Below are 71062 nucleotides of genomic sequence, written 5' to 3' on the forward strand. Positions count from 1 at the left end.
CTCCCTCATTTGGACTCGGTTTAAGATGAATGACCACTCGTTGGAAAGATAATTTCATAAATATTTCAATAGATCTATATTTTAGTATATGTTCTGTTGAGTATACAGGAGAGATTCTACGAAGAAGAGGCAGGAGCAACGCGATGAGAACAAGATAGAGAAGATGACGATGACAACAATGAAGGGGAGCTTGGGCGATGCTTTCATCAAGTGTACATGATAAAATTCAGAGGCTTGGAGCAGAGAAAGAACCCCAATGATATTGGCAAATGAAGGCACAAGCGGTCAACCTTCGACAAACGAAGATGTTGCAAACAAACCACGACAGATTACAAGAGTGCAACATTCAACACATGGAGATGTGAGAAGCAAACCACGACGGACCACGAAGAGTGCATCAAGATGACATCTCGCACAAAGCACCACGACTCCAATGAGTATGAAAAAGCTCCGAGGCCAAGGTATACATTGAATTCTCAAGCTTCTATTGGTTTTGTTGATAATCTTTAAAAATCTCATGCTCGAACCGATAGTCGGAATGAAAGTTTAAATTCTATGCCTTGTTCTTTTCATGATGATAGGCTAGAGTTTCTTGAGAATGTTGATTTCATGCTTAAAGAACCTCTGCCTAATAATGAGCTCCGCGTTATGCAAGAAACACATGCTGCATTTAATTACACCATGCTTTGTTGATGAAATTTAATTGAGGATGTGATTATGTTGCATATGTTTACAAATAATTGCAAATCTCGATCTTGCTTTGCGCTTGGTCAAGCTCATGACCCTAAAAGAGCACATGTCGGGAGAAGCCCCGAATTTCATTAACCATGCAGGACATGAAACTCAAATGATGAGGAGGGAAACCATGCCCAAAATTTTGAACACCATCATCAACATCTTCAAGTTTCAAGAACGGACGTCGCTAAGCCTCATCAATTTTGTGCACAAGTCCAGAGATTTACAATGCAAAAAAGTTGAATATTCAGGATCTCCATCAAGTCCTCGGTTCAACGCATCCATGATCGATACAATTGAAGACCCACGGGAGGAGCTATGTCTCAAACATCGGAGATGCACGTGCTGAAATCAGCACGGGGCGGATTGCAGTGACGGGAAAAAGGGGCATAACTCCCTCAATTGGAATGCATTTTGGGCAAATGAAGACTTGTTGGAAAGAAGATTTCGTGCACCTTGCATTGGATCAATTGGTTGGCACAACTCCCAATCTGTACAGAGAGGAAAATGTGTGAAAAGGAAGGTAGCGACGAAGGACAACAAAGAAGTAGGTGACGATGATGTGAGAGACGATTGGGCAAGTTTTCCATTAAGCATGATTGATCATGTCCAACATGGGAAGTGGAATAAGAGCTGCATGGAACACCTTCACCTCCTGCATGAGGGACCATGGCTTCGCATCATTTTAAAGGTAAGAAAGTCGAGCTCTATGACTTTAAATGAAGCGCTTTGCGGGAGGCAACCCGATCTTTTATTTTTAATATGACCATCTACATTGCACTCTTTAATCGGAATATCGAGTAACATTGTATCGTTGCTCTAACAAAAACCACAACTTTATGTTGTTCATTCTAAATGTTGTTGAGGGAGCACTTTGTTATTTGATATTGGGAAACTTGTAGACCTTTTTGTGTGCCTATTAGTGTTTTGAGTCTTTTTCTTTGTGTCTTTTTAGAGAGATTTATGAAGCATTGCACCACCCTTTGATTCTAAACTTGTGGCTAGTTAACTTAAGTTAACCTTTTGTTTTGTTTTAGACCACCTCATTATGTCATATCATTTTGTTCACCCACCCCGTGTTGCATTGCATACCATGTTGTTCGTCTCACCCTTGCATTGCATGGCATGTTGCATTAATTTTTTTTTTCTAAAAATATTGACTAGCCTCGCTTTTGAGATCCTAAAATCCTTAGGAAAACCACTCATAGAGCAATCCTAAAACCATAGGTTATGTTTTTCATTCAAAAAAAAATCTAACTTTTATTTCTCTCTAATTTTTTTAAAACCACCTTAACTAGAATTTCTATACCCAACACTCTTTCTTCAAAATTTTTGTTTTAAGCCAAAAAAATATAGGAAACCCATAAACCTACTTCTAAAACCTTGTTAGCTCGGTTGCTTGGTCCTTTTCGATTAATAACATTTTCATTGTCAAAAGCCTCACTTCTTATGAAGTGTCGCGGAGGCTTCTTGTCACTCTTAGCAATTATTTTTGAATAAGCTAGTTGCGGAACAACATCGAAAGGTCCTTTCAACCATGCTGACACTTGTTTTTGCTAACTTTGCATTTGCACTTTGCATCGATTCCATTGTTCATGCCCTCATTTTGCTAGCTTGGTCTCAATCTTATTAATGTATGCTTTCCTATCCATGTAATGCTTATCATGATAGCATTTACCTTTTGCAATCTTGTGTAAACGTGGTGTTTAAACTTGTTTGCGGACCTCCATCTTTAAGCTCTTTTGACCAAGATAGCAATCCATTTTGTTCTCATGTTGCTTTAGGTAGATTTATAAGCTTTGCAATGCGCTTTACCTTTCTTGCGTCGTGAAGAATTTTTAACCTTGAAATGAACATGGTGTTTTGACCTCGGTTATATCTTTATGGCTATATAGAAAATTAAGCAATCTAGTTGTAAACATGGTGTTTAGAAATTGGTGCAAACATTGTCATTGTTTATATATCTTCCTTTCATCTGTATTTACACTTGCACACACGTACACTCATCAGATTTCGCTAGGCTAGCTATCCCACAAGTTGAGATTCTAGGGATGGTTGGTTTGTTGGCATTTGTCTCTACTCCCGACCATCACCCCGGGGGTAGTGTGTGCACTTGATTGTTTTGCAGGCATGACAAAGCGTTCACATGAATTCGTGATCAAAGAAGAAATCAAATTTGTCAACATCTCCAAAGTTCAAGAGCAAGCCCCGCTGTTTTCATCAAATTTTGCACATGGACAGAGACGTACAAGGAAGAAAAATTTGATATTCAGAAGCTCCATGAAATTCCCGTTCCAACTCATCCAAGATCAATGAACTTGAAGACCCATACAAGGAGATATGGTAAGAACATTGGACGTTGCGCGTTCTGAAATTCGGGACAGATTGCAGCGCTGTGATGAAATGGACATAACTCTCTTGTTCGGAATCAATTTTGGGCGAATGAGGACTCGTTAGAAAGGAAAATTCATGCACTTCACAATGGAGCAATGTTTCAGTACAGGTTCTGTTCTAGAAATTGAAAGAAAAATTCATGAAGATGAGGCAGCAATGGGACAACGAGGAATTGAAGGAGGCGACGACGATGTGAAGCAATGATTGGGACCATGACTTAGTACAAGAAGAAGTTGAAGGAAATTAAGGCAACAAAGGTGAAGACACATTGAAGATGATATTCATACACATGAGAGAAGGACTTCAAGAATTGCAAGATGGTCCATCTTCTCCTTCCACGCCTATCATCATGCTAAGCATGGGGGAGGATTTCGTGGATAAGAAAGAAAGATCTCATGGAGTAAGATAATCACGGTTGCCACAAGATGCTCATGATTCTTCTTCCATTCTTAGCACAATGGTTAAGTATGGGGGAGGCCGCGCTACACTTCATTACGAGCATCGAGAAGGACGGTAATTCTTCCTCAACTCTCTCTTTTTATAAATGCTTGTACATATATGCCTTCAACCATAGATGCAACCTTTGTATATATCTCTCAACCTATCACATGGCTTCTAGGAGGACAACCTAGTTTTGTTTTTGTTTTCAATAAGTGTAGGATCACCATAATTTGTGCTCACCACATTGATACATTTTGGCAGTGCCTTTTGCTTATGGAAAAATGATGAAAGTTGCTGCTTTGTTTTACCTACGCTATGTTGTATATGACTTGACCATTTACTCTCAATTAAATGGAATTAAAATGATTAAATACCGGCTCTTTTATTTGTGGAGGTTAAATGACTAAATTCTAGACCCACATATTCTATGTTGCTCTTTGATTTAAGTCTACCGATGACCTTACACCTTGTGTTATTTAATTTGAAAACTTAATTCCTATGCTATCTACATTTGTGAATCTCTTGCAAAGTTCTAACTACCAAAGCCTATACATATATATTCTTTCATGATGAAACCTTTAGATTGAAAACTTATATTTTGATGAGTTGAATTAAGATTGATTTCTTTGGTATGAGACTAAGAAGCTGGTCATTCCGTTTTTTTTGTGTAACATTTTTTTTGTTAGCCTATTTATCCATGCATTGTGAGTTTCTACTTCGGGAATTTTGCAAACCTCGCTGGATATCCACCCTAAACCAAAAATATCTTTTTGTGATTACCTCCTTGACCACAACCCAATTTGAGTATGGATTATCATTTCGACGGAATCAAAAGAATCAAGGGCACCATATAAAGAAAAATTTTGGGAGACAAGGCTCCTCGGAGATTCAAGAGGTTCTACGAAGAAGAAGGTGAATTTGAGATACTTACCCTAGCTAGCTAGTTGGTTCTCCCACTATTCATACTCGAGGACGAGCATTTGTTCAAGCATGGGGGATGGCTAGGTAAGTATTCTATGTTATCAAAAGTTCTAAGAAGCAAAAAGAAAGAAAAAATGAAAGAAAAAGAAAAATAGAAAAATGAAAAAAAGAGAAAAGAAAAGAAAAAAAAAGAAAAAAAGAGAAGAATAAAATGCTCCTTAGCTCTTTTTTGCTTCATTAATTTTCCAAGTTACTTTGAAGAACTATTCCATACTCAAATCTTCTAACCATGTGCAATCCGATAACGAGAACTTCATTTGTGTCTCGGGATCATCCATTTACCACTTGCACATGTCCACCTATCTAAATGTGTGTTTCATGTTTCTCCCTCTCCAACATTATTTTCCAATGGCCTTTTTGACTAGTCTCGGTAATTCTATTAGATCTCTCTCTTAGTTTGATAATATTTCAAGTATAATGTTTTGATAGGATTGTTTTTACCTACCAAGCTCCACATAAGCCTTCCACTTTTATATATGAGTAGAATAGGTTGAACACAATCTAATGTAGGCTTGAGCGACTTGATGAGATGAGTGTTTCCATGATCTTTTGCAAGAGAACCTCACTTATGTTTGATATGCATTCTTTTGAAAACTCTTCACGATGAAACAAGGTAAAGGTTTGAAGTTCACTTAAGTTTGAGAGCATTGCATTTATTTATTATTGTGGTTTGTTCTTTAATTGCTAGTCTATCTTCCATAATGAAAAAGTAGCCGGTCACAACATGAACTTAAATGCTAAATACTTGAGAGAGCAATATGTCTTGTTATGTATGACTAAGTGCAGAGAGGATATTGAGGGGCAATACTGATTTCTTTATAAGCAAAGCTCCTGGACTTACTCGAGGAAGAGCAAGGTTTAAGCATGGAGGGAATGTTGGTGCTCCTTAAGTACCCATTTTATCCCTTGTTTATCCTTGATAATGGCATGAATTTAATATCAAAATCGCTAACCGTCCTAACCCCGGCCTAATTATTGGTCATTTTCACATTTGCACATATATTTTGGAGGAACTTCATTTTTGCAGGTTTTTGGCGTATTTTGGAGCATGAAATGACGAGGCCTGTGATCGAGCGCTAACACGGAGAAAGACGAAGGCCAAAGCCCAAAGGAAGGACCAAAGCACATGTTGATTCGAAGCCCATTCATGCACATCCATCCTCCAAGAGAGCCCAAAGGACCAAGCCCATGAAGATGAGATCAAGATACTTCGGGATTAAGCAAAGCAAAAGAAGATTTAAGGAAGGATTCCCTATCTTATCCTTAATCGAAGATATCTCCAAGATAACGACATCCAAAGGGGTGCAATCGTGAAGGACATAAACTCTAAAAGATGCAATGAGTCTACACGCGAAAGATGAGACTGAGGCGGGCCCGAAAGAGGGTAGGCCGGCCGTCCTAGGCCCATGAGCCGGCCGGCCTAGCCCATTTCTGAGGCGGTTCGGCCTCCCCTTCGACCGGTGGCTTCCTCGGCTCATAAATAGCTCGCACCTTATTCAACTCGCGGCATACCTCCACCCAGAACTCGACGAAAACCATAGGGCCAAGACCGGAGGGAGACGACGGCCGCCGCAAGTCTTCGAAGTTGTCTAGGAGATGGCTTAGGCCGCCCCTAGCCGCCATGGCCTCCCTGCGTGGTTGTGCCATGGCGGAGTTCATGAGCTAGTTGGATTCATCGATGGTGTGCACACGGTGGTGGTGATCCAAACACATCTATTATGTGAGTAATGATAATCATGTCTTCCGAATCTATTAGCGATCATATCTCTCCTTTTTGATTTCGTTCTTGCCTTGGGTGCGCTTATTCCTAGATCTATTCTCGAGATAGATTGCATGGGGTGTTCTTGTAGCTATGGTGGCTAGGAGTTCATACCGGATCTACCCAAGGGGGTTCGACACGTCTAGCGTGCTTCGGGGTGTTTTTGTCCAAAGGGAGCGTCGTGACAGGGCGTGGCCTGAGTAGAGGGGTTCCCGAGGGGTTGGATTGGAGGTTTTGATTTAAGGATGCTATTGATTGAGATGCATGATTTATTTGCTCGTTAGCTTGAACTACAACTAGATGACTGATAGGCCTAGTCATGTCTTTGGTTTTGCTATGGTTACGCCTAAGTTCATGGATGAGATCAACCTTTACACAACACTCATATCTATTAAAGGTTACTCTATATGTGCAATTCATGCTTCATGTTAGGATAGATTCGTTAGATTAGATGGAAAATCTTAGGTAGTTCTTTGTCGATCCACGGATTGATAAACCTTGGGGGAGTACTCTAAGGGAAAAGCTACCACGATCCGTGCGCTTGCGGTAGCTAAACTGGGGCGCTATGGAGCGTCAACAGGTTGTCCAGCAGAAGCGAAAGTATTTAACCCAAATATTGGGAAGCTAGATCCTAAGACAGTTAGTTGTCACTTCATTGGCTATCCAGAAAAGTCAAAAGGTTATCGTTTCTACTATCCAGATAGACACACAAAGTTTGTGCAAACGAGACATGCTATTTTTTTTTGAGGAACAGATGGTCCGGGGGAGCATGGTACCACGAGAAATTGATCTTGAGGAGAAGAGGGTCTATGCGCCCACTCCAATGATTCTGGAAGCATTTTTCTCTGTACCTATTGTTGTTGCACCAGCAGTACATGATACTGTAGTGCTGGCACCTGTTGTTAGTTCTCTAGTTGTGGCAATAAATGAGAATGAGGAACCTATCCTTCAGGATCCGTTAGAACCAGTTGCCGCAAATGAGGGCGAGGAACAGCAGCCCCAAGTGCAAGTAGAGGAAGTGCCAGTAGTCGAGGCCCCTAGAAGGTCTCAACGAGTAAGAAAGCGTGCTATTTCAGATGATTATGTAATCTATAATAGCAAGGAAATCCAAATGGAGGGTGATCCCGCTTCATTTGAAGAAGCCATGTGAAAGCATCTAGGCCCTCAAGGTATGTTTCGGTGATTATTGTGACTAATGAGTTTGTGCAGCTTAATGAAATCTTATCGCTCATTGGATCATATGTTAAAGAGGCCCCTAAATTTCATTATTCAAAAAGGCGATCTCGGTATTCAACTCAAGTATATAACAAGACTAAGGATCTTTCTAGTCCTAAGTGTCGCAAGGTTGAGAAGGACACTTAGGTTAGTATAGGTTTTATAGTTTTGTAGAGGTCGCACTATTAAGAGGGGTTAAGGCCAAGTAACTTGAGCATGGACATGGTCAATCAAGAAAAAGTCTTATCACCGGTTTAACCGACGACATCAATTTTCTATATGTCGGTTAAACGCAGTTGCTGAAGTCTGGACACAGTGTTCACCAGATTAACCGACGGTGTTTAAAATTAACATCGGTTCAGTTGTCCAGAGAGTCGGTTTTTCAGGGGTTTTCAGGCTTACACTCATCGGTTAAACCGACGAAGGATTTGAGTTAGCGTCGGTGCAGTTGTCCAGAGAGTTGGTTTTTCAGTTGATCAGTGGACAACTACACACACCGGTTAAACCGATGATACGTCGTTTAAATTGCCCGAACTGTAACGGCTAGTATTTCAAATGGGCAGTTTACATTCATCGGTTGAACCGACGATGACTTTTGGAGGGCCGTCGGATTAACCGGCGTTGAGTACTTTTTCTGGCAGCTTTTCTCCAACGGCTCTATCCGCTTGAGCTGCCTATATATACCCCTCCAATGGGTCATTTTGAAGTCTCTTGACACCAGGCAACACTCATACACTCATTCTCTTGTTGAGAGCCACCTTGAGCTTCACATTCCACTCATTTGATCATTTAATCATCCAATGAAGCAAGGCTAAGGACTTGAGTAGAGAGAAACTTGTGTGCATCCGTTCTTGGTGATCGGTTCTTGCTCAAGTGAAGGCCCTAGCTTGTTACTCTTGGTGATTGGCATCACCTAGGCGATCTTGGTGATTGAGGTGCTTCTTGCGGAGCTTGCCAAGTTGATTGTAGGAGCCCGAAGAAGATTGTACGTGGCTTAAGCTCCACCACGCCGGGATGGTGAACGGAGACTCTTAGTGAGCACTCTCGTCTTGATGACATGGGAGGTGACAAGACTCTTAGTGATTGTCACAACGTGGATTAGGGGTGTGTGCCAACACATCAACACCACGGGAAAAAAATCCGGTCGTCTCTTGCCAACTCTTTACATTCAAGCACTTACTTTCATGCAATTATCCATGTGCTTGACCCTAGAGATCATAACTTAGCTCTACCTTGCTTAGCTTTATAACTTGTTGTATCCTTTATAGCTTGTGTAGGTTGCTTAGTTAGCCGGTTGGTGAATTGAGCCTTACCAACATTGCATAGGTTAAGGTTGTTTTTTTGTTTTAGAAATTTGAAAAAGGCCCAATGCACCCACCTCTTGGTCCATCGATCCTTATAATTGGTATCAGAGCCTCGTTGCTCATTTGGATCATTAGGCTTCGCCGCCTAGAGCTATGGCCAAGATGGGTGGTTCGCCTCCTCACTTCGAGGGCAAGAATTTTGCTTATTGAAAAGTTTGCATGGCCGCATACCTTGATGTGATTGCCCCCGAAGTGTGGTTAGCAACAAAGACCGGGTTCACCGGAACTCCCACATCGGAACAACTCAAGTGGAATGCCAAGGGTAGAAATGCAATTTTTGAAGCCATTAGTGAGGAAGTCTTTGCTAGAGTTAATAGCATGGACTTGGCAAGTGATATTTGGAAGGAGCTCATTGAAATTCATGAAGGCTCCACAAAAGTTCGTGAGCAAAAAGATCACTTGTTTAAAGCTAAGTATGATTCTTTTAAAATGCTAGCTCATGAAAATTGCAATGATATGTATTCTCGCTTGAATGTCATTGTCAAGGACATTAATGCGCTTGAAATATCTAAAATTGACAGTGGCTCCACCAATCGCAAGATACTCATGCTCCTTCCGAAGCTCAAGTACAACATCATCAATGCTATGCTTCAAAAGGAGAATCTTGATACTATGGAAGTGGGAGAACTTGTGGGCGAAATTCGCGCTCATAAAATGGGTATTCTTGGTATATCCGAAGAGCCAACTTCAAGCAAATCAATCGCTCTCAAGACCAATGTCAACAAGCACCGAAAGCTTAAGATGACCAAGCAAGAATCAAGCCCAAGCGATGAAGAAGATCATCATCAAGAAAGCACATCCGATGATGAAGATGATGATGGAGAACTTGCCTTCATGATGAGAAAGTTCACACGCTTGAGCGACAAGATCAACAAGAGGGATTACAATTTTGACCCTAAAAGAAAGATGTTCCGGCCAAGGGGAGATTCCAAGAGCAAAACTTGCTATAATTGTGGAGAAAAGGGTCACATCTCTCCAAATTGCTCCAAGCCGGACAAAAGAAAGAAAGAAAGCAAGAACAAGCATCGCCATGATTCGAGCGATGATGAAGAAGATGATATGAAAATCAAGAACAAGAAATATGAGAAGAAGAAGAGCCATGAGAAGAAGACCAAGCTCTTTCCAAAGAAGAAAGGCAACACCAAGAGAAGCTTCTTGGTGGAAAAACAAGAATGGGTGACCGATGTCTCATCAAGTAAAGAATCAAGTGATGAAAAAGACATCGTCACCATTGCTCTCACAAATGAAGAACCATTACTACCTCCACCTCCTATGTGCCTCATGGCAAAAGGTAACATAAAAGTTTGTGAGGAGGATAGTGATAGTGATAGTGATGATGAGATTGATCCAAATGAATTTGCTAACCTCATCAATGAGTATACATCCGTCATCAAGAGGGAAAAGGGCAAGGTCAAGCACCTTGAGAGCACTCATGCCAAGCTAGAGTTAGCTCACTCCGATTTGCTTGGCAAGTACAATGACTTGCTTAAAGAGCACAATGAGTCACTTGCACTTGCTAAGCAAGTTGAAGAGAGCCACAAGAAACTCAAGCAAGAGAATAGGGAGTTGGCTCACAAATATCAAGAGCCTGAGTTTGCCTATGAAGCAATTGACCCGAGTCTTGAGAACTCTATCAATGAAAATGTTGAAAAGGTCAATGCTTCTACTTCATGTGATGACCTACTCATTGATGCAAATGCTACTAATGTTTTGCCCAAGCTTGCTCCCTCTAGGGAAAATGAATAGATGGATCAAGTGGCAAGCCTCAAGAGTAGTGTGGAGAGGCTCTCACGAGGAGAATATGTCCACAAGGAAATTCTCTTCAACAATGCTCGTGACTATGGCAAGAGAGGTCTTGGTCCATTTCCGGAGCCAAATCAAGGCACTACTCCTTCTCCGGAGATCAAGACTAGCTTCATTAAAGAAGTTGGATCATATTGTCAACATTGCCAAGTCACCGGGCACCACACTAGGGAGTGTCCCTTGCCATCACGTCCTCTCCCTTCTTTAACTAAAAATTACTCATCTATGCATCAAAATAACTATTTTCTTTTGAGTAAGGTAAAGGGCAAGGTGAAGGCCAAATTCATTGGTAAGGTCACAAAGGAAGCAAAGAAGAAGCTCCCCAAGTAACTTTGGGTCCCCAAAGCTCTTGTCACACATGTGCAAGGCCCAAAGCTCGTTTGGGTTCCAAAAACTCAAAAATGATTCTCATTTGTGTAGGTGAACTACAAAGCCAGTGGAAAATATTGAGTACTTGATAGCGGTTGCTCTCAACACATGACCGGCAATGATAGCATGTTCACCTCTCTTGAATACCACGGCGATCATGAACATGTCACCTATGGTGATAACTCAAGGGGGGAAGTTTTAGGTTTGGGTAGAATAGCAATTTCTAAAGATTTATCCATTTCTAATGTCTTATTTATAGAATCACTTAGTTTTAATCTTTTTTCAATTGCTCAATTATGTGATCTTGGACTAAAGTGTACCTTTGACAAGAATGGTGTTGTAGTAACCTTTGAAGAAGATAAGTCTTTGGTATTCACGGGGTTTAGGCATGGCAACATTTACTTGGTGGATTTCTCTTCAAAGCAAACAAGCCCCATGACATGCCTCTTCACCAAGTTGTCTCTTGGGTGGCTTTAACATAGAAGAATTGCTCATATTGGCATGAGCAACCTCAAGAAAGCCCACAAGAGAGGGATGATCACTGGCTTGAAGGATGTCACATTTGACAAGAACAAACTATGTAGTGCATGTCCAGCCGGAAAGCAAGTTGCAACACATCATCCCATCAAGACGATGTTGTCTACCTCCAAGCCGCTCGAGCTACTTCACATGGATCTCTTTGGTCCAACCACATACAAGAGCGTTGGTGGTAACCTCTATTGTCTAGTAATCGTTGATGATTTTTCACGTTACACTTGGGTCATGTTTCTAGGCGATAAGAGTGAAACTCTGGAAGTCTTCAAGACATTTGCAAGAAGAGCTCAAAGGGAGTACAACTCCCCAATTGTGAAGATCCGGAGTGACAACGGCACCGAGTTCAAGAATATGAAGATTGAAGAATGGTGCGATGAAGAGGGTATCAAGCATGAGTTTTCCGCCACCTACACGCCTCAACAAAATGGAGTGGTGGAAAGAAAGAACAAAAGACTGATCACTCTAGTAAGAGCAATGTTGGATGATTATGGCACGTCCGAGTGGTTTTGGGCGGAAGCAATCAATACGGCTTGCCATGCATCCAACCGGGTGTATCTCCACCGACTCCTCAAGAAAACGCCATATGAACTCATCACCGGGAAGAAACCAAACATTTCCTACTTTCGAGTCTTTGGTTGTAAATGCTTCATTTATAAGAAGAAAAGGCTCGGTAAGTTTAAGAGTAGATGTGATGAAGGATTCTTTCTTGGTTATACATCAAACTCCAAAGCATATAGAGTATTCAATCAAACCTCCGGGTTAGGTGAAGAAACATGTGATGTGGAGTTTGATGAATCTAATGGCTCCCAAGAGGAGGTTATTGGCTATGACAATGTAGGTGATGAGGAGATTGAAGAAGCTTTGAAGAAGATGTCCATTGGGGATCTCAAGCCGGAAGAAGTTCATGAAGGCAATGATCAAGGGGGAGGACCTTCCTCGTCTACACCAAGCACCTCCATGGCACCCCAAGTGGATGAAGATAAAGAAAAAGATGATCTACAATCTCAAGAAAGTGTTCAATGCCAACACCCCAAGTGCAAGAACAAGAAGAGCAAAATGTTCCACCACAAGTACAAGTCATCCATGATCCACCTCAACAAACATCCACGCATGTACCGCTAGTGAAGCATGGCCGTATCTCCAAGGATCATCCAATTGATCAAATCATTGGTAGTCCTTACAAGGGAGTAAGAACTCATTCTAATCATGCTTCATTTTGCGAACATTACTCATTTGTTTCTTGTATTGAACCCACTAGCATAGAGGAAGCGCTTGAGGACTCAGATTGGGTGATGGCCATGCAAGAAGAATTGAACAACTTCACCCGCAATGAAGTTTGGGTCCTCGAAGCTCCTCCGAAAAATAAGAACATCATCGGCACTAAGTGGGTCTTTCGAAACAAGCAAGATGAACATGGGGTGGTGGTACGCAATAAAGCAAGACTTGTGGCAAAAGGGTTTTCTCAAGTCGAAGGTTTGGATTTTGGTGAAACTTTTGCTCTGGTTGCAGGACTTGAAGCTATCCGCATCCTTCTTGCTTACTCTTCTCATCATAATATCAAATTATATCAAATGGATGTGAAAAGTGCATTCTTAAATGGCTTTATTAACGAACTTGTTTATGTTGAGCAACCTCCCGGGTTTGAAGATCCGAGGAATCCTAACCATGTTTATAGGTTGCACAAGGCACTCTATGGGCTCAAACAAGCTCCAAGGGCTTGGTATGAGAGGCTTCGTGACTTCCAAATCATGCAAGGCTTCAAGATCGGGAGGGTAGACACCACATTGTTCACAAAAGACATTAACAGGGATCTTTTCATTTGTCAAATTTATGTTGACGATATTATCTTTGGCTCAACTAATGATTTACTAAGCCATGAGTTTGCTACCATGATGTATAGGGAATTCGAGATGTCCATGATCGGCGAATTGACCTTCTTCATTGGTTTTCAAGTCAAACAATTGAAGGAGGGGATATTCATCTATCAAGAAAATATACTAAAGATATCTTGAAGAAGTTCAAGATGGATGAATTCAAGCCGATCAAGACACCCATGGCAACCAATGTGCATCTCGACTTGGATGTGGATGGTAAATCGGTTGATCAATCCCTCTATCGTTCTATGATAAGATCTTTGCTTTACCTTACCGCATCTAGACCCGATATAATGTTTAGTGTGTGCTTGTGTGTCCTCTTTCAAGCAAACCCAAAGGAATCACACCTCTCGGCTGTGAATAGGATCCTTCGGTATCTCAAGCACACCCCAAGCATAGGCATGTGGTACCCCAAGGGCGCTAGCTTAGATCTCTTAGGATACTCGGACTCGGATTTTGCTGGAAGCCGTGTGGATCGCAAGAGTACCTCCGGGGGTTGCCACTTGCTTGGGCGTTCTCTAGTTTCTTGGTCAAGTAAGAAGCAAAATTCCGTGGCTTTGTCCACCGCGGAAGCAGAATATATAGCGGCCGGTGCTTGTTGTGCCCAAATCCTATATATGAAGCAAACCCTTTTGGACTTTGGTGTGAAACTAGACAGGATTCCACTCCTTTTGTGACAATGAAAGTGCCGTAAAAATTGCCAAAAATCCGGTTCAACACTCTCGCACAAAGCACATTGATATTCGCCATCACTTCTTGCGTGATCATGAAGCTAAAGGAGACATATCTCTTCAAGGTGTGAGATCCGAGGAGCAATTAGCGGATATTTTCACAAAACCTTTAGACAAGAGTACCTTTGTTAGGCTAAGAAATAAGCTAAATGTTTTAGATGCGGCAAACGTCATGTAAAGTTGCTATGACATATAAAATGCATACATATTTATAGGACACTTGTCTAACCATGGTAAGATAGTGATGAGCATGGGTTTAGCTAGAGGTGGTGGTTCACTTGTTTTCTCTCTAGGCTTGTAGAAAGGCTCATCATGAAGAAGCATCTCATGGGTTCAAACTTGACAAGTAGAACTTAAATTCTTATGCATTTCGTGTCATATAGATGTGCACTTCATGTTTACCCTTCTCTCGCATGTGGTTATAGCTTGCACCATCATTGCATGCGTAAGGGTCACAAAGGAGATCACTTGATGAAAATGAGACTTGTTTCATATGCAAGATCTCAATTCATGAGAAGTGAATAGAGCAAAGTGTTAGGTGCGTTATTGCCTAGTGAGTCATGTCATGATGAGTTTGAAGCTCTCTATCTTCAATATTCCTATGACATGGCTCATACATTTTATTTGGCGCTTTATCTCGCTTCGCGGCTTTTCCTTGTGTTTGAAAAGAAAAACTATTAGGCTTGTATGCTATCCTAAATATTTTGAGGGGTAAAGTCGCATATGCAAGTCCATTAACTTGAGTTTAGTTTTTTTTAAGTTTATTGGACTTAGCATAGAAGAGTGAGCCGAGTGAAGGCTTTTCGGGTTCACCTGTTAAACCGACATTTAATGGATCTTCACCATCGGTTTAACCGGCGTTACTAAGTTCTGTCTCAGCTCAGTCAAATCCAGGAGTTCAACCGGCGTATGCAAATGTCATAGCATCGGATCACCCGGTGAACATAACACAGTTCTGACCTAGCAATCAATCGATGATTTCAGTGTTCAACCGGTGAGTTCAAACTTCACATCATCGGTTCAACCGGTGTTCAGATGCAGATTTGCCAGAGTCTCGGGTAAACTGAACCGACACAATCAACCGATGTTCAAAACCTAAGCGTCGGATCGACCGGTGTTAAAGAAAATCGCAGGGGCCCACATGTCATATGTTTCTTGCCCGCAGACACCGGCCTCTCTTCCTCATTGTTTTAGCCCGACTCCACGCGCCGCCGATTGCCCGCGCCACTGACTCGCCGCCATTCCACGCCGCCACCACTGCTAGACCGCGCCACCTCACCGCCGGCCCGTGCTGCCCGCGCGCCTACGCAGCGCCTGCGCACGCACTGCCTGCGCCGCCGCCAAGCGCCGCCGCCAAGCACCGCCGCCGCAAAACCGCGCGCCACCACAGCTCCACACAAGCAAGCCCAAGCCACTCCACGTCGCACCACACAGTGACCACATGCCGCACGCCAAACTCCATTGCTTTCCACACCACGCACGCCAACTGCTTGACGAATTGTCCGAGCCATTTTTGCGTCGCCTCACGCTTGCCTTAGCACACCCGCAGCCGCGTTCTCACCACTACTCACCGAGATGGGCCTCGAGAAGAGGAAGGGCAAGGAGATCGTGGTCGAGAAGCCAGTCCACAAACGGACCCGTGCAGAGAGGGAGGCCGAGAGGGCCGAGATGGTGGCCAAGGCCGCCGATGAGTAGGCTTCGGGGCATGCTCGTTCATTCCGGATCAGGGAGCAGCCCAGCAGGGGCAGAGGCAGAGGCAGAGTAGGCAGGGCCACCAGGGCCACGGCACAGCAGACAGAGAGAGATTCGTCTGAGGGGGAGCCGTCAGCTGAGTCAGAGGAGCAGAGTTCTCCTACTCCACGACGTTCTGGCCGCACTCGGCAGACGTCAGCAGCGGCAGAAGAGTCGCCCACGACCGAGAGTCGCACCAGACCTAGGACACGAGGTGGACACCAGCCTCAGCCACCTCGGAGGTCCGCCGCCGCAGCAGCAGCAGCACGCAGAGCCGAGGCCCTAGAGGCCGAGTGCGCAGTGTTTCGTATGGACACGGTCGTGCGTCTGGAGCCAGGGGTCCTGCTCCAGAACTTGACCAGAGCCAATGCGGCTAAGGTCAAGAGGCTCAGGTGGAGCGTTGAGGAGGAGGATTGGTTCCCAGTTGGCTGTTACAGCCGTGTTGACAGGAGGTTCTGGACCTTGTTGCAGGCCAGTTTTTACGAGACCTATCAGCCGTGTTGCAGGCCGTGTGCTTGACTGGGTCTCTCTGATGACAGTAGCAGGAGGGGCAGATGTCAGAGAGCACTTTTCTCACTTCAGAGGGCTGCCTAGACTGCTTGAGATGGGACAGAATAGGTACATTGAGGACTGGGTCCGAGTGTTCTATGCCACAACCTGGATTGCTCCCGAGCGCAGAGCTGTGCATTTCATGTTTGGAGGCCAGGTCTTTGGTTTGACGAGGGCGACGATTGCAGGAATCCTTGGAGTCGACTTGGTCAATGTCTCCCTGCACGAGAGAGTCTACGGGGACGCAGATCCACCTCGCAGGGCGTTGATTGGAGGGATAGCACCTTCTCACGAGGCGATCTCTCGGTGTTTCCGTAAGCCGTTCCCTGCTTCCTATGCAAGGGTCCCCAGCCTGCTGACAGCCGAGGCTTACACAGTACACATGGCCCTCCGGAGGACCTTGTTACCGAGGAGTGGCTACCCAGAGGGGTTCAAAGGTCTGCAGCAGTTACTTCTTCTACACATCCTCTCTCACGAGCCATTTGACATAGTAGATTTTATTCTGGCTGAGATAGAGGATGTGATCACTGACGGGATGGGTGTTGTGCGTCAGTTTCCATATGCCCATTGGATCAGTTTCATCTGCTCCATGATTGTGCCAGCTGAGTCACCCATCAGCGATGTCTACCGTCAGGATGAGGCCCCCCGGTTCCTAGTTTACTGCCCGACTGCTCCCTAGGACCGGAGGAGGGGCAGACAGGCTGAGAGAGCTGCCATGGCACAGCTACCGGCAGAGATTCAGGCCCGAGTGGCCGAGGAGGACGAGGCACTACTTGAGGTAGAGGCACAGCTTCCCGGAGGAGACGACGAGATCCACTGGTCAGACATCGAGACCGACTCCTCTGAGGATGACGAGTACTTCCCTCCTGCACCAGCTACTCACGATCACGAGGCAGGAGGATCCAGAGAGCCAGCTGAGCCAGCAATCACTACTGTCTCTGAGTCTCAGGTGACTCAGCCGTCCGAGCTCACCTCTCTACTTCAGCAGCTAGTCAGTCAGCAGAGAGAGGATCGGCTTGCGACAGAGGCCCGGCTCACTGCCATCCAGAGGGAGGCTGCTCTAGAGCGCGCTGCATCTGAGGAGCGGTTTGTCGGCCTACTTGACAGAGTTACTCAAAGGACAGACGCTCAGTTTCAGCAGATGCAGCAGGGCATGATGGCTATGTTCGGCATGATCACACAGCTATACTCTCACTCCAGACTAGCCCCGCTGTAACACCCTAATTTAATTTTCCAATTTAACAATAAATTTAATTGGTTTTATTTAATTTTCTAGGATTTATTTTGCTTAGCCTTGCATTTATAATTTAATTTTTGCTTCATAAAGTAATTAAAATTTATTTTAGGGCTAACTTGTTTGTGCATACATGCTGGTGCATAAGTTTTAATTGTTTGAGTGCATAGGAGTTTGAATTCAAATTTGATTTGAATTCAAATAGTTAGTGTGAGTTAGTTTGAAAAAGAAAAGGAAATAGAAAAGGAAAAGAAACCCAAAACCAAACCCAGCCCGGCAGCCCACCCAGTCCGGCCCACACTCCTCTCCCCTTCCCTGCGCCGGCCCAGTCCGCCTCGCTCGGCCCAGCTCGCGCGGTCCACTCCTTCCCTTCTACCGCTCTCAGGCCGCGGCCTCCTTTCCTTGGGCGCTCCCACGTGACCGGCCCGCCTTCCGCGTCCCCGCTCGGCCCAACCGCTCGCGCCCGCTCGCTCCAGCCGCGCCACGCGCGGGCCTTCTCTCGCTGGCAAGCCAGCCCCACGGGTCAGCGCCTCCTTGCGACCGCACCGCGCGCTCACCCGTGCCGCGTCTCGCTGGCGAGCTGACCCCACCTACCAGCCCCTCTCCGCGTGGAGCGCCTCCCGCACCGCACGCGCTCGCTTCGCCCGCTGCGCCCCGGGCCCGCGCGTCAGCGCCAGCCTCCGGACATCCGTGCGCATCAGCGCCCTCAGTCTGACCAGCCGGCTCCGCCTGCCAGTCTCCCTCGCTCACGCTCCGCAGACCTCGCGCGCCCACTGCCCCAGCGTCGCTGACAGCCCGGCCCCCATGTCAGACCCTCTCTCCCGACGCGCCCGCGCCAGTCACGGCCGAAATCGCCGGCCGTGATCCTCGCGGCACCCTTCCCTGGGCACGCTCACCAGATTCCGCCCGCCTACCCTTTTATCGCACCCCGCGGCCCTCCTGTACACCATCCTCACGCCAGCACCGCCGTTAACCTAGCACCGCCGCCTGCCGGAACTCTATGCTCGGTAGCCGCCGCCACGCCACCACAAACCCGCCACCTCGAAGGCCAACTCCGGCCACTGCGCATCATTGGAGCACCGCGTGGAGGAGGAGGTCGCCTGCAGCCGCCCTCAACGCCCTCTACCCCATGCTCCGCACGGGGAATTGCTCACCGGAGCACCACCGAGCCGCCACGCCGCCGTCGCGCCCTCTACGCGGACCCCCGCCCGATTCAAACCACTCGGTGAGAACCTACACGTCATCCCGTTCCTTTTGGCGCTAGAACTGGTAGGCCGCAGCCCCTGGGGCCTCTAGAACTCTGCTCACCGGCGATTTTTCCGTCACGCCGAGCCGCCTCCGCCGTCGAACCCGCCGCTCCGGCCCTCCCCGAGCCCAGCAGAAGCCTTGGGTGGATCACGCATGTCGCGGTGATCATTCCAGGACAAAACCCTAGACAAAACGACCCCTGGAACCCCGGAAACACCGAGCTCCGGCGAGCTTAGCGCCGCGCCGCCGCGAACAGAACCGCCGGCGGTCAAGCGCCGCCGTCTACCCGCGCCAGATGGATCCCCACCGTTCGATCCGCAGCCTACGGTCTAGATTAGATCTAGATCCGAGCCGCCTTGAGCCATCAGATCGAGATCTGACGGTCAGGATTCAAAGATACCCTTTCGGCCTGGCTTTTTTTCTAAAGAGACCCTGGGTTTTCTTTGAATCAAGTCGCACTCCAAGTCTGTTCAAAAGTATTTACTTTTCGGCCCAGAAACTTGCACGAAGCCCCCTGTTTTTTCTAGAAATTGAACCCGCCGTCCAGCCCTAGCCTTTTTGCGAGTTAGACCCCGGATCTAGCTGTTAATTATGTTTAGGCCCTCGGTTTTTGCAGAAAACCCCTGGAACCTAGTTTTTCTCGCAGATAAGCCCCTAGATCTTGTTTTAGCTCTAGTTTATGCGCTTTAGCTCCGTTTTAGGCGTTCTTTATGTCCACACGATCGTTGTAACGCGTAGAATAGTTTTAGATTAGTTTAGTGTGATGTTTTTATGTATTGATGTATTGTTTCTTAGTTTTTGTTAGTGTTTGCTTGTATGCTTATTATTGTGCATTGTTCTGGCCATGTGTTCGTGAGTAGACGCTGATCCATCTGAGGAGCCCCAGTACCAGTACCAGGAGCAGCCGTCCTCCGAGCACTTTGAGCAGCAGCAGGAGTAGTACGAGGAAGGCAAGTGTAACATGAACAACCTATCACTTTTAAATACAATTTCATACTGCATTTTAATACTGTATGCTTATAAGGACTTCCCTAGCCACTTTATATCCTTTATATGTATCCCTTTGGGTTGATTTTTGGTTAGTTGTGTTAGGTGCCGCGCTATAACACATAATGGTCCTTTTTAATTAATTTGATTAATGGTATATGCAACTTAATTCTGAGAGCCCTCTGTGTGGCTTGAGTGGCTCACTTCTCGTTAAAAATGGTTTTGTTAGAAACATGGTTTAGGGGGCCAGCACGGTGCTTACTGCCTGGTTGGCCACTCTCCAAAAGGACCAGTTCATAGAGCGACAACCTGGGACAACAGCGCTACCACAAGACTGGAATGTGACGGTCTTGGCTTACTAATTAGGCCATTTTGGTTCGGGAGTAACTTACCGACGGGGCAAGAGGGGAGTCGAGCCTCAATGGTGCCCAGGCTACGAGGCTTGGTGTGCGCACCCCTCGAGGTGGGTACCATCGTTGCATTGCCTGAATCCTTAGCGGTTACACCTTACCAACGTGTCCTTTGTAACGGCCTCGTAGTGAGACGCTAGTCATCTCACCTAAGGAAGTGTGATGAATAACTGGCGTAGCTCACGACTTGTGGGTAAAGATGTGCAACCTATGCAGAGTGTAAAACTGGTATACTAGCCGTGCTCACGGTTATGAGCAGCCCAGATCCTCCTTTTGATTAGTGGGGTTAGCTCCTTCCGAGGAGGGGGTGCCTCTCGGGGTTTTGGTATGGTTGTGGTTTGGTTCTCAGTAGTAACATGTTTTTGATTAACTACTATGTAACTGGGTTTATGGTAATTCATCAACTTGTAGTAAATAGTTTTAATAAAATTTTGCCAAGACTTAAAAGCTAATGCAGTCAGTCAGCCAACCTAGAGCCTCATAGTTTGTGTTATACTTGTTGAGTACAAGTTGTGTACTCACTCTTGCCTACTCTACTCTTTTTCCTCTTGGGATACTCTACTGCTGCTCAGTTCCTGCCGACGCGAGGGAGTTCGCTCAGCGCTACCAGGACTACTAGGACTTCTAGGCGTTCGTCTCCCAGTCGACGTCCCTGTGGCGCCCAGCTTTCGAGAGGCTTCGTATTTGTACTTCGCTTCCGCTATATCAGACATTTTGTCATTAATATAATAAATAAAATTCGTATTCGCTTTATTATATCTTTTTACGTGATATACTGTTTATTCTGTTTGTATATACGTGTGACTTGATCCTGGCACGTATATGATTGCTCGGTTTATGTCCTTTTATAAACCGGACGTTACACCCGCAGCAGCCATGTCTTCAAGGTATGAAAGCACCTACACTTACTGTCACTCCAGCTCCAGCCTCTACTGCAGCTCCAGCTTCTTCGACGACACCGGAGACCACATTCCCATTGTCCGCACTTCTTGGGTCTGCCAGTCGTCAGATCTTCTCGCCACTGCCAGCGACTGCGCTTTTTCAGGACTCACCGTCAGCCGTTCAGTCAGTTGCCCTCCCCATCGTGCCACAGACACTACCTTTAGGGGGAGGAAGAGGAGAGGAGTCCCTACTCCACAGTTGACGCAGCCAGCAGCCTCAACAGTCACGTCTTCAGATGCTGACACCTCTTTTGCTGACCCGATTACGACTTCTACATATCCTCTCCCAGGCAGTGCCAGCACGAGAGCCTCCACGACAGCTACACCTCCTGTCAGCTCGGACCCTCAGCTCCCATCCGTCACCGAGGGTTCTCCGTCCGATGACGACGATGACGACGACCTGAACCGCTTCCTCGCCGTGCCGCGATAGCAGGACCCGTAGCTCGCCTTTTTGGTGCTTTGATGCCAAAGGGGGAGAGAGTTAGGGGGAGTCACATAGGAGTTGGAGTCAGGGGGAGGGTAGAGCTAGCAGGAGTTGGAGTCAGGGGGAGGGTAGAGCTAGCAGAGTGCTCGTAGATGCCAGGACTTGATTGGTGTATCTTCTTTGACTTTTGGTTCATGGACATGTATATTAGACTCTTGTGCGTGTTGCTGTTTATGACATGTCTATGGATTCTATTCGAGCCTTCGTGTTCTTTGTGCTTTTCTTTTCGCGCGTTAACCTTTCTTGCTTTACTCGTTTAAGTTATTATTTGTGTTGTCATCAATCACCAAAAAGGGGGAGATTGAAAGCATCTAGACCCTCAAGGTATGTTTCGGTGATTAATGACAACCATTATTGTGACTAATGAGTTTGTGCAGCTTAATGAAATCTTATCGCTCATTGGATCATATGTTAAAGAGGCCCCTAAATTTCATTATTCAAAAAGGCGATCTCGGTATTCAACTCAAGTATATAACAAGACTAAGGATCTTTCTAGTCCTAAGTGTCGCAAGGTTGAGAAGGACACTTAGGTTAGTATAGGTTTTATAGTTTTGTAGAGGTCGCACTATTAAGAGGGGTTAAGGCCAAGTAACTTGAGCATGGACATGGTCAATCAAAAAAATGGATGCACACATTGGTCACTCAGGTTCTTGGAAGCTCAAACAAGTGCTATTCAGCTCATATCTCAAGAATATTTGGATTTCATTCAAGACTCGGATTAGAAAAAACAAAATCAAGAAAAAGTCTTATCACCGGTTTAACCGACGACGTCAATTTTCTATACGTCGGTTAAACGCAGTTGCTGAAGTCTGGACATAGTGTTCACCAGATTAACCGACGATGTTAAAATTAATGTCGGTTCAGTTGTCCAGAGAGTCGGTTTTTCAGGGGTTTTCAGGCTTACACTCATCGGTTAAACCGACGAAGGATTTGAGTTATCGTCGGTGCAGTTGTCCAGAGACTTGGTTTTTCAGTTGATCAGTGGACAACTACACTCACTGGTTAAACCGATGATACGTCGGTTAAATTGCCCGAGCTGTAACGGCTAGTATTTCAAATGGGCAGTTTACATTCATCGGTTGAATTGACGATGACTTTTGGAGGGCCGTCGGATTAACCGGCGTTGAGTACTTTTTCTGGCAGCTTTTCTCCAACGGCTCTATCCGCGTGAGCTGCCTATATATACCCCTCCAATGGGTCATTTTGAAGTCTCTTGACCCCAGGCAACACTCATACACTCATTCTCTTGTTGAGAGCCATCTTGAGCTTCACATTCCACTCATTTGATCATTCAATCATCCAAGAAGCAAGGCTAAGGACTTGAGTAGAGAGAAGCTTGTTTGCATCCGTTCTTGGTGATCGGTTCTTGCTCAAGTGAAGGCCCTAGCTTGATACTCTTGGTGATTGGCATTACCTAGGCGATCTTGGTGATTGAGGTGCTTCTTGCGGAGCTTGCCAAGTTGATTGTGGGAGCCCGAAGAAGATTGTACGTGGCTTGAGCTCCACCACACCGGGATGGTGAATGGAGACTCTTAGTGAGCACCCTCATCTTAGTGACATGGGAGGTGACAAGATTCTTAGTGAGTGTCACAACGTGGATTAGGGGTGTGTGCCAACACATCGACACCACGGAAAAAAATCCGGTCGTCTCTTGCCAACTCTTTGCATTCAAGCACTTACTTTCATGCAATTTATTCATGTGCTTGACCCTAGAGATCATAACTTAGCTCTACCTTGCTTAGCTTTATATCTAGTTGTATCCTTTATAGTTTGTGTAGGTTGCTTAGTTAGCCGGTTGGTGAATTGAGGCTTACTAGCATTGCATAGGTTAATGTTGCTTTATTTTGTTTTAGAAATTTAAAAAAGGCTCAATTCAACCTCGTCGTCCCGCCGCCTCTGCATCACCTCCCCGGCATCCCTCGTCCACGACTCCGGCCGACCACCTCGACGTCGTCCCTGCGCTGCGATGTCGTCGTCCCTGCGCCGTCAACCACCACTACACCGAGCTCTTTGACGCCGACCACAGCATCCCGATGGCCAACAACGCCGAAGCTTCTGGTCTGCGCATCTTCCCCCTCTCTATCTAGTTCTTGTACACTAGGACCAAAGTCTCTCACTTTGTACTCGATTCATGCAAGTTAATAGAGTAGCACCCACTGATCTATGCCTAGACGATCCGTAAGTTTTAACACTTTGCACTTTGGCGGCGCCCAAGCCTTCCAAAAGAGGTTTTCGAAGTTGGTGGAGGTCGTACCTTAGAATTGTGCGTCATAGGCCGACTTTGTTGTCAGCGTACCATCCGCTGTGAGTTTTCAATCGATGTTGTCCGGGATATCAGGTTGAAGTGTTACATGGCTCACTTGGCGCCAGAGGTCGCAATACTCAGAAAAGTGGACAGCTGAGAAACGCTCATTGTGTAAGTCAAGATCATGCACCCAGTTGTTATTTGCAAGCGCCTCACGTAGACTTCTATTTTTCTTTTTTGATATGTTGTATACCGCTGGTGCTATGTCTCTGGGCCTGCGGCCATGAAGCCATGCATTCTCCCAGAATGAAATTCTCTCACCATTGCCCACTGTGATGGTTGTTGCCGCCGCAAAGAGTAGTTTGTCTTTGGTCGTGCATGGCGTTGCAGTATCCAACCATTGCCTTTGTTCATTTTTGCATTGCTTCCACAGCCATCGCAATCTCATGGCTCGCGAGAATTTACCTAAGTGAAGAATTCCGAGCCCTCCTCTTTTTTTTTTATCTTACCGCTCTAATCCAATTAACTTTGTCCGTCAACTCCTCATTGCCTGCCGACAGAAATTTCTTTCGCTTGTCGTCTAACAACTTGAGGATCTCTTTTGGCACGCGCAGGTAGAGCCATGCCTATAATTTGACTTGCCATAATTTTAGCTCGACCAAACCTGGCATCCAACCAGTGAGGCTCCTACAGCCTACACTTCGAAAGGATAACGGAACAGCGCAGATCCGAAAAGCAACCAACCAATCATGAGTAGATCGTACGATGATTAGTCGATGAGTAACCCAAACCCTTCTCATCATCACCCCAACAAACATCGTGGAGAGGGACCGTCCGATGGCCACGCAACGGCCCGGAAGCCCCGAGCGGCAGCACAGTACTACTTGGTAGTAATAGTAGCGCCTTGTGCTGTGCCCCAAGGGCCAAGGCAGAAAGAATATGGGACGATCGGTAGTGGGGCGACCTATATAAAAGCCGCACCACCGATCCAACTTCTGTCAGAGCGATCGTCCTATCCATCAATCTCAGAGCAGACGGCCCACGAAAACTTAAAAAGTCACGGGAACAGTATTCCTGACTCGCCTTCAGCAAGTCAGCGAATCCCGATTGCACCACCTCCGCTGGTCCCTGCGCTGCGCCGCTCTCCGTCTCCGCGGCCTTGAGAGCTTCTCCATCGCTGCTAGCACCTAGCAGGACCGACGCCTTTTCTCTTTCCTCATTACTGCCTCTATCTCTCTCTTTCTCTCTCTCCGTGGCCATTTGCCACTGTTTCTCCTGTTCTTTCCAGTTACCGCTTTTTCGAGCTACTAGCAACAGTGTTGAGCTCAGTTATTCTGTCATCAGCTCGCAGCAAAGCCTCGTGCAGTCGTGCTGCTTGTTGCATCAGAGCTTAGAGAGAGAGAGAGTGGCTTGAGGTCTGTTGCTGTAGCAAGTTGCAGGTGGTAGCAAGGGGAGCCTTCGATCCGCTTGCAGCGGCCGGCCTTCCACTGCCGGAGCTTCCCAATCGGCGGCCAGCCTCCTCCGCTTCTAGTTCTATCCAAGAAGCTAGCGCTTCCACTTTTTTTTCTTGGGAAATAAAGCTTCGCCTCTTTTCCCTCCCTCATCCGTTTGTTCCCTTCCCCCAAGAAGCTTGGAGCTAGCTAGCCGCCAGCGCCGTCGCGGCCCACCACTCGCGGAGCTCGGCGGAGGCTCTCGGTAGCAGTAGCACGCGCGCTGTCCGGAGCTCCAGGCATGACGGCATTACGGCGTCTTGGCACGGCGGTGGACGGAAATTTCCAGGGGCCTGCCGCCGGCGGGATGGTGCCGCCGTCCCCGCGCCTCCTCGCCCCGAACGGCAGCGCGCCCAGGTCCCCCGCGGCGAGCCGCCGGGAGGAGGCGGCAGCGGCCAGCGGCGGAGGCGGCCCTGGCCTCGCCCCGCTCCGTCCCACTCCCGCCAAGCCGCCGCTCGGGAGCGGTAAGATTCAGAAGCGGGCCGGCGGCAAGCCCAGGAAGCGGGCGCCGCTCTGGCAGGCTGCTCTCTTCGTCTCCGTCGCCATACACGCCGGGCTCTTCGTCCTCCACCCCTACGTCAACAGCGCAGCTCCTCCGCACCGCCACCACCACCCCCAGGAGCCCCAGGCCTGCCTGACGCATCCAGAAGCTGCAGGCAGCGACGGCGGCAGGAGAAGGGCGACGCAGGAGAAGGCCTGGGCGGCCGGGGCTCCGTCGACGGGCAAGCCGGCGGTGACGCCGGAGTCAGTGATCAACCTCGACCAGTGAGTTTTCAAATCTTCCCCTCTTCCGTCTCTCTCCCGCTGCCGCGTTCGCCAGCTCGCTCGCCCGTTGTTCCGGTGCTTCGCTAGGCGAGCGCGGCTTCCTCTTTGTGTTTAGCGAAACGGGAAATGTTAATTTACTCGCGCCACCCTCCACGCCTAGTATATTTGCAATTTGCCGCCGCGGGGGGAGGTGTTCTTCCCTACGGGGCATGTCCCTGGGCAATGTCGAAGGGAGAATGAACTCCGATGCGCGGAGCAAATCTACCTATCCCAAGGTTGCAGATTTGCTCGCCGTTGTTCATGCACCTTCTTTGCTCGCTTGAATTCTTTTTCTTTCTTTCTTTTTTTTTGTTTTGTTTACCGCTGATGATGCGAATTGACTGGGAGCCAAGAAACATGCGACTAGTACATGAGTGTGGTTCTGGCCGTGGGCTACAACAATGGGTTCTTTTTTGATTGATGCTGGAGTGGACTACCATTCGCGTCGAGGTGCAGCGGTGTAGCACAAGAATGGCTTTGACATTCGCGTTGTCGGGTGCAGCGGTGACCCGACCATGTTCGAGGAGTTCTGGCGCGGGACGGGGGCGGCGGCGGAGATCGTCATCCCGGGGTGGCAGACCATGAGCTACTTCTCCGACGTCGGCAACGTGTGCTGGTTCCTGGAGCCCGGCCTCGACCACGAGGTGCGCCGGCTCCACCGCCTCGTCGGCAACGCCGCCGTGGACGGCTACCACGTCCTCGTCGGCACCGGCTCCACGCAGCTCTTCATGGCGGCGCTCTACGCGCTGTCGCCGCCCGCCGCCGCGCCCATGAGCGTCGTGTCCACGGCGCCATACTACTCGGTAAGCGCACGCCCCCACCTCACCAAAAAAGAAGGGAAAATAAGGAGCCCGGAGGCGGCCGGGGCGGCGATCGAGGCCGACGCGTCGCTGTCGGCTGTCGCCTCCGTCGCTGTGGATTGCTCGGGGTTGGGGTAGGCTAAATTATATTAATTAAGAAAAAAAGAAATCAAAGGGGATTAATAATGCGGCGTGCCGATGAATTGTCGTGTGACAAGGATGGCAAGACCCGTCGTGATCTTATCATTCCCCACTTAATGATGAGGAGATAGAGCAGAATTCAAGCCGGCGAGGGGGACACCGATGGCGCCACCGGGGCACTTGCCTTTGTTCCCTCCCCCTTAGTCCCCAGCGGCTGCCCCCGCCGGCCTCTGCTGTTCCTGTGATGGTTGGTGACCAAGCCCGGATCAGTGCAGTGTGATCTCCCTGATGGGATTTCGGATCCGTCTTGCTGTAGGGCCGTGCCCAGCATCACAGCGATCACAGCGATCTGCGGGTACCCGACATGTCTCTTTAAACAATGATCCATCATTAGCAGCAGGCCATCAGCAGCAGCTCCCTTCTAGAATCAGGTCGGGGATCTTGGCGGCTCTGGTTAGCGTGGCGTGTTAGGCGGGAGGCTTTGCCGTTCAAAAAATTGAGCCGCCATGTGCCGGCCGGCAGGAATATTTTCCACACATGGCGCGGCGCCGGCGAAATGCGGTTTTCCGGCCATGTTCATGTGGCGTGATCCGTCTCTGCTAACCTGAAGGGGAGAAGACGGGGAGCACGGGCGCTCTGTTCCTATGGGTTTGTTAGTTCAGCCTCATGTGTCTGCTGATCCGTATCTAGTGCTAAATCATGTGTTCAGTGATGGGCGTCGGCGCCGATTTCATAGTTTAGTTTGTTGCTAGTATTGTACTCCCATACTCTGAATTCTGAACTGTACTAATAACTGATGAGAGAAAATAAAACTGCTCGATCCCATGCTCTGAAGTCTGAACTCTGAACTGCTCCAGCAGAACCAATTGATAATTGGCTGTGTTTGGTTTGGGGTGGAAATTTTTTTATGGAAACTTTTTGTCCCTTTGACCACTAATTAGGGGTAGTAAATAAAGTCTAATTACAAAACCACCTCCACAACCCCGTGTAAATCGCGAGACGAATCTAACGAGACCTTTGACTGCGTGATTATAGGATGGTACTGCAGCATCACTGTAGCAAATCAACATTTAGTTGCCGTCATTAGATTCGTCTCGAAAAATTACACCCATCTTTGATTTTTTTTTTTGAAAGCACCCAGGAGCACTGGGGAGTCATGTAAGATTTTTTGGTCGTTCACGCTGACCAGACTCAACGCCGACGAGACTGCCCGAGGAGCCTCGGAACGCGCCATACTGCAGCACACACCACCACACACACTCACACATGCACCACTCACGCTACAGTACCCGTGAGCACCGCACGCCGCTCCCGCACCTGGGGAGCCAACCACCCGAGCTAACGCTGCAAATAGACTTCATTTAATACTTCGTGCAGTCATTCGTCTTTTTTTTATAAATTTGATGTGACATCAAACCAAACACGGCCATTTGCGCTGACGATCTGATCTCTGCGCAGTCCTACCCTGCCGTCACGGACTTCCTCCAGTCGGGGCTCTTCCGCTGGGCCGGCGACGCCAGCTCGTTCACCGGCGACACCTACATCGAGCTGGTGTGCTCCCCGAACAACCCCGACGGCACCATCCGCGAAGCTGTTCTCTCCTCCGCGTCCGGCGTCGCCGTGCACGACCTGGCCTACTACTGGCCCCAGTACACCGCCATCACCAAGCGGGCCGACCACGACATCATGCTCTTCACCGTGTCCAAGAGCACGGGGCACGCCGGCACGAGGATCGGGTGGGCGCTGGTGAAGGACCGCGACGTCGCCAGGAAGATGACCAAGTTCATCGAGCTCAACACCATCGGCGTGTCCAAGGACTCGCAGCTGCGCGCCGCCACGGTGCTCCGGGCGGTCTCCGACGCCTACGAGCTCCCGGCGGCGGGGGAAGAGCACCGCCGCCTGTTCGACTACGGCCGGCGCAAGATGGCGGAGCGCTGGAGCATGCTGCGCGAGGCCGCCGCCGCGTCGGGCATCTTCAGCCTGCCCGACGAGACCTCCGGCTACTGCAACTTCACCAAGGACATGGCATCCACTAACCCTGGTATGTACAGTATGTGCTGCTGCTACCATGCCTGAACTGTATGGTTCTGTTCGCCGGTCTCACCGTGATCTTCTTCCATGGCGTGCCTGTGCTCGCAGCGTTCGCGTGGCTGCGCTGCGACAGGGAGGACGTGGAGGACTGCGCGAGCTTCCTCCGGGGGCACAAGATCCTGACCCGGAGCGGGAGCCAGTTCGGGGCGGACCCGAGGTACGTAAGGGTCAGCATGCTGGACAGGGACGACGCCTACGACATCTTCGTGAAGCGCCTCGCCTCCCTCAAGTGAGGCGAGGAGGAGGACGAACCATGGATCGACGATGCCACCCGGGCCGGCGCCGGCAACGCATCATGCCCGAGCGAGCATGAGTAGAGCAGCAGTATCGGTAGAGTAGGGAGAAGCAGAGGAGGGGGAGCAACGTTTTGTTTGGCTTTTTTTTTTTCCCTTCTGCTGTGTGCTGCGTTGTTGTTGGGGATGGATGCATGTCGCATCGTCTCAAAAATTCTTATAAAGGTTTCATTTTTTTCTTGCTACTAATTGCTAGTATGTGAGACTGAGCTGACATGAAAAAAATTGTATCGATCTGGAAATACACTTGTGGCCTCGAGAAACGGCAGAAAATGCTATTCCGATTCAAATGGTAAAACATAGAAGCCCAGGAGGAAAAGACGGGCGCTCTTGGGGGTCACGCGGGTGACGCAGGAGACTTGTCACCCCACTGTAGATTTTACGTTGTTGGGTCTAAACTGGCTCATAATTAAATTTGTTTTAGAACAAATTTATTTTGTTTCGAAATAATTTTAATTATTCTAGAAATACAAACAATTTGTTCGGGAAAAAATTTTATTTTGGAAAAAAAATAATTATTGGATCTTTTGCGATGGTTTGACTGCCAGTAGCACGAGCAACTCCTAACATTTGCTAGAAAAGACTGCTCACTTATAAACCTTATACACAAATGGGCCGGATGGAATTGGCCTGGCCCATGTACTGAAATTGGGCCGAAGTCCCTCCTACAAGTGGGCATCAAGATATGGGCTCCCAAATAGGCCCGCAACGCAACAAAAACAAACCCCCCAGGCCCAAGTTACTTTACCAGTTCTCCCCTCGATCGGTGGCCACTTCCCTGTCTCCGGCCACCGCACAACCATGGCCTCCGCCGCCGCCTCCAGCGCGGCGGCGCTCTCCCGCCTCGCCGACCGCACCCGGGTACCGGACCCCACGCTGCAGCGCCACGCGGTTGCGGCCTTCTTCCGCCACCTCCTCTCCTTCCCCGCGCCCCTCCCCGAGGCCGCCCACGACGCCGCCTCCGTCCTGCTCGCCTCGCCCCACCCCGCCGTCGCCGCGCACGCCGCGGCCTCCGTCGCCCGCCTCGCCGCCTCCCGCCCCGACCTCCTGCCCCCGGGCCGCGCCCTCCCGCTCCTCCTCGCGCCCCTCGCGGCCTCCCCCTCGCCCCGGCTCGCCTCCTGCTTCGTCAAGGCTGTCTCCGCGCTCGCGGCCTGCGCCCTCCGCTCTGGCTCCCGCTTCCGGCCCCATGACCACCCATTCGTCCAGGCGCTCGCGTCGGGGGCGGACGGCGCGCGCGCGGAGCTGGCGCGCCAGGCGGCCAGGATGGTCGCCGAGGGGCTGGACGGGATTGTAGGGTTCCTTAGGCCGTTCGTGATGTTCTCCGTGGTGAGGAAGGGGGACGCCGCATTCGCGAGGGATTTGATCGGCGCACTGGCCGCAGCGGCCACAGCAGCGGGGAAGGCTGGTGTCGCGATCCCGGTGCTGAAGTTGCTCGAAGAGAGCATGCTGCATTTCGGACGCGGGGATGATCAGGTACATGTAGTGGTCTCACACTCGTAAGATGATATCAGTTCTCCGCCTCAGTGATGCTGAATAGCTAGCAATGCTGTGAGCCATCATGCAAACGGGAGCTTGGCTATGTGTACTGTGCTGTGTTCGAGCAGTCCTCATGACAGTTGTGGCATGCATCTCGTTGAGAGCGTTGTGAATAGTTCCATGTTATTGTCTAGTCCAGATTAGTTGTAGCCACTAGCCAGCAAAAAAAAGGTAGGAAAAATCCGTGGAGGCTTGAGAAGCTTATATGTCATATCTGGAAGCGTGTTATGTTTTGTTATGCATTCTCAATAGAAGTAGCTATGTTTATTCATTACTAAATCTAAATGTGTTCTTTTCTTCAGGAAATGTGGCAGTGGCTTAGTTCTGCGGAGTGCTTGGTTGGAGCTCATGTGGTGTTGTTGAGGAAGTTGGTTCATGCCCAAATGGTACTACTCTCTGCCTTTTGCTTAATTTGTACAATGAAATGTTGGAGTGACCAATATCTGCAAATCAGCTAACTAGATCTTCACGTGACATCTATACTAGGTTCTGCTCCTTGTAAACATCAAAAAGTTTGTTTATGCTCATAATAGACATGTTACCTGCTGGTACCTAGAGCTATTTAAATGGACTGAGGATGACCATTAGTGGAATATTTACCACTTGATGAAAATTCAATACTGTTGTGGCATCATACTCCTGCATGGTGCAATTACAACATTTCTTTGCACTTTTGACTGTTCTGTATTTTTTTTACGCTCAAATTCCTTTCTGTAGCCTGTAGGAGTACCCAGCATATAGTTTTCTGCTCATCAAACATGTGACGGTTAACCGTCTGCAACAGTTTTTCTTGTACTTTTGAGTGTCTCTTTGGTGAAAACACCACGAACTTCTATGTTTAAATACTCCGTGATGAAGTTGACTGGAAATGTGGGCTACTTTCATGTTTTGTTACTCATTGATAAGGTGCAGATAATCTCTGCTTCCTTCCTTGCAATTATCTTAATTCAAATGCCTATATGGTTGTTGTTCATGGATAATGCAGATAATATATACTGATGGCTTTCTTCTTTTAACAGCCAACATATGATGCTCAAGCCAGTGGTGCAATGTTGATGGAAACACTCCTGTCACAATGTTTATTTCATAAAAAAATTCTGGGAATTACATCTACACTTCTTGGGTTATCAAAACATTTATTCTCGGTGCAAAAGGACCTTGGATTATGCTATGTACCTGAGATTTCTGGTGTTCTTAGTTCTCTTTCTCACTCTCTCAGTGGGCTGGAGTTTGAACACGAACAGCTAGTTGGCTTGAAACTTCTGGCCTTTTTGATTGAATGGAAACATGAAAACGGTAAATTCCCAAATGTTTACAACCCTTCCTTCTCCCCTCTAATTTTTCAATCCTGTTGTTGGAGGCGCACTAGGAACTTGGTTCTTATTATTTTGCAGCCTCCTTATGCTACTGTGTTTTATTTCATATTAACCTTCTTTAGAGCCAAAAGTGAATTTGGAAGCATGGAATCGCATGGAGAGGGTTTGCAGCATACCAAGTACTTGTGTCAAATATGCTGGTACCATTTTCATATGACTTGAATAGAGAATCACCATTTTAGGGGGCTATCTTTCTATATGTCGAGTAGAAACCCAAACAGTATCGTTCAAATATTTTTTTTTCCATCTCATGTTCTCGTTTATGTGTTCCATGTGGGTCCAACTCAAATCAAATTCACTGGACACAAATATGACGAGCGAAACAAAAATCACTGTAGAGAACTAGAGATAAAATAGCAAGATAAGTATTTAACTTGTTAGTGGTAAATTTTCAGATGTTTGATGGCAATTGGCAAACATACCATGTCCATTTACATTTGGAAATACTGCACATGTTTGAAACTGAGAAAGTGATGCTATAGTTATTTAGCTCAATCCTTTTTGTGGTGGAGCTTAGAGTCAATCTAATATTCAATTTGTTGCCATTGGCATAATATACAATGTGTGTTATCATGAAAAAGTTTCATATATGTGCATGGCTGCAGTACTTGAGCAGAAAGAACAAAAACACTGCCTCAGCGAGGAGCTTCTCTGTGTTATGGCAGTAATCAACCTCGCAATTTCTCCTTCTAAGTCTGTGAAAGCAGTGGTGCATCATATTCTGTCAAGGTTCAGCTCGCTCGTTTTAGACATGCCTGCCACTCATTCATCAGAGCAACAAGATATTTCAACGGACTACCACATAAGCAAACCTGCACTTATTCTTCCTAAACTTCTGCATTATATATGGTCTCAGGTGATCTTTTGATCCTTAGTTTTTTCCCTGCTCTGTCCTGTTACAATTCCGCCTTATTTTTTCTATTCGTTAAAGAAATGAATTGTGACTAACAATTTGAGTATGAAGCATCATATTGTGTTGTTTTGAGTTTTGACTTCATAACTATGTCTGGCATCACCCAATCTATGGTAATTTCAAAATTTAAATGTAATGTTCTATATTATTTTAGGTTTCATAAATACTGGAGTATTTGTTATCTCCTTAACCCCAATACTTTCATAATTTGAGTATAAAAGGTCTAGGTTATGTTAGCGGGTACTTGACCAGCCAGCCACCTAGTAATGATCAATGGATATAGTTGAGTCACTTTTGTGGTCTAACTGCCAAATATACGGTAGCACATAGGGGGCGATGCATACGTGTCAAGGACGTCGGATCCTAGGGTAGCAGGGCCTCGGCTACGTAGTTCGTAGCCGCGATCCGTCTTCTCCGGCGAGGTTATGCCCCTGCGCCGTAGGCTTGGTTGGAGATGGAGGAAGAGTTTGATAATAATAATCTTGCTTAATCCTTCACGAGTCTGGATACACCAATATATATGGCCTGTGGCCCAACAAACCAACCGGAGGCAATCCCTCCTTGATTCTAGGAACAAAAATAGATATCCATCTAACTTTCCTAACTAGCCGCTGGCAGCTGGCTCCTCGCGCGCGCGATCTTCACGTTCCGCCGCCCGGCGTACATCCCGCGCACGCCTAGCGTACGTGCGCCCGTACATGACATCTCTCCTCCCCTCGAGGACCAGCTCGTCCTCGAGCTGAAATGTAGGGTACTTGCTGCGGAAGTCGTCGAGGTCTTCCCATGAAGCCGACTCCGCTGGCTCGCCGCGCCACTGGACGAGCACCTGCCGAACGCCGCGCGCCAAGCGAGCTCGCTCAACCCGGAGAGGCTCGGGGATCACTGCTCCGTGGTGGATGGCTGGAAGCTCCGGAGGCGTAGCCGGCGGCGTGCCGACGAACTTCTTGAGGACACCCACGTGGAACACATCATGAAGGCGAGCGCCCGGGGGAAGCTCCAGACGAACAGCAACGTCGTTGATGAGCTCGGTGACACGGTAGGGCCCAACGAAGCGTGGTTTGAGCTTTCCGGCGGCGGTGCGCGGAAGGGAAGCCGCAGTGCGCTGACGAAGACGAAGGAGGGCCCAGTCGCCTACTTGGTATGACACCGGCCGGTGCTGGCGGTCGTAGTAGTGCTTCTGCACCTCCTGCGCCTGCTCCAGGCGATAGCGCACGTCGGCAAGGAAAGCCTCTCGAGCCTCCATCTCCTGGGCGACGGCCGCCACTCGAGTCTCACCCGGCTCGTACGAGCGGATGGTGGGCGGTTCCCGGCCATAGACCACGCGGAACGGCGTCTCGTGGAGCGATGACTGGTAGGAGGTGTTGTAGATGTACTCAGCCCACGGCAGCCAGCGGAGCCACTGTCGAGGTCGATCGCTGGTGAAGCAGCGCAGGTACATGATGATGACGCGGTTGGCGGCCTCCGTCTGGCCGTCGGACTGAGGATGAAACGCCGAAGTCATGTGCAGTTTCGTACCTGTGAGCCGCATGAGCTCGCGCCAGAATGTCGAAGTGAACACCGGGTCGCGGTCCGAGACGATGGACTGCGGAATGCCATGGAGGCGCACAATGTCGGCGAAGAAGGCCTGCGCCACAGACTCCGCAGTGTAGGGATGCGCCAAGGGAACGAAGTGGCAGTACTTGCTGAAGCGGTCCACGACGGAGAGGATGACCGTCTTGCCGTGCACCCGTGGTAGCGCCTCCACAAAGTCGATGCCGATGTCGGCCCAGACGATGGAAGGAACGGGCAACGGGTGTAGCAGGCCAGCCGGATGCAAGTGCTCGGACTTGTACCTCTGACACGTAGCGCATGCCCTCACGAAGTCCTGAACCACGCGACGCATGTTGGGGAAGTGAAAGTCGCGTCGGAGGCGATGAAGCGTGCGGTGGACACCCTCGTGGCCGTCATCATGTACTGCAGCCACGATCTCCTGCAAAAGGGGTGAGGCCGATGGTATATACAGGCGCCCGCCGTATGCGACCATGTCATCCACCAGTGACCATGGATTGGCGCGGGTGCCCGCGCGGACCTCGTCGTGGATGGCGACCAAGGCCGGATCCGTGGCCTGGGCATGTCGAAGGCGCGCGATGAAGTCGAAGCGGGGCGCCGAAACCGCCAGCAGTGTGCCCTCATCATCATCGCGGCGGGAGAGGGCGTCGGCCACCGTGTTCAACGCGCCCGACCGGTACTCGACGGAGAAGTCGAACCCCAGCAGTTTACCAACCCAATGATGTTGGGGGATCGTGGCCAGGCGCTGGTCGAGGAGGTATTTGAGGCTGAAGTGGTCCGTCTTGACGATGAAACGACGACCCCACAAGTACGGCCGCCAGTGCCGAACAGCCTGGACAAGACCGATAAGCTCTCGTTCATAGGCTGCCAGGGCGCGGTGACGGGGCGCGACAGGTCGACTGAAGAAGGCGACCGGGTGGCCGTCCTGGACGAGCACCGCGCCAAACCCGTGCGACGACGCATCGCACTCGACCACGAACACCTTGGCGAAGTCCGGCATGGCGAGAACTGGGGCGGTGGTGACCGCCGCCTTAAGCGCCGTGAACGCCGCGGCTGTCGCGTCGTCCCACGAAAAGCCGTCCTTCTTGAGGAGGGCAGTCAGTGGTGCGGCTACCGTGCCGTAGTTGTGGACGAATTTGCGGTAGTACCCCGCCAAGCCGAGGAAGCCCCGGACCGCCCGAGCTGAGCGCGGCGTTGGCCAATCGAGGATGGCCTGCACCTTGGCCGGATCCATGGCCACGCCCGCCTCAGAGATGACATGCCCGAGGTAGGAGACGGAGGGCACGCCGAAAGCGCACTTGCTGCGCTTGACGAAGAGCTGGTGCCGCCGCAGCTCGGAGAGGACGGCGCGGAGGTGACGAAGATGATCCGCCCAAGTCTTGCTGTATATCAAAATGTCGTCAAAAAACACAAGAACAAAGCGGCGAAGGAAGGGTCGGAGTACATCGTTCATTAGCGCCTGGAACGTCGCCGGGGCGTTGCAAAGCCCGAACGCCATCACCAGGAACTCGTAGAGGCCGTCGTGGGTGCGGAACGCCGTCTTGTGCACATCTTCCGGCCGCATCCGCACTTGGTGGTACCCGGACCGTAAGTCCAGCTTGGTGAAGAACCGCGCCCCATGGAGCTCATCGAGTAGCTCGTCGACCACGGGAATAGGGAACACGTCCTTGATGGTGAGCGCGTTCAAGGCACGGTAGTCGACGCAGAACCTCCAAGACCCGTCCGGCCTCATGACTAGGATGACCGGCGAGGAGAACGGCGAGTCGCTGCGGCGGACGATGCCCTGCGCGATCATGGCCGCGCACTGCCGCTCCAATTCATCTTTGTGTGCCGCCGGGTACCGGTACGGGCGAACGGCGACTGGGGCCGCGTCCGGCTTGAGGGTGATGCGGTGGTCGTGGGCGCGCTGAGGAGGCAGCCCCGTAGGCTCGGCGAAGACGTCCGCGAAAGAGCCCAGGAGCTCGTCGAGGAGGGGCTCGCTGGTGGTCGAGGCTGCGAGGGCAGGCGTGCTGGGCACTGCCAGGCCGGCCCAGCTGATGGCGCGCCCCCGGTGCTGGAACGACATCAGCCGTGCAGCGAGGTCCCACACAATGGGGCCCAGGCCTGCCAACCAACGAGTGCCCAGGACCACGTCGTAGCCCGCCAATGGCATGACGAAGAGATCCGCCGGAAAGGAGTCGCCGTCGATGAGCAGCGGTGCGGCGCGGATGACGCCGATGCACGTGACGCGCTCGCCGTTGGCGACCATGGCCGTGAGACGTGGACGCTGCTGTAGTGGGAGGCCGGAGCGTTGCGCGGCCGCCTCCGATATGAAGTTGTGCGTGCTGCCGGAGTCCAGGAGGGCGACAAGCGCTGCGGCTCCCAGCACGACCTCGAGCTGCATGGTGTCAATGAAGGAAACCCCTGCTAGGGCTTGTAGGGAGAAGACCGGCGCGTTCTCCAGGCCGCCATCCTCGTCGCCGGCCGGTAGTGCGTCGTCGTCGTCATCCTCGATGCCTTCCAGGAGGAACAGCCTCTGGCAGACACGATTGTGTCCCCGGGAGTACTTCTCGTCGCAGTTGTAGCAGAGTCCCTTGCGACGACGCTCCTCCTGCTCCGCCTGGGTGAGGCGTTTGATCTGGCGGCCCTCGAGGCTGATCGACGCGGGGGCGGCCGTCCTGGGCGGCTGCGGTGCTGGCAGAGCTAGTCGTGGGCCCGGCGCAGGAAGCAGAGGCGACCGGGGCGCGGCCTTGGGGGCCGGTGTGGAATACTGCTCGCGCAACTCGAACTGCCGGGCCAAGCTCATGGCGGCAGTGAGGGTTTGCGGGTTCTGGATGCGGACGTCGAGGCTGAGCGGCGGCATGAGGCCCCCAGTGAACAGCTGAACTCGCTGTTCCTCCAGGAGGGGACCGGCGCGGCCGAGGAGTGCCTGAAAGCGATCCATGTAGTCCGCCACCGTGCCGGTACGGCGACACTCAGCTAGCTCGGCCAAGGGCGCGGAGCGCAGGGGCGGCCCATAGCGGAGGTTCAGCAGCTCCTTGAAGCGGCGCCATGATGGGGTACCCATGTCCGTTTGGATCTGCATGTACCACAGTTGCGCCCCTTCTTCGAGGTTGTAGGACGCCATCCACACTTTTTCCTCCTCCATGATCCGCTGCTGGTGGAAGAAGGATTCACAGCGGTTGATGAAGATGAGCGGATCGGTCTTGCCGTCGTAGCGCGGAAAGTCCATCTTGTGGAACTTCGGTGGCCTATCATTGTGATGCTCGCCGAAGGTCTGCCTGTTGTTGGAGCCATGCGACCGGTCGGCCGCAAGATCGGCGATGGCCCTGGTGTTGGCCTCCGCGGTGGCCTGGAGGGCCTTGACGGACTCGACCAGGGACGCCACGGTGGACTTGAGATCGTCACCTTGGTCGCCCATGGCGGCGGCGCAAGATGCAGCGGATGAGGACGACGGAGATGGCGGCGTTGCGGCTGGTGGTGGAGAGGGTTGTGGGAAGGGAGAGGATCGCCTGGATCGTGATACCAGGTTGTCAAGGACGTCGGATCCTAGGGTAGCAGGGCCTCGGCTACGTAGTTCGTAGCCGCGATCCGTCTTCTCCGGCGAGGTTATGCCCCTGCGCCGTAGGCTTGGTTGGAGATGGAGGAAGAGTTTGATAATAATAATCTTGCTTAATCCCTCACGAGTCTGGATACACCAATATATATGGCCTGTGGCCCAACAAACCAACCGGAGGCAATCCCTCCTTGATTCTAGGAACAAAAATAGATATCCATCTAACTTTCCTAACTAGCCGCTGGCAGCTGGCTCCTCGCGCGCGCGATCTTCACGTTCCGCCGCCCGGCGTACATCCCGCGCACGCCTAGCGTACGTGCGCCCGTACATGACAATACGAGCATGCACACTAGCGTCATTTTATAGGTTGCCTCATGCGTTGCCATGTAATCTTGAGACGATTTAACAGATACACTCTACAGTCAGTCCTGTTACACTTGTGTATGGACCAAATGAATATTATGAATTCCATCACAACCACAACCACAACCACAACCAAATGAATGCTATGAATTCCATCACCCTTTTGCTAAGTACACAGTACTATTACTAATACAGTGTCACCGCCCATAACCACCACACTTTGGGTGTATAAACTCTCTTTTGTGTGAATCAACTATCAGTGTATAGTGCAAGTGTTCATATTCGGAAGTATATTCTTGTACATATGTACATATTGCAGCATTACTAGTAAGTGTCATATTTTTTTCTGTGTTACTATTAATTTATTCATCTCTATTGGTTCTATTTTGAGTCTCTGTTCAAATATATTCTGGGCATGTGTCCATATCTGGAAAATAAAGAAACTTGTTCATATGGTAGGAGTTTCTCGTGCTGTTTTCCTTTAAAAAGGCATGTAGTTTCGGCCGTTGCTTGCTCCATATCCACTTCATTTCCATCTCTAGGAATCCTGCATTATATTTATGTAGTCATATAAGTTTGTCCAATTTCTGCTTCCCATGATCCCTTCTGCAGCCATCTTCAGCAGGCTTCATTTTTATGAAGCAAACAGCTACCAAGGTTTCACCTGAATCTGGTCGGAATTATTTGGAAGCAAGGTATTGGACTGATCAACTAAATGACTATCTGACAGCCCTTCGCAGAGAAAAGCTTACATTGGATGGTTTGTCTTCAAAAAAGACATCTACAGGTTGATGAGTTTATTTGTGCCTTTTACATACTCCCTCTATATTTATCTTTATTTAATCCTCTAACCTGTTGCTCCATGTAATTACTTGCAGTAGCAATATCATCTCTGATAAGCTCTGTAGCATGTGTTTTGGTAATGCATCCAAAACTTGGTACTTCTGCTGCAGAGTCTTTGGCAATGCTTGGTGCATCAGACCCAAGATTGGGTATGCCATTGTTTGTAGTTATCCTCTTCTATATCAAGATCCTATGCAACAACAATAATTTTTCAACAGAGATCTCGGTGAGTACTGTAAGTCCATGTTCCTTCCCATATTTGAATGCACATGATGAAGAATTAAAGTTCACTGGGATGGGCTTCTAATCAAATGTGAAATCCTCACTAGTTTAAAATAGGTTTTCAGTATCCAAACTGAGGCCTTTGAATTGAGAATCCACGTTTGTAATGCCAATATACAGCAGTTTGCAGAAGGGGTCATATTCACTTCTTTTTAGGAGTTGGAGGTAGGGAAACCACAAAACTACTTGTAGACATGCACGTGTGATGCCTAAGACGTAGTGTGTTGAGATCTGTGCAGACTTACTGCAATGGATAAAGGATGGGATGGTGGTTTAAATTTTGGTACTTTGCATCAACATAGAGGTACATTGAATTGCAATTCTGATATAGATGTACCTGAATGTTCAGTGCCAAATCCGTTTTGATTTTCGAGGATACTACTTTTGTTCTCTTATGTTAGCTGCAAAAGCAACACAGACAGGATTTCAAATTGCAAAAAGAGTAGAATATTTGATATATGTATTTTTCATATATGATTTGCAGCTCAGTTTGATAGAGTCATTGCCATCACTTGCTATACATGGTTTTGTGCTTCCACTCGCTCTGCAATGGATATCGCCAATGCTTAACAGGGACACGAATCCGTAAGTTAAATGCACAAATCACGAGTGAGCCCCAACATTAGTTTCTTTTTATTCTTGTTTGCTTGTCCTAATGAGCTTAGTCGCATTGTACTGACACATTCGGACTGCCTGGTCTTTGGTTTTATTTTTTTTATTTTTATTTCTGAGCACAAATGAAAGCAACTCTTTTTTTTTATTATTTGGAGAATGAAAAACAGAGTTCAGCATCTAGGCATTAGCAGCCAAACAGATGACATGGAGAATTTCAGAAAGCTTAACAAACACTGGCAATCATACGTTGGCACATGTTATGCTACTATGTATTTTATGGAAAAAAGATCACGTCTTTGTTTCTGTCACATATATAGAAAATTTCATGCACCACTTAAATATCAGAACTTGAGGATTTTCAGTATTCAATCTATCTATTTAAGATACAAAACTTAGTTTTATAAGTCTTGAACCCAACATCAATACTGTTGCTTCTGTGCTTGCTCTGGCTTTAGGATGTTTCCATATTCTGGAACCTTGTCCAAATTATCAGAGAATCACACATCGTATGCTCAATCTCATTGGTATTGTGATCTTACTGGTGGGTGGTGGTCAAAGCAATGGAAGCATATCATTTCTGATCTTAGCAATTACTTTATATTTAACATAAATAAGCCCCCATTTTGAAGTTTTGGTTTGTTCTGAACATCTAGCTTGCAGGTCTCTCCTGATTGCTGTGAATTTATTGTGTATGCATTTCTGTATTTGGTTGAATAATGTTTAGCACTTTAGGTTATGTATGTTGAGTTAATGGATTGAGTTCTGAACTTCTGATCATAACATATAGTAATATTTATCACTTTTAATAACTGCAGACCCTTTCCTTAAAAATATGGCATTACTTTCTTGTGCTGTTCTTATATTACATGATTTTTCTGCAGGGTTCTATATGCTATAGCTGTTCGATTACTCTGCAAAATATGGATTGTCACTGATTGGGCTTTTCCAAACTTACAAGTAAGAATGCTATTTCAACTTGATATTGAAATCGTATTTTGTCATTGTAAGCTTTCATACATTGTATATGGTAAATGAGCTTTCATACCTAAGGTGATGTTACAAAACATGACTTTAAACTATTAAAATGTTTGCTCGGAACTATTGGTGACTAGTGAGATTGATAAATGTGCGCCTTCATGTTCCTTGATTTTGAAACATTGATGTATTCCTTACCTTCCGTTGAAAATTTTTGCAATCCCCGAATGTGTCAGCAAGATGTGGGCCACAGACCTACATGTTTTTTTTAATCAAGACTTACATGTTATTGGCATATGCAAAAGATTGTTTACAATTTGTGATTTTTCTAGATTAAAGTAATAAGATCGCTACTAATTTTGGTTTCTAATTTAGGCAATTATGGATCCTGAAAATATTTCAAATTTCATCTCTGACAGAGAGATTTCCATGAGTGTTGCCTCATCGATACGTGATGTTTGCAAACACAATCCAGATCGAGGAGTTGATTTAATACTATCTGTCTCGGTGAGTATTTTCTAGATTGTTTTTCTTACAACTATTCATTTATTTGTTTACTTGGTCTGCTTTCTAATATGGAGTACAAATACCTTGTAGTTGTGTATTGAGAGTCGTGATTCTGTGGTTCAAGCTCTTGGTCTGGAGGGCCTCTCGTATCTCTGTGAAGCTGATGTGGTCGGTAAGTAACTTTCTGACTTTCCATTAGCTTCAGTAAGTTTCTGGATGATGTTCCAACAATGAGTAAGTTTCTGGCGAATGTTCCAACAGTTAATAAGTTATTGCCAGTATCAATTACAATGTTGTTACAACAAGCCATGTGTTCTGAAAACTTGTAAGGGAGGTATTTTGTATAAGAAGTCATATTTCTGCACCTCACATCTGAAGTTAGCTCCTCATTGTATCTCAGATTTCTATACGGCCTGGAAGGTTATATCAAAGGAGCTGCTTGATTATTCCGTCGAACCTGCTGTTGCTCACAGGTAAGCCTGCTAACAAATATATTTGACTGAATGCAAAGATGTGTCTGGTCTGGTAGATTGGTATCACCAATGTATATGTTTGTGCTGACATGTGCTTCTTACTCACTATGTTTCTTGTATTTTGCAGTTTGTGTGTTCTGCTGAGATGTGGAGCGATGGATGCTGAGGCATATTCTGGAATATCTAATAACCTGATAGGAATATTATGGAGCATTGGGACATCTAAGAAAAATGATTCCAAATCTCTCTGGGTTAAAGCAAGAGAAACTGCTTTTCTCTCCTTGTCCCACTACAAGGTTGTGCTACAACTTTTTGTTCCTTGTGTGCTTATCTGCCACTTTTTGGTTAAAATTCCTGTTTTGAAGGTCTGTAAGATTTTTTTTTTAACAATGGGTGCTTTACAGGTCTCGCTTATTCAAGATGCTATTCCTGATTTCTGGAAACGAAACTATGAATTCTTCACTAATGAAGATAATCTGGCAGTTCTCAATGCCATGGAGAACCTTCAAGATGAGATCGTCAAATTTGAACATATGTTAGTACTTTTGTTGTCTTATGAATTCAGATGCTTACGGACACCCATAACTATCGTTTTCCCTGCTCACACAGAAACCGTCGTAGAGTGAGCACTGATAAAAGAGTTGCCGTCCATAAATTTGAGAAACTACTGGATGTTTTCCCTCAGGCCGTGTTTAAAGGTATGCTAATGATGTAGTTAACTCAAATTACTTATTTTTGTTATTGCATAATCCAAAATGCTGAATGCCTGATATCCTGTCCAATTCATACATTTCTAATTCTAAGCAAATATATAGCTTGTTATATCCTGCTTTTTTTGTGATAAATGCGTAGTTTGTTCTGCTCAGTGTTTATTACAATCTGGTGTCAGTTTCACCTTTAAGTTTCCTGTTTCACTATTGCATTCAAATTTTAGGAAAGTCAACTCATCATCAGTTGCCTGGTGCTGCTCTTCTAACTCTTAATTTTACCCCAAAGGATATACTTAATGAAGGGAAATCTAAGGTTAGTAATCTGTAATGTTGTGTTTCTTATTCACCGCTCACCACTCAAACTTGAATCCTTCTCATGCTATGTTATTTATGTTTGCTGATCTCATTTGCAGGGTTTGCCAAGAGTTCATGCTGCTTTTGAGCAAGCATTCACAGAAATTGCTGAATCTTTGTACATATCAAGAAATATAGAGGTTGCTCTTCTTGCATTGCATTCATGGAAGTCATTTGTTTCCAATTGGATGCAAGCAGTTGTTGCTTTGCTTGACATTAAAGAGTCATCAAAGTTGAACAAAGCTTTAAAAGCTGCTAATGATATATTTAAGGTAAATATTTATATCTTTAGGATATCCCTCAATTACTTTGCATTTGTTTGTTCCATTTCAGTCAATACTGATTTGATCTAAACAAAAATCACCAAGTGTATTACGTATCACTGGTGTGAATTGGTGACCCTTAGGTGCACCTCCAACCCTCTTTAATTCAACTATCTGTAGTACTATTTTTCTAAAATAAGTTCCCATTTTGGAGAAGCGCAAATGTTTGAACTAAAGAGGGTTGGAGGTGCACCTAAGGGTCACCAATTTACGCCCCTACGTATCAGCATCTTTATAGGAGCAAGCTTTTGAGGCGCATAATGTGCCTCATAGTACTAAAGAACTGATAATTTGTAGGCAACAAGTATTTTTGTTGGTGTTGATTGTGATGTGGGACAAATATTGTATCGTACATGATGATTTTTATACTTGATTATGCATCTTCTCTATGTAGTACCTGGATTTTACTAAGATTTGCATCTTCCTTGTTATCACCCTACTTTTTTTTATATTTGTCCCCATCATTTGCTTCCTTAATGCTAATGTTTACATTTCCTTGCGTTCTCCTAATTGTGGTGCAGATTTTGTGCGATCACGCTTCAGTATCTACTCCTCGAGTTGCTGTTAACATTGCTCTTGTCATTGGAGCACTATGTTTGGTAAGAGGTCTTTATTCTTATTTTATTCATTCTCAAATATATGTGATTACAAACTATATGGTGTGATGTATTTGATCTTTTTGCCATCTGTTTTATCATTCCTGTCCTATACTTGTCAGTATTGTTTTCTTGTCTCATCTCTAACCCTTAAGCAAATGCATTCCTACGGTTGTTCCAATTGTTTATGGATGATTTGCTATTTCAATTTAATTGGTTTTATCTTGTCGTATTACCAGATTGTTCCACCAACTGCCCATTTGGTAATATCTTCTGCATCAGATTTTCTTTTAAAATGGCTATTTCAATACGAGCATGAGCACCAGCAGTGGTCAGCAGCCCTATCTCTTGGACTAATATTCAATTGTTTTCACCCCACGGATAAAAAGAGCAGGTTTCAGGTTATTAATGGGCTTCTTGAGGTGTGAAATCTCACTCTCTGCTCATAGTTCAATATGTTTAGACTTTAGTCCTTACAGAATTTCTTCCTTTTAGATAGCAATGTATCAGCAATTTGTTGCATTATGTTCAAGTTTCAAAGTTTCAAAGTATGTTATGCATTCTCATTATGTATTGTGCTTTCCCATATTTAGATTATCTCAAAAACTGAAAGCTGTCTTACTTTCTCATATGTCTTATACTTTTCCACATTTAGGTTATCTCAAAAACTGAAAGCTGTCTTGCAAAAGGAGCTTGTGGACTGGCATTAGGCTATGCTTGCCAAGGTCTTTTAACGAGAGCACATAATGCTAGTGATTCAGAAGTAGATGCTACTACAGAACTCAATGAGCGTGCATCAATTGAAGATATTCTTCGTGCTTCGGTTTCTTCATTGATTCAGCTATGTCCGTCCTCATGTTGTTCTCTGAAAAAACTTAATATATATGGAATAGACTCCATGGAAGGGATGGAAGAAAATAGTGATAGATTCAACGATGATCCTTGGGCTATTGCTGGACTTGTTCTTGGTCTGGGAAATTCTGTTTTTGCTCTGTATAGACTTGGAGCTTATGGCACTGTTACTGAAATCAAGGACATATTGATGTCATGGATACCGGATGTCAATTCAAGCTGTGAATTATTTGATGAAATGAATTCAGTATCACTTTGTATCGGCTCATGTCTTGCTCTTCCTTCTGTCGTGGCTTTTTGCCAAAGAGTGGACTTGTTGAATGAGGACTTGGATGCACTGTTCAATCGCTACACTTCTTTAGCTTCTGAGCTCCTAAACCTCAATAAATCTGGAATTATCTTTCAGAATTTATTGATGGCAATCTGTATTGGTGCTGGATCTCTCCTATCTTTTATACTAGATGATGGAGTGCACGCTATGGAACCCAGTGCTGTTAAAAAGCTTCTAGACACTCTCAGGCATATATATACACATCCATTTCCTCCCCTTGTTCATTTGGGAGGCATGTTTGGTGTAGTCAACGCTTGCGGTGCAGGTGCAGGGGATCTTACTGGGATGTGTTCAAAACTTATGACTTCACAAATCAAACATGAGGTCTCTCTCTCTCTCTCTCTCTCTCTCTCTCTCTCTCTCTCTCTCTCTCTCTCCTCCATGCATTCTAACATTTATGTTTTATAATTGTTTGAGCAATCAATTTTTTTATGTTTGTGTAAAAAAAATCTAATTTGTTAATTGTTATATGTACAGGAGTCATCTTTGGTGAGAGGTCCTTTATTGGCAAGCCCTGTTGGTGAGACTCTTTCAACATCTATGGTCCAGGAAATATATCTTCTTGCTAAGGATGCTGAGGATAAGCACATACAAGATTCTGCTGCGTGGGCCATTTCATTTCTTAGAAGCAGGTGGTTGTTAAAGAATCTGATTGTTTACGATAAAAATGGTTCAAATAGAAGTTCTGATGATCCCAGTCAAGCTTCAAGTTTTTCTGAACAGAGCTTAGTTTGGAACTTAAGTCGCTGGTTGAATGATCTTAAGCTTGAAAAGGTTTGATCTAAATCCTCATTTTAAATATTGAATGCCATGGTCTCATTTGTTAACTATAGTTTTGTGTGGTAAATCTATTACAGAAGTGCATAGTGTAGCTTATTTATGTCAAATGCAGTGTACACCTCCATTTCTGGGGAATCATTTGAAAACTAAGATTCCAGTCATTCAACATACATGAGCTGAGATGTGCATTTTTATATGCTAAATTGTACATTTGAGGACACGAGGTGAATTTGAACATTTATCATAATTTTGTTACATAGGCGTAAAATCAAAACTTGAAATATTGAAGTACATTAGGATGTGTGATTTAACGCACCGTAACAATCTTCGAATTCCCTTCCTGATACTCGATTGTGGTTGCATGCCGTTGATGCTGCCGGGGGTGAAGCGGATTGTATTTACTGATGCAAATAATCTTCTAATACACAATCATTTGTCTATATGTTATTCCAGTCGATTTAATGCAAAGATCTAATGTGCTGATAACTGTGTAAACCTGAGTAAATTAATATGCAGACAATGTTTTTTTAGTTTGTGGTTATGTGAAATTTATGATGATTTACTGTGCATCAATTTAGCGAACTACTTTACATTTTGTGTTATGGTCATCATTTTACTTGTCATTTTGTTGAGTTGGAGTATCATTAATTTTTTTCTGACTTATGTTATTTTACCATCTACAGCCTTTTGATATGGTGCCAGTAAGTACAGTTGGAACAGTTTTAAAATGTCTTTCTAAAGCTCCTCGATTGCCATCTACAGACTGGGGGGTTATTGTACGGCGGTGCATGAAAGTTGAAGCGCAGATTCTTTATAAGCCAACCAATCAGCAAGATCTAAAGTTACTAAGGGAAGCATGCTTACATTTTACTCTAGCTCATGCTACCCACATAAGTCCCCTTCTGCAGTTTTTGGATGATCTGACTGACATACTCAGATTCCGGAGATTAGAAATAAATGTGCAATCTATTTTGCTCCAACATTTGTCACACCTAATGAAGCTCTTCTCAGATTCAAGATTAGATAAACTGTATGAGGATTTAACTGAATACTTGTATTCCTCCACCTCTTCATACTTGGATTACTCATGTGAACAGAAAAGCATGATAAGAATGTCGTTCTGGGAAGGCATTTGCAAGTGCCTGGTGGAGGTTGTTTCTGAAGAATCTGGTGGCTTCTCATTCACTAAAAAATGCCTTGAATGCTTGTTGCCTCTCTTGACTCTCCAAAATGATGGTCAACCTGAATACATGGATGAGTGGTCTTCTGCTATCATGTGTCTTACCAATGCCCAGAAAAGTTGGCTGGGTGATATGCTGCAGGTTCGCGACAGAACAAATCTGTCTTGATGAATGTTTCTCCTTAAATTGTTTGTCTTAGTAGTTTTCATGGCTCTTGAAGTTGTTTCACAGTGCTGCTTTCACCTCTCATTTTAGGTTCGGAATGCTGCTTTAGTCACTGAAGAAGAACGTGTTGATGTGGCAAAAAAAATTATCATCAGAGCAAGGTTGTGTGCGGCTGGTTGTGGTTCAGTACATGATCTGGGTAATATAAAGATGATGATATTATGTACAAAAGCAGATGGTAATTGCATCCATTTACTGTTATTTAGTAGTCATCAATCTTCCATTCAATTATATTATCATTTCTTACCCCACCCTGTGACATTTTGTATATTTTTTTTAAAAAAGTAATGAATATGCTATTTCAGGTGTCTGGTGGAATGTCCTTGTAGAGATCGCTGCAGCTATTAACTCTGATGAAAACAGTATCAAAAGGCAGTGGCTTCTGGATGCATTAGAGATTGGTTGTGTTACAGCTCATCCTTCGACGGTAACTATTCAAGATGTTCTGTTGGAATTATGGATGAATGCTTACTCTCACATGTTGCTTCCTCGACACAAACATGCTTAGGTTTTCTCGTTCTAATATTTCAGGTGCTGCGCTTTGTTGGCCTGCTATGTGATAGCTGCTGCATCTATATGCCTCTTCTCATCGTTAATTCAAGAAATGTACTGAGTGACTTGCCTGTCACTCTGCCTTCCTTTCTCTCCAGCAGCATTTGGGATGATTTCAGGGACATTGTTGCAGACAAGCTATGGTTGTTGACCACTCACATCTACACTTGGGCAGAACAATTGGCTTATGGAAATGACCTCACTGGGCATGCTCATATTCATAGAAGTGAAGCTGAGATGGCTACTTTTCTGGCCAATATTCTGCGTTCAACATGCATTGCAGCTGAGGACTACTTGACTGTTGATAAGCAGCTGAAGCTTGCAAACCTAGAGTCACTCTGATTGTAGGGAGATATGTTTTCATTTTATTATTGAAAATATATGTGTGCTTGTGTACAGTACTGTCTCAAATTCATGTTTGATGATTCAGCAACTATGTTCCTGTAGATAATTTAGTTTAACTATCTCATCTTATGCACTAAAGAATTTCTAATGTTCATAGATTGAAACATGGATTTTTGAAATAATATTGCATTAATCTGTGAGCACTATGACATACTGCCACCGAGAAATTTGAGAGCAGTTTAATTTCCTAGCGCCTAACATTTTGCAAGCAAAAATTTGAGGGAGAAAAAAAGAGTTGTCTCAGACTACTTCTGGAATGTAAAGGCTCCTGAGCAAGTTTATCGAGATCACACTAATGGTGAGTCTAATCCTCTAGTTGCAATATTCCATTTGTCTTTTTAGAGTTCCTGTTTCGAGATCTTTCAGAACTATGTTTTGCTATGTTCATTTATTATGATACAGGAAGTCTTGGCATTTGGGGTCAGAATTACATTTCAACCTTCTATTTCATTCGAGGAAACTTGTTGCAAAGTGCAATTTACATTGCCAGTTGTTGGTACTCCAGCTTTGTAAGTAATATAGTTACTCTAGTGTTGGTTCGAGTTCGAATGAAAAAACCCCTATTTATAAGGTCATTGTGGGTTAAATTTGACGCAACATCTGTACTCTTATTTACCAATTCTTGCTCGAATCACAATCAGTAATCAGTACGATAAAGCTCAGAATATTATAGAAATGTTCCACATGAAAAGCAATCACTAATAATGATTCTCTTTCTTTCAGAAAGAAGTCCATGAGCATCGTATTTGATGCTTCAATTCCCACATACTGTTTCCTTGTCAAGTTTCTTTCGTTGGCTTTTTTATGGGTGGGTCCTTTACCTAAGAACTTATCAATATTTCCAGAAATAGAAAAGAAACAGAATGCAGAATGTCCAGTAGACTTTAAATATATATCTATTAGCTTTTCCTTGTGGTGTCTCGTTTAAAAATTGCATGGGGGAAGCTAGCCCTGTTCTGCCTATATACAACTAAAAAGACTATGAAGAAAGGGAGCACTCTGTTCTGCATTACTTCATGACATAACTAAAATGATAATCAGAAAATTTCAAACTAGACCTGGAAACTAAAAGTAAATCGACATATCGAATAGACAATGTCAAATCTAAGGAGTAGGGGTGGCCGGATGTCACTTTTGGACATAAGTAGCTTCCATCTTAGCCCACAGCCCATGTACGGACGTATTAAATATAGATGGAAAGCTAAAGGAATCAATATCTAGTAGTGTGCCCTTCCAGTCACCCAAGGGACTTTAGCAAATTAGCAGTGCTAAACCTCATATGCTTTCTTCTGGATTCTCCTATCGTGATCAATCTCCCTTAATATATTGCGATAAGATATGCTGGCAACTGCAGCCGCGCGGCTACCTGCAACCATCTTTCTCTGGGATGTTTCCATGAGAGAACCAATTGGATGCGTCCAGAAACCTTGCCTCGTTACGCTTTTCGAGTATGATATCTATGTGCATGTACGTACTGCTCAACGGATTCCGCCAAACATTCTAATTATCAAAGCCATGTCCTTTCGCTTTCACTTTATTTTATCCCCTAAGTATTACACGGCCCAATCATAGCACCTGGCCCCAAAGTGCAACCAATCACATGGCTGCGAGCCCGCTCGCTAGATCACTGAAAGGTCAATAATTTATCCTTGTGCGGCGTGCCGTCAAGGTTTGGGGGGTATTTATGCACTGTGCTAATGGTGATCATGAGCTACAGAAGCTAATTTTCTTTGATACAATTCATCTACACCGACATGACATGTGTAACATCCAATTTGGTTTGCTGAAATGAAATATAGGGATGACAGTAGGGACTGATTTGTCATCCTTTATATGATGGTAATGTATGGTCAATATAAGGATAAAGACATATCTTACACGATCACATGAACCACTTTTGCTTATGCACATGAAGATGCGTTGGGCTCCACATAAGCAGAAAAACTGCATTATTCCTTTTCTTTTCAGTGCTCTATTTACACAGTGGGCCCTTAAACTTTGCTTAAACTGACTTCTGAATTCTTGTAGGTCACTTAAACTCGACTGACGTAAATAGCCCCGGCTCCACACAAGCGGGATGCAGCGAAAGCTGTTTGTAAAGATGGCATCAGATGATCATGTCATGGGAGGATCAGCAGCCTGCCCCAATCAACCATTCCCACTATGCTTCGACAATCAACGTGCAGCTCTGCAGGCGAAGGTCAGTGACGATGCTATATTTGGTAACTATTATCTGCATAATGCACCAGACTAACAGAACAAAACCACCTGCAACATGTCTTGTGATCGAGGATGGTTTGAAAGCATGCGTGCATGGCCCTGAACAAGAGCCAGGTAGCCCCATGCATGGCCTGGCCAGACAGACAGGATTCTCTAGCGAAAGGTACGGTTCCATGCACGCCCGTGCACAACCACTCCACCCCACCCCACACTGCACGCCTCTTGTGACCAGAATTCAAAGGGACTGTTCCCTGCCACAGTGCAAGTGCAACCTTGAATCTGTACCACACGGACCCATCAGCTCAGCTCGTTATATTTCCCACGCAGCCATAGGTAGCTATGCATCATCTTTCATTTGTGCGCACACGCCAGCTGGTACTTTTTCCATGAATGCATCACCTCTCTCTGTCTCGCCCCTCTCTCTCTCTCTCTCTCTCTCTCTGAAAAAAAAAGGTACATGTAGACTGAAGGGGGTATTTGTTCCAACTTAAGCTTCAGGCTTAACGTTCATATATACTACCAGAATTTTGAGTCTTTAACCGTTATAAACTAAGTTTGGATACATTTTTTAAAAAAAAATTGAGTATTTTTTCTGTGCTAACAAAAAGCTGGAGTCCCTTGCCCTAATTCTTTTCAAAGGAACTGAGCCACCCCAAACATGCCTATGGGCTACGGCATGGGCTACGGTCTGTGGTAACTGGCAAGCTACAGACAACTACTAGCTGCTGTTTCCACTGAAAGATTTGCGATTTTGTTGGCGATGCCTGCCTAGCGTGATGAGTTTTAGCACTTGGATGCAAGTTGCTAGGGGATGCAGCTCAAAAGGACAGGCATGCTAGGTCGTGAACCTGGGAAAAGGCTGCCGCCATGCCATGCATGCATCCAGACACAAAGCGTAGGGACTAGCTAGCTCTAGCTTAGCCCAGTACCTCCTCTTCTCGGCCCCCTTTCCTTAGGTCCAACGATTTGATGTCTGTGGATTTCAGGATCAAATTAGTGTTGGTGTACTAGGATAGTGGCTTGCACACGAGATCTTGTGTTCTTATGGGGGATCTTATGAAGATCTTATGGCCTTTTGTGAGTTGCATTTTCTTAACAATCATCTTTATATGGCTACAAAGATTCAGGCCATGGGTGTAGCTGTCACCCTTTCTCTAATCCAACCTCTCTAAAAACTTTGTAGCAACAAAAACATGAAAAAAAGATCACCTCTCCAACCAATGTTATAACTTATAAGACGTGCCATGCTCTCTTTCTCAGGCCCTGCCGAGCATACCATCACATACTAATTTTCTTGCTCTAGTAAATTATGCTTATGTGAAGTTGTGCACTTCAACTTCCTGTACATCATAATATTGTTCCAACTTCTCATTCCGGAGATTGCTTTATGTGGCTCCGTTTCCTCCCACAAAAATTCTGTTGGGCATGTTTGGTTGCTACTTGCTAGCCACACTTTGCTACACTTAAGGTTAGGTAAGTGTAGCAAAGAATTTGGAAGCCACACCTCTTCTTGTCTAAGGGAATTTTGCCACACTTTTAGTTTCTATGACATGTGGAGCTCAAAAAAATCTTTCCTAAGTTTGGTTACCAACCAAACACCTACTAACTCGATCCAACTTGCCTAAGGTTAAGTGTGAGAAAGGGTGGCTAGGAACCAAAACACCCCTTAGAGCAGGTATGTGCTTATAGCCAGGTCTGTCATCATTTTTGCTAATATGGAGGACAGAGGGGATAACTTGGCTCATGCAAGGTCTAGTAGGAGTGGATGTGAGGATGAATAGAAAAGAGAATATAAGGTATAAATTAAATAATATCTTATAGATAAATAAAAAGATTATTGTTATGTAATTTGGCTCTTGTACGGCCTATTATTAATCATGCTCTTAGTTATCAACTTTACACCAGGCTGCATTAGAATGCTAATGCCATAAGGCTCACCCTATTTGTCGCCGTCAAGTGATGCCCCCTGATTATGATGACTGGCGTGCCGGCAGGACCAAGGGTCCGGGGCAAGCCAGATGCAGCAGTGGCCAACCCACGATGTAGGCCGGGCATTGTAGTGGAGGTATAGTAGTGCAGGTATGGCCGGGGCTGTGGCAAGCTGAAGGCTTAACGCAGTCCGAGCTGCCTGCAATGGCACCAGAACCAGCTGCTAGAGTTGTAGAACAATTTTTTACTCGTAGCAAAGAACACTCATCATATAATAACACCACATGACAGCCTTTATGCATGGCTTCCTGAGATGAGATGATGGCAAATCTTGCTTGTTTGGTTACACACCCTAGCTGAGCCCTTTTTGCATTCCATGCATATGTATGTCATGCGGCATCATTGTACATGTTCATTTCAATAAAACTAATGGCGGCCTAGCTATAGCTAGCTAATCGTGGGGCCTGCCTCGTGATCTTAGGGTTCTTCTGTTACTACGACTGTAAAAGAGAGCTTAGTGTGTGAACCTATACTTGTCTGTTCTTGCCTTCTTGGAGACCGTGAGCTCGCTCTCTTTCTTGAGGAGCTTTTACATGTTTGCTCTGTTGACTACTCGAATTGACTTGGCTTTTCCTTTAAGAAAGCTAAATTGACCCATAGCTATGTAGTTCTGGGGTCAGAAACACTATCATTGTTACAGTGGTCGTTATTGCTGTTCTTGTATAAGCTGTACAGATTTCAAACAGGAATGTTTTAGTTAACCATCGATTATACACCATAATAAATCCTTTATTTGTTTCTTTTCATCTGAAAGATGACACCTTTTTCTTTGTTTTCTGTTTGAAATAAAGAGCTGCCTGGGGTGTGTGAACACTGTACTGTCACTTGGTTGGTTTCAGTGATCTGCATGATTGTTGGCCAGACTGGACTGTGCATGCCTTTTGCAACTTTTTTTAGTTTTGAAAACTTTGGGGGCAACTAGTAATTACGTTGTGTTGAGATGCATGGTATGTAGATCATGATGATACTAATTATATATAAGCTTCAGCTACGCACCTATAAATGACAAAGATGACAAAATCTAACCCAAAGTTATCATGCTGTAACAGTGGCCATCATTGAGGGCCACATGTACTTTGAATTGTTTTATGGGCCCTGTTCGTCGACCTGAAAAGCATCAGATCGACAGTAATCTTGCGAGTGTTACCCATGAGCATAAAACCTCCAAATATACATCTTCATCAGCTAACTGTGTGAAGGGCCGATTCTTGTCTGGATCAGTTGACACGATTTTCTTAAAATAATTCTGGTTGCTGAAAGGTGGGCTGATTCAAGAAATACTCTTTTAAGTTTATACTGTACATACGACGTGGAAAACTCGAACGTTGTTTATACTGGTTAGACAGTCTTTTTTTTATGGCGGTTAGACAGTCTCTATTATGTACATTGTTGTAAACACCAATATGCATGATCTGAATATTAAAATTGTCGCCACCATGGTATATTGTGGAAGTCACTAAAAATCTAAAAAAAAGTCATTTCACATGAACGATATAAATAGTAAAATACGTTTTAGTGGTGAAGTTTTGAAAAGAATGTCTGTGCACAGTCTAAAATAATGTCATGCATTTTTTTTAAAAAAAAAAGTGGAGCCAGTTATCATTATGTACTCTTTCCATTTTGTTTTATAAGCCATCCACAGATATTTAGATCGAAACCTCGTAATGTTTATAACCAATAATTATCCTTACAAGAATTCTACTTACCGTGCTGAGTCCTACCAAACCTTTTTTACATTTCGAAACAGAGTATGAAAAGTGATATTGAGCTAATGTAACGTGAGTCCAAAAACTATAATCATATAAGCAGAGAACATCTGTTGGCTAACCCTAATCAAGAATCTACTTAATCCCCTAGCTAGGTTGTTATAAACAATGGGTGTGACAGTGCATGCCGATAACTTGCACTGATAGATATCAGCTCGTCGCTAATGATTGCTAATTATACCACGGCGCTTTTAATTATGAGACAGAAGCCGTGGACAAGAGGATTAATTAGTTCTTAATAAACCACATTGCCCAGGCACCCTGTGCTGTGCCTGTGCGCGCGAGCCATCGATCGCCACACGGTGTGCCGGTCTACATCGTCGGCCTCTTTATGATTGTGCTGCGGCTTAGGCAAAGCTCAATTAAGTTAAGCCAGTTCATGCATGAAAGGGCATGATTACTCTTGAACTGGACGCACTGAGGAAGTGTTGAGAGTAAAATGAAAGAGAGATTGAATGGAGAGGAATCCTCGTGTTCCTATTGATTGATTGTTGTTTATATACAAGACCAAGAGACACCATCCCAAAGGACATGTCCCTTTGGGATGGCCCCTTCAAGGCACCCTTTGGGGTGGAAGTTCCCCAAGTGGGATTTGCCTACTAATTATAGAATTATATAAATAATTACACTAATTGATCAATAATTAACTATTTTCTTCTTAACACTCCCCCTTGATCAATTTGTCCTTCTTGAGGTCTTGTAATCAATGTGTTCTTCTTATAGTCTTGTAATCAATCGTTGTTTGATCTTTATATGGAAAAACTCCTCTAAAAACCCTGTGGGAAAAATCTGAGGAGAAACCAATTTGTGTATGTATATGTCATGGAAAAACTCCTTAAACCCTTTTGGGAAAATAGGAGAAAATGTTGATATAACATATGTGTGTTGGTATTCCATTAAAACTCCTTTAAAACCCAGTGGGAAAAATATAAGGAGAAAATGATATGGAATATCATTGATTGCAAACTTATATGAGAAAAACCTCGAAAGGAAAACTCATAAGTAAGTTTGAATGTATTATGATATGTTCATCATGTTTGAACTTATTCTCCCCCAAAACCCATTGGGAAAATATGAGAAGAAATTATATCTTGAATATCTTCTTAAAAACTCTGATGAGAAAATAGAAGATATGATATGTAATATGTCTTGAATATCCCTTTAAAAACCCCGGTGGGGAAAATTTGAGATATGACATAAAATATTGCCTCATTAAAAACCTACTTATGAGAAAAACCTTGATAGGAAAACTCATTTAGGAAAATAGTACAATTATATAATCTGTTGATTATGGTTGGTTGTATAAGTAATGATTCAGAGAGAATCTCCCCCTGAGGCTTGCAAATCTCATGATTTGGTTTGCAAGGTTTCTATTTCCCCATAAAATAGTTTAGGAGCAATGTATTTAGTGATATTGCCCTTTATATAGCTTGCTTTCTATTGCATAAATGCAAGCAAATTATCTTCATAGATAATTGTTGGTTTCATGATTGAACCAATGCCACATGACTGTTGTATGTGGTTGATCATTTTGTGAAGCCATAAATTTCACGTGAAGCTTCATATAATGTAATTATTTCAGAATGATTAGTGGATATAGCTACAAGAGTCAGCTTTGATGACTTCCAAGATGTAGTTGTTCCACCGTGTAAAATTATAAAGCCTGTCTGAGATCTGGCATTGTGGGGATCAGAAAGATAGCCAGCATCTGTATATCCAATTATTGATTTATCTTGGTCAAACTGATAGAATAAACCAAGATCTATTGTACCTTGGAGATATCTGAAGATATTCTTAACTCCCGTCCAATGACGTTTTGTTGGAGTTGCGTTATGTCTAGCTAGTAAGTTTACCGCAAATGCAATGTCAGGCCTAGTGCAATTTGCGACATACATTAGCGCTCCAATGGCACTTAGATATGGAACTTCAGTTCCCAATAATTCTTCATCTTCGTCCTTTGGTCTGAATTGATCCTTATTCATGTCAAGAGATCTGACGACCATAGGTGTCTTTGATGGATATGATTTATCCATATTGAATTTCTGAAGAATTTTCTGGATATATGCAGATTGATGTACTAATATCCCTGATGGGAGATGTTCGAGCTGAAAGCCTAAACAAAATTTGGTTTTACCCAAATCTTTCATTTCAAATTCCGTCTTTAGATGGTTGCGTGCTTCATCTATATCTCGTGTACTCCCAATGATATTGAGATCATCCACGTACACAGATATAATGCAGAATCCATAAGGATTTCTTGATGAATACACATGGGCAATCATCATTATTTGAAAAACCTTTCTGAAGAAGGAATTCCTTTAGTCGGTTGTACCACATTCTTCCCGACTGCTTCAAACCATATAATGATTTCTTAAGCTTTACACAATACATGTTGCGTGAATGATTCTTATTCGGAATATCAAGCCCTTCAGGAACTTTCATATAAATATCCGAATCTAGTGACCCATAAAGATATGCTGTCACTACGTCCATGAGATGCATGGATAGACCTTTCTGTGCTGCCAATGATATTAAATATCGGAATGTTATGCCACTCATAACTGGGGAATATGTTTCATCATAATCGATGCCGGGTCTCTGCGTGAACCCTTGTGCTACAAGCCTCGCTTTGTATCTCACCACCTCATTGTTTTCATTCCTTTTACGGATAAAAACCCATTTTGATCCCACAGGAAAAATGTTTCGAGGAGTAGGTATAACCGATGAGAATACCTCTCGTTTCTTGAGTGAGTGCAATTCTGCCTCGATTGCTTCCTTCCATTTAATCCAATCTGAGCGCTTGATGCACTCTGCCATGGTCTTAGTGTAACACCCCTGTGTTAATCGTACTCACTAACCATGTGTTTAATCGCTAATCGTGTTCTAACCGCGTCATTAGCGCTAATCGCGTTCGCATAGTAAACATTTGCTTAGCGATGTTCGATCTCATTTTTTTTCTCAGTGATCCGAGCTTCAAATCAATTTTCACCCAAAACGAAAGTTGTAGATCTTTCCTTCTTCTACAACTTTTATTTTGGCTAAATTTCAAGTTGCTACATGAAATTTGGAGTTTTAGTTATCCAAAATCGAGTCAAATCTCTTAATGCGATCACTATGCTCCACTGTGTTCTCCTATTCGACGCTGTGCTATGCTCCACTGTGTTCTCCTATTCGACGCTGTGCTCGTACGCCGCCCATACCGCCGCTGTGGCCGCCGGCGAGGCGCATTGCTCCACGCGTCGACCGTCGCACCGTTCGACCGACACCAGCGCGAGCTTATCGTCTCCTAGAGCCGTCTCCGTTTTCTCCTCCCTTTCCGCTTCATCCTCGAGCTCGCGAGGAGCCAGGCCGAGCAGAACTCGCCGTCGACGTTCCACCGGCCGAGCTTTGCCACCCCGCTTCGATTCCGTGCACCCAGAGCCGCGCAACTTCGCCCCGAATCCACTCCACACCTTCCCGAGCGCGGCCGTGTCCTACTCCCCGGCCAAATCGGCGCTCAGACCGCCGGTCACCATCTCCATTTCCGTCGAGCTTCACCATCGCCGTCGAGCTCCTTCTCCCAGCCATCCTCCGCCCCAAATCGAGCCTCGGTGAGCTCCCCCGCAACCCCCTCATGCTTCCCGTCCGTTTCCCCTTTCGATTTCGGCGCCGCCGCCGTCGAATCGCCGCCGCGCCGCCGCGGACACGCCGCCCGCCGCGCGCGCACGCCGCCAGCCCTCCTTGCGCGGTGCCGTGCGCCATTGCCGCGCGCCCCACTGCCGCTTGGCCTCCCTGGAGCTCGCGCCGCCCCATTCCGCCGCCGCCTTGCACCGCGCCAGTCGGAACACCGCCGCGCCGCCGTGGCCGCCGCGCGCCACCGCCGGCGCACACCGCGGGGCCGCTCCTGCGCGTGCCCGCACGCCCCGCCGCGCGCCTTGGGATCCCCAGGCTCCCCTGTCCGCAGGCCCGCCCCGTCCGCCGCCGGACGACCCCGCCGCCGGTGGGGAACCCCCCGCGCCGCCCCGCCCCTGCCTTAGCGCTGCCGCGGGCCGCTGCGCGCCCGCGCCCCCTCCCTCTGCGCCTCCCCGCGCATGCACTGCCCCACTGCCCTGCCCTGGCCGCGACCGGGCCGCGTCGCTCCACCGGCCGGGCTCCGCCGGCGGAAGCCGGTGCCGCGCCGCCGCAGGCCCGCCTTGGCCGCGCGTCGCCCGTGCGGGCGAAAGCAGAGGAGGGGGAGGCAGCTGGGCCGGCGCCCACTGGCAAGTGGGGCCCGGCTGTCAGCCCCCCCCACACCCTTAATGTTTTTCCTTTTCTTATTTTGGCTGCAGACTTTAAAAATCCATAGAAATTCGCAGGAAAATCTTAAAAATGCAAACCCAATTTTGTTAGGTTTCTAAAACTGAGATCTTTAGAAGAAAAATACCCATGCATGTCAAATGTCAGTTTTAGCCCTGCTAGATTTTACTTTGTGTTTGAGCTTGTTTATTTGTTATCTGCAGTTCAGTTGATCTAAAAATTGTGAAATTATTTTGGTAGCCTCATTTTTTTTCATGTGTAAACCGTTGTAAAATTTTCATGACCTGTTGCTATGTACTTTTGTGTAGATCTTTTTGTGTTGGGTTTAGCTTGCTAGGGCAAAAATAAATACTTTCTATCGTCATTAAATGTTGGAAAAATTTGGGTGGCATGCTTTACTGCTTTCACGTTGAGCTGGTTAAATTTGGTTGCTGGATTATGTAAGAAAGTTAGGTTTTGTTTTTATTTTGCCCCTAGCTATGCTTTTTCCTTATTAATGTGTTAGTTAATTGTTTCATTCATATGAAACTTTAGCAAAGCTAGTTTCTGTCTCACTCCTTGCTGCTCTAAGCAAGTTTAATAGTTGTTGTTTTGAAGGAAACACTTCGGGCTAAAACGAGTTGAACCATGGAACCGCACCTAAGCACTCAAATTGTTAGTGGTTACTTTCTTTGTGGTGGTTACTCAGTTGATGCATGTCAGCTCTGTCGTTTCTTTCAATTGCTTTGTATTGAAATGCGTCGCATCATGAGCATCCATGCATTGCTGTGGTTCTGACTCTAGCATGGCATCTTTCATACGTGTAGACACTGCGAGCGAAGCCGTCTACGAGTTGGTTGCTGATACGATCTCGGAGCCACAAGAAGGGGAACCGCAAGCCGAAGCAGCAGCCGAGCCAGAAGGTGGTGTAACGGTGGACGCACCCAGAAGATGGATGGATGGACCCGATGTGCATTACCCAAAGGAAAATGTCCGCCAAGCGAATATCATCTAACCAACACTAACTAATTCAGTGTTAATCCCAGGCAAGCCCCGGAGCATAACCTTTATTTTCAAGTATTCAAGGTTATTATTTAAGTATTGTGCATTAAGTTTTTAGGAGTTGAATGAAACCCTAGTATGCATGTTTCTCCCTAAGTACCTATGAGTCTCTACTAGTATACAGGCACCGTTAGAAATGCTTTGCTAATTAGAGACCCGGTAGAAGTCGAGTGATTCCTGTCACTCGCGAGATTTAGGTCTTGTTACTTATGGAAAAGTTACTGAAGAAGGAATCATTGAGAAAAGAAAGGAAAACTGGAGACCGGGCGGAGATGAATTGGTTATGGATATGGAATGGATGGAAAGTAAGCCTCCGCCTGTGTCGATTGAGGACCGTACCATTGTTGGCAGTGTTGATCGAGGATTGAACAGTACTAACCACATGCCGAAAGTAGGAGGTAGTCGAAACCGATAAGCTTAGTACCATATGCGCACCGGTAGGCGGACTTGATACTGTCTTCACCAGTGGAGCTAGTATAGAAACTCATGGCTGACCCTTTGTTGGTATCGGTGGGGCTAGCAGTCCCGGGTCGCAGGGCAGTTCGACTATTCGGTGTGCATATGTGAAGGGTTGGTGTGTATAGCCCGACGGGGCATATACGTGCAGTGTTGGTTAGGTCCACCTTGCAAGGTTAAATCGGATCGATTCGCCGTGACTCGCGGTTATGAGAGCCTTGATCTCTTTGTCACATCGTAGTAAAGAATTGGAATGAGAATGGAATGATGATGATGTGATGATGATGATACTCTGTAAAGATTGATGTGATCAACCATGCTTGCTCTAGATATCAGGCAAATCTAGTTGGCACTTGATAAACTTAAATTGAGCTAAAATATTGAAAGTAAGGATTCATTAGTAGTAGCCTTTCAGCAAAACAAACTCCAAAGCCAAAAAGTTTTGCATGTCTAGATAGTGGGCTAAGTATACCCATAGTCGGGTAAGCCTTGCTGAGTATTAGTATACTCAGGGTTTGTTGTCACCCTGTTTTCATGTAACTGCTGCTGGCTGGAGCTAACTAGGATTCACATCGGTGGGCTCGATGTGACGTCCTCACGTCATCGTAGTAATCGTTGTTTTTCTAAACTCAACTTCTATTTAGTTTCCGCTGCATTTTGAACTCTGATATTTTACGTAAACTTGTTTGTATAACTCCGCTTTGTAAATTAACCTTGAGAACTTTTGTCTGCTTGTAATCATCTGTGCTCGTCTTCGTGCGAGACTTCCAGTGTTTTTCGATCCTTAAACCGACAGACGCCCGGATTACACTGTTTTAAGTGCACAGTAACTTGATTAACCATTAAGATGATAGTTAGCGCACTTAAGCCGGTTTAATTTGGGCGGTTCTGTCACACTGTTGACGCTCCTTAGAGCCATCAATTATGTACCGCAAGCGCACGGATCGTGTGTAGCTTTTCCCTTAGAGTATTCCATCCAAGGTTTATCAATCCACGGATCGGCAATGAACGACCTAGGGTTTTCCATCTAATCTAACGGATCTATCCTAACATGAAGCATGAATTGCATATAAAGAGTAAACCTATATAAGATGTGAGTGATGTGTATAGGTTGATCTCATCCATGAACAAAGACACAACCAGAGCATAACCAAAGGGGTGACTAAGCCTATTATCTTCTAGTTGCAACTCCGGCCAAAGCGATAACCTAATCTAACTCGTACCATGATAAAGAGTCATCCTACTCATCATTACACGTTCATCCGGCCTTTTCCCTCCCGCATGCTGTCACCACACGAGGATAATACGACCGGCTTCTCATGCACCACAATGATGAATCCGCAAGACAAAGACTAATCACCACGATTAGATCTATTCCTACTAAGAACATATGCTAGCTATCATATGAACGAGAAAGCATGCATCAAAGTGGATCAGAGTAGAGACAAGATTAGATTAACATCACCATTCAGTGTACATATGCCTTGATGGCATGGCTCCGGAACTCCACCTTGGCACAACCACGCAGGGAGGCCATGGCGGCTAGGGGCGGCCTAAGCCATCTCCTAGGCAACGTCGAGGACTTGCGGCGGCCGTCGTCTCCCTCCGGTCTTTGCCCTAGGTTTTCGTCGAGTTTTGGGTGGATGGATGCCTCGAGTTGAATAAGGTGGGAGCTATTTATAAGCCGAGAAAGCCACCGGTCGAAGGGGAGGCCGAACCGCCTCAGAAAAGGTCTGGGCCGGCCGGCCCCATGGGCCTAGGCCGGCCGGCCTACCCCTTTTTGGGCTCGCCTCGGTCTCATCTTTGGCGTGTAGACTCCTCGCATCTTCTAGAGTTTTTGTCCTTCACGATTGCACCCCTTTGGACGTTGTTATCTTGGAGATATCTTCGAGGAAAGGATAGGATAGGGAATCCTTCCTTAAATCTTCATTTACTTTGCTTAATCCCGAAGTATCTTGATCTCATCTTCGTGGGCTCGGTCCTTTGGGCTCTCTTGGAGGATGGATGTGCATGAATGGGCTTCGAATCAACATGGGCGTTGGTCCTCCCTTTGGGCTTTGGCCTTCGTCTTTCTCCGTGTTAGCGCTCGATCACGGGCCTCGTCATTTCATGCTCCAAAATAGGCCAAAAACCTGCAAAAACGAAGTTCCTCCAAAATATATGTGCAAGTGTGAAAATGACCAATAATTAGGCCGGGGTTAGGACGGTTAGTGATTTTGATATTAAATTCATGCCATTATCAAGGATAAACAAGGGATAAAAGGGGTACTTATGGAGCGCCAACACACACTTAGGTTCTGGATCAAGTTGGAGGTTACTTGCAATCTTGGAGGCGAAATTAATGTCGACAATTGTAGTTTTCCTATTGAATGATTCTCCAGAATCAATATAATTAGTGGAAATTTCATTTAACCTTTGTGACTCTTCTATATTTCCCAAAGAATTTGAGTCTGGGTCTTCCGATGTCCTAGCACTTGTATTTGTGCGCGCATTTGTACTAGGTATATGGTATATTTCTTGAATATCCATATTATTTGGATTTACAATATCTAATTGGTGTCTATCAACGTGATGTTGATTTGCATTTACCGTTTTGGAAGTAGGCTTCCTTGGTTTCCGCGGAGGCTTATCCTTTGTTACCGTATTTCTCCCCCTCTTATTTTGATTTGGGAGATTTTGAGTAGGTACTTCTACTCTTTCTAGTATGTTTACGGCAGGATTGTGTGACTTTATGACACCTTTATAATCAGTAAATGCTTCTGGCAGATTATTTGCAATATTTTGCAAATTGATAATCTTTTGAACTTCATGTTCAGTTTCTATAGTACATGGATCAAAGGACTGAATACCTGAGGCATTCCAATTTATTTCCTGGCATTCGTTATGGTACATATTGTCTCCCCCTAATACCGGGAAATTGTCCTCATCGAAGATGCAATCAGCGTGACGGGCAGTGAATAAGTCCCCTGTAAGAGGCTCGAGGTATTTTATGATTGACAGTGATTTATACCCCACATAAATCCCCAATTTTCTATGGGGGCCCATTGATGTACGCTGCGGTGGTGAAATCGGTACGTACACAGCGCAACCGAATTTTCGCAGATGGGAAATACTTGGTTGATTCCCACGTACTAACTGCAACGGAGAAACCGTATTGTATGCAGTAGGTCTAATTTGAATCAAATCAGCGGCGTGTAAGACCGCATGACCCCAACAAGATGTTGGTAATTTGCAATTCTGTAATAATGGTCTAGCAATTAATTTTATTCTCTTTATAAGAGATTCGGCTAATCCATTTTGTGTATGTACGTATGGTACTGAATGTTCCACATTTATGCCTAGAGCCATACAATAGTCATTGAAGGATTTTGAGGAAAACTCAGCGGCATTATCCATTCTGATGGATTTTATTGGATTATTCGGATAATGTGCTCTTAATTTGATAATTTGAGCAATGAATCTTGCAAAAGCATGATTTCTTGTGGATAACAAACATATATGGGACCATCTTGTTGATGCATCGATAAGTAACATGAAGTACCTAAATGGCCCAGTTAATGGATGAATAGGACCACAAATATCTCCTTGAATGCGTTCAAGAAATGTTAGCGGTTCAGCCTTGATCTTAAGATAAGAGGGTCTCAAGATTAATTTCCCGGTAGCACATGCGGTGCATACAAAATCTGAAGGTTTAGGAAATTTTGAAGTATTCATATGATGACCAAGTGAATTGCTAATAATTTTTTGCATCATCCCAATTCCGGGATGTCCTAGGCGATCATGCCAAGTCTTGAATATATCAAGATTTTGAAAAATTATCTTATATGCAACATGTTGTATGGGTTTGATATATGTGAAATACAATCCAGTTGATAGTGAAGGAATTTTCTCAAGCAATTTCTTGTTATATCCGTCATTTTTGGTGATGAATAGATATTCATCTTTGTTGTCGTTATGTGTTTCAATATGAAAACCATTACGACGGATATCTTTGTAACTCAATAGGGTACGAGTTGAATCGGGATACAGGAGTGCATCCTCGATTACTAATTGTGTACCCATAGGGAGAATTATTATGGCTCGTCCTGAACCAACAACCACGACATCTCGGCCTGCGATTGTCACGACTTTTCCTTTACTCTTAGTTAGAGTTTGGAAATATTTAATTTTCTTGAGTATAGTGTTAGTGGTACCATGTCCACTAAATGAATTCCTTCCTTGATTTGGATTGTCCCTGTAGGATAATCCTTGACAACTAATATTTACTACACAATATAAATATGGCTAGATAATCAAATTTCTAGGGATTATGGAGATGAGGTTATGTCTCCAAATATGTCGTTGGTTTGAAATTTCATGATCATGTTGTTAGTGCTCAATAGGTAGTTCCATATAATGGGATCTCCTCATTATCATATTCTGTAGAACGTCTTTATTGTGTTCCGTAGGAACATCTTTGGACCAACTGATGTCGGTGTCCTGACCCGGGGGTCCGGATCCCAACTAGTAAATGTTGCGCGTTTCCTCGTCCCAAATGTTGATGCAAGAGGCAACACAGTAACGCACGGGTTTATCCTGGTTCCGGCCGCTGGGTCGTACGTCCAGCAAGAGGGTGTGCGAGGGCACTGTATTATCTTGAACCCGGAGTGCTAGTAGTAGGGGGTACAAGCGAGGCGAGAGAGGGAGGGAGGCTCCCAAGTCTTGGCTAGAGGAGGAGTTAAGCGTGGGGAGTAGCGATGTTGGGGCTGGAAGCGGGCGTGTGTGCTCTGAGCGGTATAATGCCTAGAGAGCCAACCGACCCCCTTAAGGGAAGCCCGCCTCCTCCTTTTATAGACGCAAGGAGGGACGGGTACATGTATAGGGGATCGCGGAAGTCATCGTGTTCTCCCCGAGCTGTGGGGATACAGCAATTGAGTACTGTGGGAAGTACACTATGGGGTATGGCGTCGGGCGTGGTGGTCGTCCTGGGCATCATCCTTGTCCTCGCGGAGATCGCGCCGGCGTCCCGCCAACCCCAGCATGCGGCATGGTCGTCGCTGTAGGGTGTACTGCCCTCCAGTTGCGGCGTGGTGGCGTTCCGTGGGCCCTGCAGGTCAGGGTCTTGCGTGTTCCAATGGTAACGGGGCACGTGGCGATCCCGGACCCCCCTGGACAGAGTGTTGGCGTGCGCACTAAGGAGGTCTGAGGGTCGCGTGGAGGTCCCGGACCCCTCGATGGGGGAGGTCCGGGCCTCCGGCTGCTAGTGTTGGGGGTCCCTCTTCGAGGGGCTCGTGGCGACACCGGACCCCTTTGCGAGCAGGGGGCGGGTCCGGGGCCATATGTGTGATGAGGTGGATTCCGGACGGCCGGAGTTGGCAGAATAGTAACGGAACTGTGCCGAGCACGCCTCGTCCCGCGTCGCAGGTCCCACTGTGTTGCCACAGCGTCCAGGATGGCGGAGCAGGGACCGGAGTTGGCGGATGGGACTCCGGTCACAGCCACTGTGGGGAATGGCGGCCTGACGCCGTCTGTCCTTGGCGCTGTGGAGGAGTGGTTGGCACTTAATGCCTCCGTACGACGGGCGGGTGAGCGGCAGGGCCGTTTGTCCCTTATGCCGAGGGGTGGCCTCGAGCGAGGCGGAGATGTGGGGCGCAGTCGAGGGTCTCGATGGGAGCCCTCAAGCGAGGCGGAGATCGCTCCGCGGGTTCGAGGGGGGATGCGAATGGACCGCATGCTGGGCTTCTTTGAGTCCTTTCCTTTCTTCCAGATGGGAAGGAGGCCGTGGGCCTTCGTGGGCCCAGTTGCTTTAACATGTGTTTGTGTTTTTTTAGGATGATCTTAGTACCCCGATTAGGGTGTCCCTAATCGTGGTACCCGACAACTGATATCAATAGGTTGAGTAGTGAAGTGAGCTTCAAACTTGTCCCCTTAAACTTGTTTACAATGGATTTCAGATATAAATCAACCAAATGTTTGGCATTATTGCACTTTTAGTGATTGTGAAAATCACTCCTTTGACAAACTTGAAAGTTTTCATAATGAGTATTTTTCTAAAAGTGCCTTTGCCTTTGTTAGGACTCATGTTTTGAGATGATTCTTAGTTTTCCCTTGAAATTCAGTCAGAATTTCATGCCACCAAAATTTTATTTTGGTATTCTGATCATTATAGTGATTTTCTGCTTGGAGTAGTTCAAGTATGAGATCAGAATATTTGGCGTAGTTGTACCAACGGTATTGCTGTTGCAATAACCTATTTGAAAGGGAAAATATAGATAATGTCTTTTCGATCATTTATGTATCATCTATAATCTGATCACAAAACTGAAGTTTGCAACAAATTTTGGGCACTGCAGAATTGAATTCTGCGATAGATTTGTAGTTCATAATGCGAAGTGGGGACCACTTGCGCCATGCTTCTGGAAAAATGTTGCCCTATGTTAATCATAATATTCTTTGAGTGCAACCCAAAGTTTATGTGGATCCTTTTCCAATATCTTGAGATAGGGTAAAGATGATGTCTCAAGAATTATGATGTTATATATTTGGTTATATTTGAAATACGGGCTTGTGTATAGGTTCATTGATGCTGTCAATAAGACCTTTGCTTGTTAGCAATATTTTGACATGTATAGTCCAGGACAGATAGTTGCGAAATCTATGAAATCTTTTTTTACTAGATGAGCTATTTTTCTACCTGAAAGATCATGTATATGATTAATTTACTGTTGTAAATGAAATTTTATGTGTGTAAATTTATGCAAAATAATGAAATCAAGATGATTCTTGAATCATAATTTAAGGTATAGTGATTTGAATAGTGTAACTATTTTTATAATATTCTTGCGGGAATAAATAACTTGATAGTCTTAATATATACAAATTTAATTATACAGAATATTTTGGATATACACATTATAGATAATCATCATAAGATGTAGACCTTTAGTAATGGGCAAATAATTTGCTGCCTAAAAGCATGGTGTCAGGGCAAATAAATTCTTAAAGAATTTATCGCAGCCAATGCCTAGGTCTCCATTACCTTGTGTTTTTCCAAAATTCAGATTTAAATACCTTAATTTTAATTTTGCATATTTCTACATGATGTAGAACGTGAATCAAGTGCTATATTTGTAATGATACAAATAAAATAAATAGCACATACAATGATTGTTCAAATAATATTTGCATAATCAATGTGAAATCTGCGGATCACATATGTACAATTACTGCGGTAATCATAATATTTAGATTACAATGGTACTTATAATCCGAACCTGATGGTCTAGATAGATATTTACAACAATTATGCAAACTCAGAATAGTCTATGGACTAAAACAGAACAATCTAAGGCCTCAAATGTAAATATACAGAACTGAATATGCTAAAAACCGTAAATAAATAAAGTTTTGAGTGCCTTATACGTGAAATTGCAGAGGAGAGAGGACGGGATGGGCTTGGCGGCTCGGCTCGGCCTGCCGTTGGCGGTATGCAAGGGGCCGTTCGGCTCGGCTCGGCCCACCTGCGGGTGGTCGGCCTGCCGGCGGCCGGCTTGGCTCGGCCCGATGAAAAGGGAGGAGGGCAGTTAGGGTTGGGGACCCGAACCCCCCACCCCAGGAACCGCCGCCACCGCCTCCTTGGGCGCGCCGCGTCGCCGCCGGCGGAGCGGCGCTCCGCCGGCGTCGAGCGCCTCCGTGCGCCGCTGCTGTGTCGTGCGCGGCATGTGCTGTACCGCCGCCTCCTCTTCTTATCCCTTTGCTCCAGTCCGTGCCTGCCCCATGCGCCGGTCGTAGTCGTAGACCGCCGCCGGCCATGGCCGGCGCTTCAATGGCCGGAGGAGAGCCCCAGCGCTGCTGGGCTCCATGTGCCGCGGCGGATGCCGGATCGGCGGTCGGTGGCCGCCATGGGGCCAAGAAGACGAGTGGGCGAGGGAGCGTCGGTTGGCGTGGCCGGTGATGTTGGCGGCGTCGATGTCGCTGATGCGGCTGTGGAGGGGTTGCCGGCTTTGTAGAAGGGCGGAGTGCCCCGACGAGCCGCCCGAGTCCCGACGATGAAACTCGAGTGCAACGCCATGGTGGTGCCGCCGATGTTGGTGGAGGGGCCAGCCTGAAGGCCAAGACCGGCATTGCTGGATGTCGGCGGCGTCGGCGCTACGACGTTCCTCTCGTCGACGATGCCGGTCATGTACGGCGGCGTCGCCGTCCCTGTGCGCTCGGAGGAGTCGCTAGTGCTGCTCGAAGCCGCTGCAGCGGTTGTCGAAGGACCAGGCTGATGGCTTGGTGGAGGCGCCATGGGGGCAGGCCGACGGCCTGGACTCCGATGGCGAGGGTGGCCATTGGAGAAGAGGCGGCCGCGACCACCACGGAAGCGGCGACCACGGCGGCCACAATGGCGACGACCATTGCAGGCGACGAGAGGGAAGACGAGGAAACCGTCTCCAAGTGCAAAAAAATGAAGGTCAGTGGAGTCCATACCCAAGGAGCGTGAGGCCTTCCTGCTTTTGCATTCTCGGCGAGTCGTTTTCTGGTCTCGTTGCCGCCTTCTTGCAGGAATTTTGGCAGGGAACGCCGGCGAGGACTCTCTTGCAGTGGCTTCGTTTCCTAGGGAGACGCCGAGTTCCGTACTCGTTGCTTTCTGTGTGTGCAGAGTAGGCGAGTTGTCTATGTCTAGGGGCGTAAAGACGTCATGCCTCTGTGTTTGGGATTGGGAAGAACTCGGTGAGTTCTCAGCGGAGAGGCTAGCGTGCGTGATAACGTGTTGAGAGTAAAATGGAAGAGAGATTGAATGGAGAGGAATCCTCGTGTTCTTATTGATTGATTGTTGTTTATATACAAGACCAAGAGACATCATCCCAAGGGACATGTCCCTTTGGGATGGCCCCTTCAAGGCACCCTTTGGGGGTGGAAGTTCCCCAAGTGGGATTTGCCTACTAATTACAGAATTATATAAATAATTACACTAATTGATCACTAATTAACTATTTTCTTCATAACAGGAAGAAGGATAATGATGTGGCTTTCTAAGAATGCCATGAATACTAAGTATATCACTTACTAGTATTTAATCAGTAGTATACATGTAACTGTCTCTACCCATAAATACACGACGCTTTAATTTGGACAAGATTCTGGTCAAGCTTTTTAAATTCTCATACCAAACTTCACTATGAATCGGCCGCTTGTTGTGTCTTATGTATACTTGTTATACAATACTATGTAGGCTGTGATTGAATAGTTTATACGTATACGTATACACATATACCCTCTTCAGCTACACCCATGGGCAGGAGGAACTGTTTCTGAAAGGTGATGAGGTGAGGAGGAACTGTGGTAGATATTCTTGCGAGTAGTGGCAATGTCACCCTCACACTTTTTCTTGTACTGCCATTAATCTCGGTTTGTCCTTATTTATCTGTTTACTCTCTCTCTCTCTCTCTGCCCCGGGCCCTTTTTTTTTTTCTTTGCAACACCTCCATAATATTCTTCAACTCTCGCTTCCACATTCAATACTGGCCTGCCTTTTCATAGTGTGCGGTCGATCTATACACCTCACCTTTCCCTTGCTGCTGTTGGAGGAGAGAAGCTGATCTTTCTCTCTATATCTCCCGCAGCTCTCTCCTCCACAGATTAAGGTCTGCAGAGAGACAAGAGTTAGGCTGTTCTACCTGATCATATGCCCCTCCCGCAATTCTTCCAGCCACATACAAATTGAAACAAAGAATTGCTTGCACATATCCTGTGTGTCCTTTCCTCCATTTTTTCTCCTCTTTCATTTCAATTTTGCAGCTTTTTAGATAGATAGATAGATAGCAGCAGTGGACATATCATGGAGGAAACAAGCTAGCAGCAGCAGAGAGGAGAAAGGGGAAAAAAAAATCCTTCAACGTAGTCTCTGCCGCTTCAACAGAGATAATCAGATCTGCCCTCTTTGTGACCTTAAAGAGGTGAGGATGAGCAAGCCTCCACTGACCACATGCCCTTGCAGGAGAAATCTGAGAAAACAAAAGCTTTAGTTTGCAGTCTTCTGGTCTTCTCTTGGTACTATTTTATCATTCATGCCTCTTGAGATTTGAGCAAAGATCGTCTTTTTTATTGGGAATCTGTGCTTCTTGTGCCATATCTTGCACACCCACACAAATATACAGTGGATCACCCTCCATTTGTATTCGTGATCATGCTGCTGATTTTCACTGGTCCCTATATATGTCAAATAATTTTGGCAGATAATGATTCTACAGTTTAATTGTCCCTCTTTGTCCCAAGGAAAAGGGGAGAACATATATAATTTCCTCATTTTCTCCCCAAAGATTGCCCAGTTAGATCAGAACTCCTTCAGCTCGAAAACCCTAATCTTCTCCTCCTCCAGCCTTACCAGAACAATCCTTAGCCGAGAAAACCCTAACCCTAAAACTAGTA

At 46.1% G+C, this 71062-nt stretch overlaps 4 protein-coding genes across 6 annotated transcripts in view; 3 read left to right on the forward strand and 1 right to left on the reverse strand.

Moving 5' to 3' along the window:
• The first annotated feature begins 25051 nt into the window (after window positions 1-25051).
• On the forward strand, window positions 25052-29883 carry LOC120705864 (tryptophan aminotransferase-related protein 2-like). Its single transcript, XM_039990399.1, has 4 exons — window positions 25052-26284; window positions 26826-27126; window positions 28723-29305; window positions 29404-29883. Exons 1-4 carry the CDS (start codon window positions 25761-25763, stop codon window positions 29586-29588), a joined length of 1593 nt encoding a protein of 530 aa, XP_039846333.1. The 5' UTR covers window positions 25052-25760; the 3' UTR covers window positions 29589-29883.
• Window positions 29884-30415: 532 nt separating this feature from the next.
• Window positions 30416-49069, forward strand: LOC120705865 (protein RST1-like). Its single transcript, XM_039990400.1, has 24 exons — window positions 30416-31121; window positions 31487-31570; window positions 32204-32480; window positions 33166-33416; window positions 39532-39706; window positions 39798-39988; window positions 40529-40629; window positions 41541-41616; window positions 42010-42141; window positions 42232-42313; window positions 42542-42614; window positions 42742-42910; window positions 43019-43149; window positions 43224-43312; window positions 43549-43637; window positions 43738-43950; window positions 44523-44600; window positions 44837-45019; window positions 45253-46104; window positions 46258-46554; window positions 47244-47882; window positions 47997-48144; window positions 48272-48393; window positions 48498-49069. Exons 1-24 carry the CDS (start codon window positions 30450-30452, stop codon window positions 48858-48860), a joined length of 5487 nt encoding a protein of 1828 aa, XP_039846334.1. The 5' UTR covers window positions 30416-30449; the 3' UTR covers window positions 48861-49069.
• A 19402-nt stretch (window positions 49070-68471) lies between these two features.
• On the reverse strand, window positions 68472-68939 carry LOC120709438 (nuclear pore complex protein DDB_G0274915-like). Its single transcript, XM_039995067.1, has one exon. The coding sequence runs from the start codon at window positions 68937-68939 to the stop codon at window positions 68472-68474; it is 468 nt and encodes a 155-aa protein (XP_039851001.1).
• Window positions 68940-70073: 1134 nt separating this feature from the next.
• The window catches only part of LOC120705866 (protein LATERAL ORGAN BOUNDARIES-like), a 2267-nt gene continuing 1278 nt past the window's right edge, over window positions 70074-71062 (forward strand). For 2 of the 3 annotated variants that reach the window (XM_039990401.1, XM_039990403.1), the window contains exon 1: window positions 70074-70590. The gene's annotated coding sequence lies outside the window, so the exon portion shown is untranslated. Of the gene's footprint in view, window positions 70685-71062 lie in introns of all 3 variants that reach the window. The other variant, XM_039990402.1, reaches the window with a different exon arrangement.

This window comes from Panicum virgatum, chromosome 5K (genome assembly GCF_016808335.1).
Source record: "Panicum virgatum strain AP13 chromosome 5K, P.virgatum_v5, whole genome shotgun sequence".
NCBI classification, from domain to species: domain Eukaryota; kingdom Viridiplantae; phylum Streptophyta; class Magnoliopsida; order Poales; family Poaceae; genus Panicum; species Panicum virgatum.

Excerpts from the sequence above, each read along its gene's own strand:
- LOC120705864 (XM_039990399.1), top strand. The coding sequence starts at position 25,761 with ATGACGGCATTACGGCGTCTTGGCACGGCGGTGGACGGAAATTTCCAG. Across the intron at positions 26,285-26,825 it reads TCAGTGATCAACCTCGACCA|CGGTGACCCGACCATGTTCG; the intron begins GTGAGTTTTCAA and ends TGTCGGGTGCAG. Across the intron at positions 29,306-29,403 it reads CATGGCATCCACTAACCCTG|CGTTCGCGTGGCTGCGCTGC; the intron begins GTATGTACAGTA and ends CTGTGCTCGCAG.
- LOC120705865 (XM_039990400.1), top strand. The coding sequence starts at position 30,450 with ATGGCCTCCGCCGCCGCCTCCAGCGCGGCGGCGCTCTCCCGCCTCGCC. Across the intron at positions 39,707-39,797 it reads TTCAAAAAAGACATCTACAG|TAGCAATATCATCTCTGATA; the intron begins GTTGATGAGTTT and ends AATTACTTGCAG. Across the intron at positions 40,630-41,540 it reads CTTAACAGGGACACGAATCC|GGTTCTATATGCTATAGCTG; the intron begins GTAAGTTAAATG and ends ATTTTTCTGCAG.
- LOC120709438 (XM_039995067.1), bottom strand. The coding sequence starts at position 68,939 with ATGGCGCCTCCACCAAGCCATCAGCCTGGTCCTTCGACAACCGCTGCA.